This window comes from Oncorhynchus kisutch, linkage group LG20, assembly GCF_002021735.2.
Source record: "Oncorhynchus kisutch isolate 150728-3 linkage group LG20, Okis_V2, whole genome shotgun sequence".
NCBI classification, from domain to species: Eukaryota; Metazoa; Chordata; class Actinopteri; order Salmoniformes; family Salmonidae; genus Oncorhynchus; species Oncorhynchus kisutch.
Window position 1 is genome coordinate 8340577 of NC_034193.2, and position 60948 is coordinate 8401524.

Genomic DNA, 60948 nt, shown 5'->3' on the forward strand with positions numbered 1-60948 from the left:
TCTCTGTCACACTGGAACACTGGGTAACTCAGTCCTCTCCTCCTCTGTCACACTGGAACACTGGGTTACTCAGTCCTCTCCTCCTCTGTCACACTGGAACACTGGGTTACTCAGTCCTCTCCTCCTCTGTCACACTGGAACACTGGGTAACTCAGTCCTCTCCTCTGTCACACTGGAACACTGGGTAACTCAGTCCTCTCTGTCACACTGGAACACTGGGTAACTCAGTCCTCTCCTCTGTCACACTGGAACACTGGGTAACTCAGTCCTCTTCTCCTCTGTCACACTGGAACACTGGGTAACGCAGTCCTCTCCTCCTCTGTCACACTGGAACACTGGGTAACTCAGTCCTCTCCTCTGTCACACTGGAACACTGGGTAACTCAGTCCTCTCCTCTGTCACACTGGAACACTGGGAAACTCAGTCCTCTCCTCTGTCAAACTGGAACACTGGGTAACTCAGTCCTCTCCTCTGTCACACTGGAACACTGGGTAACTCAGTCCGCTCCTCTGTCACACTGTAACACTGGGTAATTCAGTCCTCTCCTCTGTCACACTGGAACACTGGGTAACTCAGTCCTCTCCTCCTCTGTCAAACTGGAACACTGGGTAACTCAGTCCTCTCCTCTGTCAAACTGGAACACTGGGTAACTCAGTCCTCTCCTCTGTCACACTGGAACACTGGGTAACTCAGTCCGCTCCTCTGTCACACTGGAACACTGGTTAACTCAGTCCTCTCCTCTGTCACACTGGAACACTGGGTAACTCAGTCCTCTCCTCCTCTGTCAAACTGGAACACTGGGTAACTCAGTCCTCTCCTCTGTCACACTGGAACACTGGGTAACTAAGTCCTCTCCTCCTCTGTCACACTGGAACACTGGGTAACTCAGTCCTCTCTCTGTCACACTGGAACACTGAGTAACTCAGTCCTCTCCTCCTCTGTCACACTGGAATGCTGGGTAACTCAGTCCTCTCCTCTGTCACACTGGGACACTGGGTAACTCAGTCCTCTCCTCTGTCACACTGGAACACTGGGTAACGCAGTCCTCTCCTCCTCTGTCACTGAACCCTCTGCACTCACCCAAAGTATGACAAAAACATTCACAAATGTACACACACACACACACACACACACACACACACACACACACACACACACACACACACACACACACACACACACACACACACACACACACACACACACACACACACACTCCCCAGAGACAACTCAATGGATTTACAGGCCCCCACACTCCCAGGTTATAATCCCTGTGATTTTAAACTGTTTTTATGAAAGAGAATCCTATTCCCTTTAAAGTTAACTAAGTCATTGGCCCTCATGAGCACAGACATTGATCTGGCGTCATGGGACAGCCTTTTCTTCAGTTACGAATAAAACCCCCACCTAGAGAAATCATCTGCAGATCATGCGTACCTCGATTACCGAGAGGGCTAAGGTTTGAGAAGAGACCATGCAACCCTCTGTCATCTGAGGGAGCTAAGGTTGTATCGGTTGTTGAATTCCTAACCAAACCACGTGGAGCATTGGCTGGACTGGGGGAAATGGTTCAATTCTGAGACTATCGATATCGACAGAATAAGAGCAAATCTTCTATACTAATTACTAGTCTGCAACTAGAATTGATGTCGACCTGGAATGCGAAGACCGACAATCCCCGAAAACATCTCATCTATAAAAACATTTCTGAATGGCTCTCTGAAGTATCTATTCTAACCTCGAAAGACTCCAGGGACACAAAGAGATGTTCAGATGAACTTTCCAACAGAAAGACGGACGATTCCAACAGAGATCATGACGACACACTGAGCGTAAATATATATATTGATTGCAATATTTCCCGAATGAGTGAGAGTTCATGTGTGTGCAAAGGATTAGTATTTCAGTTATTAGAATTATCAACTGTGTAGTGACTTCTGTCTTTCACGCCCTTCTCACTTCCTTTAGTCCACCAAGCCGTCATACCGGTTTAGCCCACTAGGGCACATCCCCTATCATTTCCTTGTAATCGTTTCTACTGTTTCTTTGTTATGCATTGATGTGATTATCTAGTTAGTAAATAAATGATTAAGACAATTGATGTATGGATGATTCATAGTGAAGACTGGGTTTGTGCAGATAACCAACGACTTACGGCGTTTGGAATGAGTCTAACGTGAGGTAAAGAATGATTTATTAATTAGAAGACTAATTGGTCAGATATTAAAATATCTGAAAAGTTATATTAGGAATCTGAAGATTTTTCTTGGTGCCCCGACTTCCTGGTTACTTGCATTTATATGATTAGTTTAATCACGTAATAATAATTACAGAGAATTGACCCGCCCACCCTTGAGTGTTGGACCAAGTAACCTAACCTTTACACAAATGCAGAGTACTAAACTCAGCAAAAAAATAAACATCCTCTCACTGTCAACTGCGTTTATTTTAAACTTAACATGTGTAAATATTTGTATGAACATAACAAGATTCAACAACTGAGACATAAACTGAATAAGTTCCACAGACATGTGACTAACAGAAATTTAATAATATGTCCCTGAACAAAGGGGGGGTCAAAATAAAAAGTAACAGTCAGTATCTGGTGTGGCATTAAGTACTGCAGTGCATCTTCTCCTCATGGACTGCACCAGATTTAGCCCTCACCCTCCGATCCAACAGTTCCCAGACGTGCTCAATGGGATTGAGATCCGGGCTCTTCGCTGGCCATGGCAGAACACTGACAATCCTGTCTTGCAGGAAATCACGCACAGAACGAGCAGTATGGCTGGTGGCATTGCCATGCTGGAGGGTCATGTCAGGATGAGCCTGCAGGAAGGGTACCACATGAGGGAGGAGGATGTCTTCCCTGTAACGCACAGCGTTGAGATTGCCTGCAATGACAACAAGCTCAGTCCGATGATGCTGTAACACACCGTCCCAGACCATGACGGACCCTCCACCTCCAAATCGATCCAGCTCCAGAGTACAGGACTCAGTGTAACGCTCATTCCTTCGACGATGAATGTGAATCTGACCATCACCATCAGTCTTTAACCCATTTGTCAGCTCAAGCCATCTCCAGTGACCATACGCCCAGATCAGCTGCAGGGAACTAGAGTGGAGAAAACACAGACGCAGGGCAGAAATGTCTTACTATTAGTTAAATATTAACCATTAATATCAAATAAACCAGGTAAATATGTCATTGTTCTATCACAGACCCCGGTTTGTAAGCGTAGCAGACCCGCAGGGGCCAGGAGTGAGGGGGGAATGTTTGGCCACAGGTGTCGAGGGTTCATCCACATCTGCGTCCACATCTACAGTTTGCGTGTCGACCGCCTCAGTCCTGAAAACCCAGAATGTGTTGAACACATTGGTTGGGAAGTTTGTGACTGAACTCGGAATATTACGCAAGGTTTTGGTTCATTTACATAATGCAATTGTTCAAAGTTTTCCACAACATGAATAAAGAATCTATGCTTTGTATATTGTCTGTTTCTTACCACCAATCTCTGTATGAGCTGCGGCCTCCTTCGCAATGCATCAGCCGGGGCAGGTGCTCCATTGGATGGTGGGTTAGGAGGCTCTTGGGGGTCCATTCTAATCTCTACATCCATTTCAATACCAGGCCTCAGGGCTACGTTGTGGAGCACACCGCACGCCAGTACTATGCCTGTCAACTTTGATTGGTTGGAGGGAAACTATTCATTCTTAAAACAGACCAACATTTTATATTTAGGTTTGAAATTGCACACCCCCAATGTTCTTGTCAAACAAACTTGCACTACTAATGGGCACTATAGTTACTGAGATGTCCCCTTGAAATCTGTTCGCATTTTGTTGCAATGCTAGTGGAAAAGATAGGATTCAGCTGATTCCATTCATTTACACTAGCATTGCTACAAAATGAACAAGCTTGTTCATCTCAGTTGACATCTCAGTAACTGTAGGTCCAAGTTAAAAAACTGTTTTCAGCTCTTTGGTCAGATCCTTTGGGTGTGCAATTTCAATATAATTGCTAAATATAAAATATTGGTATATGTTGCTTTAAGTTGTTCCATTTTAAAATAAAATTCAAGTTTTGTATTTTTATTAAATGAAGTTACCTTCTCTGGTTTGTAGAGGAGTTTTCCACCTGATGCATCAAGGCCCTTCAGCAGTCCGATGGTACACTACACAAACTCGTGCCTGCACCTATGACCCCTGGGAAATTAAATGAGTGGACAAACTCGGCATTGACGTGTGCCTGTTCGTCGGCTGTAAATGGGAAACTAATGTATCTCGTGGACAATAAGTGTAGAATTGCCTTGATCACTTGTGGCAGGGTGCGGCTGAATGACGGCTGTGATATACCCGACCTGTCACTCATTACCCGACCTGTCACTCATTACCCGACCTGTCACTCATTACCCGACCTGTCACTCATTACCCGACCTGTCACTCATTTCCCGATATGTCACTCATTACCCGACCTGTCACTCATTACCCGACATGTCACTCATTACCCGACCTGTCACTCATTACCCAACCTGTCACTCATTACCCGACCTGTCACTCATTACCCGACCTGTCACTCATTACCCGACCTGTCACTCATTTCGCCGGGGAATGTCCCAGTAGCGAGGAATCCCAGAGTGGACAGTACTTGGACAGATACGGGTATGGCATGATAACAGCGTGTCTTCCTTTCCAGATTAGGGGCTAAATCCAAGCACAAATCTAACAGAACATTTCTTTGGAAACAATAGCGATTTATAAGCCATGGATCGTCGTCACGAGCAAAAAAGTCATTCCAGTCGCCGAAAACTCTCTCTTTTCTAAAAGCACGGTTTTCAGTGTCTTCCAATAACACAAGACCAGCCATGGTTACTTTTACTAATTTGACACTATTTATAATAGAACATCGCTTCCTGTTTTTAATTCAAAACACCTTGCGTCTGACAATTAATTTCTCACACCTGTAATTGATAACATATTTTTCATAAAGCTAATGTAAAGTTCACCACAGGCTTGGATGCAAATGCATCCCAAACCGCAATACCCTTACTTAACCAGCAGGAAAATCGCTTACGTCAAGTCTAGACTTTGCGTAGAGATAAGATAATTTCCAAGTCAAAGTGAGGTTTTATAAATAACTACTTATACGTGGGTTTCTGCGTAAGTCATACTTAAGATCAAAATTGACCATAAATTTTTTTATAAACCGTTTTTATAAATGAGGCCCCTAGATTCTAACCAGAATCTCTAGTGGCAAAAAAAATTGTATGGTTGAAGAGGGATGAGGCAAAAGGTATGGAAAATAAGTCTGGCAGCCCAACTGATTGGTGAATGTACTGAAAAGAAAAAAGGGAAAAAAATGATGTGATTAAACTACATACAAATAAAGAAAGCTATCGTTTAAGTTCCTTGCTCAGAACATGAGAACATATGAAAGCTGGTGGTTCCTTTTAGGTTGTAGTTATTATAGGAATTATAGGACTATTTCTCTCCATATCATTTGTATTTCATTAACCTTTGACTATTGGATGTTCTTATAGGCACTTTAGTATTGCCAGTGTAACAGTATAGCTTCTGTCGACAACAGCCACACATCGACAACAGCCACCCTCGAAGCAGCGTTACCCATGCAGAGCAAGGGGAACAACCACTCCAAGTCTCAGAGCGAGTGACGTTTGAAACGCTATTATCGCGCACCCCACTAACTAGCTAGCCATTTCACATCGGTTACACCAGCCTAATCTCAGGAGTTGATAGGCTTGAAGTCATAAACAGCACAATGCTTGACGCACAACGAAGAGCTGCTGGCAAAATGTACACAAGTGCTGTTTGAATGAATGTATACAAGCCTGCTGCTGCCTACCATCGCTCAGTCAGACTGCTCTATCAAATCATAGACTTAGTTATAACATAATAACACACAGAAATACGAGCCTTAGGTCATTAATATGGTCGAATCCGGAAACTATCATCTTGAAAACAAGACGTTTATTCTTTCAGTGAAATACGGAACCGTTCCGTATTTTATCTAAGGGGTGGCATCCATTAGTCTAAATATTCCTGTGTTGCACAACCTTCAATGTTATGACATAATTACGTAAAATTCGGGCAAATTAGGCGGCCCAAACTGTTGCATATACACTGACTCTGCGGGCAATGAATGCAATGTGACACAATTTCACCTGGTTAATATTGCCTGCTAACCTGGATTTCTTTTAGCTAAATATGCAGGTTTAAAAATATATACTTCTGTGTATTGATTTTAAGAAAAGCATTGATGTTCATGGTTAGGTACACATTGGAGCAACGATACGCACATCAACCATGTGTAGTTAACTAGTGACTATGATTGATTGATTGTTTTTTATAAGATAAGTTTAATGCTAGCTAGCAACTTACCTTGGCTTACTGCATTCGCGTAACAGGCAGTCTCCTCGTGGAGTGCAATGAGAGGCAGGTGGTTAGAGCGTTGGACTAGTTAACTGTAAGGTTGCAAGATTGAATCCCCCGAGCTGACAAGGTGAAAATCTGTCGTTCTGAACGAGGCAGTTAACCCACCGTTCCTAGGCCGTCATTGAAAATAAGAATGTGTTCTTTAACTGACTTGCCTAGTTAAATAACGATTAAATAAATGTGTAAAAAAATAAACAAATCGGCCAAATCGGTGTCAAAAAAATACAGATTTCCGATTGTTAGGAAAACTTGAAATCGGCCCTAATTAATCTGCCATTCCGATTAATCGGTCGACATCTAGACACTACACATCCAAGTATGTCGGACCAAATTATGAAAGACAAGAATTGTACTTTTGAATTCCATAAAGTCATTGTGGAAGAGGTGAAACAATTATTGTTGTCTATCAACAATGACAAGCCACCGGAGTCTGACAATCTGGATGGAAAATTACTGAGGATAATAGCAGATGATATTGCCATTCCTATTTGCCACATCTTCAATTTAAGCCCACTAGAAAGTGTGTGCCCTCAGGCCTGGAGGGAAGCTAAAGTCATTCCGCTACCCAAGAATAGTAAAGCCCCCTTTACTGGCTCAAATAGCCGACCAATCAGCCTGCTACCAATACTTAGTAAACTTCTGGATTTTTTGTTGTTGACCAGATACAATGCTCTTTCACAGTAAACAAATTGTTACAGACTTTCAGCAGGCTTATAGGGAAGGACACTCAACAAGCACAGCACTTACACAAATGACTGATAATTGGCTGAGACAAATTGATGATAAAATGATTGTGGGGGCTGTCTTGTTAGACCTCCGTGTGGCTTTTGACATTATCGATCATAGACTGCTGCTGGAAAAACGTTTGTGTTATGGCTTTACACCGCCTGCTATAATGTGGATAAAGAGTTACTTGTCTAACAGAACACAGAGGAAGCCTCTCAAACATAATCTAGGTAGAATCAGGAATTCCCCAGGGTAGCTGTTTAGGCCCCTTGCTTTTTCAATCTTTACTAGCGACATGCCATTGACTTTGAGTTAAGCCAGAGTGCCTATGTATGTGAATGACTCAACAGTATATACGTCAGCTATCACAGCGACTGAAGTGACTGTAACCTTTAACAAAGAGTTGCAGTTAGTTTCAGAGTGGGTGGCAAGGAATAAATGATCCCTAAACATTTCTAAAACTAAAAGCATTGTATTTGTGGCAAATAATTCACTAAACCCCTAAACCTCAACTAAATCTTCTAATAAATAATGGGGAAATTGAGCAAGTTGAGATGACTAAACTGCTTGGAGTAACCCTGGATTGTAATGGTCAAAACATACTGATACAACTGTAGCTAAGATGAGGAGAAATCTGTCCATAATAAAGCACTGCTCTGCCTTCTTAGCAACACTATCAACAAGGACGGTCCTACAGGCCCTAGTTTTGTAGCACCTTGACTGCTGTTCAGTCGGGTGAGCAGGTGCCAATAAAAGGATGTAGGAAAATTGCAATTGGCTCAGAACAGGGCTGGACCTTTAAGGCAGTTTGTACCATTTAAAAAAAAACATTACACCACATTCACAGATTTTACAATACAGTGTGTGTGTGTGTGTGTGTGTGCCTATGTTTGTGTTGCTTCACAGTCACCACTGTTCCATAAGGTGTTTTTTTAATCTGTTTTTTTTAATCACATTTTAATGCTTTCATCAGTTACTTGAAGTGGAATAGAGTTCCATGTAGTCATGGCTCTATGTAGTACTGTGCACTTCCCATAGTCTCTTATGGACTGTGAAGAGACCTATTGTGGCATGTATTGTGGGCTATGCATGGGTGTCTGAGCTGTGTGCCAGTAGTTCAAACAGACAGCTCTGTGCATTCAATATGTCAATACCTCTCATAAATACAAGCAGTGATGAAGTCAATCTCTCCTCCACTTTGAGCCAGGAGAGATTGACATGCGTATTATTAATATTAGCCCTCTGTGTACATCCAATGTCTCAAACTGCCTTAATTTTGCTGCTGATTTTTGTAACAGCTGATTTTGCTGGACTCCAGGAAGAGTAGCTGCTACCTGGGTTGCCTTGGTGTGTTTGACCAAATACAATGCTATTTCTCTGTAAACAAATTAACAACAGAATTCCAGCATGCTTATAGAGAAGGGCGCTCAACATGTACTGCACTGACACAAATGACTGATGATTGGTTGAAAGAAATTGATAACAAGAAGATTTTGGGAGCTGTACTGTTAGATTTCAGTGCAGCCTTTGATATTATTGACCATAAACTGTTGTTTAAAACACATATATGTTATGGCTTTTCAACCTTTGCCATGTCGTAGATTCAGAGCTATCTTATCTAATAGAACTTAAAGGATTTTCTCTAATGTCAAACATGTAAAGTGTGGTGTACTGCAGGGCAGCTCTAGAGGCTCTCTACTCTTTTCTATTGTTACCAATGACCTGCCACTGGCATTAAACAAAGCATGTACGTCCATGTATGCTGATGATTCAACCATATACGCATCAGCAACCACAGCTAATGAAGTCACTGAAACCCTTAACAAAGAGTTGCAGTCTGTTTTGGAATGGGTGGCCAGTAATAAACTGGTCCTGAACATCTCTAAAACTAAGAGCATTGTATTTTGTACAAATCATTCCCTCAGTTCTAGACCTCAGCTGAATCTGGTAATGAATGGTGTGGCTGTTGAACAAGTTGAGGAGACTAAATTACTTGGCGTTACTTTAGATTGTAAACTGTCATGGTCAAAACCTATAGATACAATGGTTGTAAAGATGGGGAGAGGTCTGGTTGTAATAAAGAGATGCTCTCACCACACTCAAAAAAACTCAAAAAAAGCAAGTTCTGCAGGCTCTAGTTTTGTCTAATCTTGATTATTGTCCAGTCGTGTGGTCCAGTGCTGCAAGGAAAGACCTAGATAAGCTGCAGCTGGCCCAGAACAGAGCGGCACATTTTGCTCTTAATTGTAATCAGAGGGCTGATATATGCATGCCAGCTTCTCTTGGCTAAGAGGAGAGACTGAGTGCATCACTTCTTCTTTTTATAAGAAACATTAATGTGTTGAAAATCCCAAATTGTTTGCATAGTCAGCTCTGACACACTTATCCCACCAGACATGCCACCAGGGGTCTTTTCACAGTCTACAAATCCAGAACAAATTCAAGAAAGCGTACAGTATTATTTAGAGCCCTTAATTGCATGGAACTTCCTTCCATCTCATATTGCTCAAATAAACAGCAAACCTGGTTTCAAAAAACAGATAAAGCAACACCTCACGGCACAACGCCCCTCCCCTATTTGACCTAGTTAGTATGTTTGTATGTATTGACATGTAGGCTACGTGTGTAAAAAATAAAATAATGTATGTAGTTCTGTTCTTGTCTATTGATGTTCTGTATTATGTCATTCTGTATTATGGTTCATGTTTTGTGTTGAACCCCAGGAAGAGTAGCTGCTGCTTTTGCAACAGCTAATGGGGATCCTAATACAATTCCTAATGTATTGTGGATGTACCAATACTGTATAGATTATGTATCGTTCCTATAATATATAGATGCTGTAATGTACTAAATCACATGCGCCGAATACAACAGGTGTAGTTGACCTTACAGTGAAATGCTGAATACAACAGGTGTAGTAGACCTTACAGTGAAATGCTGAATACAACAGGTGTAGTAGACCTTACAGTGAAATGCTGAATACAACAGGTGTAGTAGACCTTACAGTGAAATGCTGAATACAACAGGTGTAGGTAGACCTTACAGTGAAATGCTGAATACAACAGGTGTAGGTAGACCTTACAGTGAAATGCTGAATACAACAGGTGTAGTAGACCTTACAGTGAAATGCTGAATACAACAGGTGTAGTAGACCTTACAGTGAAATGCTGAATACAACAGGTGTAGTTGACCTTACAGTGAAATGCTGAATACAACAGGTGTAGGTAAACCTTACAGTGAAATGCTGAATACAACAGGTGTAGGTAGACCTTACAGTGAAATGCTTGCTTACAAGCCCTTAACCAACAATGCAGTTTTAAGAAAATACCAACAAAAAAAGTAAGAGATAAGAATAACAAATTATTAGAAAAGACAGTGAATAACAAAAAATAGCAGAGCTATATACGGGGGGTACCGGCAAATAGTCTGGGTTGTTATTTGCAAATAGTCTGGGTGTCACGAACCCCGCTTCCTGAGTCTGTGTTTGCCTGTGTTTCTGTCCTGGAGTGTGTTTCCGGTGTTCTGGAACGCACCCTGTCTGGTTGCCGGGCAAATTAGCTTGTTGGGAGATCGATGTTCACCCGCACCTGTATCCCATCAGTAATCTGCACACCTGTCCTGATCATCACCTCTCCCCTTCAAAAGCTCTGACCTGACATCCATTCCCTGCCGGATCGTTAGCCATGAACAGTATGTTGTGCCATAGTATCAGCCTCAAGAATTTGTTTTGTTGTTTTGTACGTCTTGCTTGCCTTCAACTTACCTCCGTTTGTTCTGTCTTCAGTTACTCACCCGGATCATTTACCCCATTCCCGCCTGGTCATCGGAGGATTCCGCTTCCCCATTGGATCCACCTATTTACTCCCATCAACTCACCACCGCTGCCCGCTACGCCACCTGGATGTATCTACCCACTCACATTCACTTGTAAATAAATACTCACCTTCTTCCTACTCTCCTTGTCCTGGTCTGCTTCTGGGTTCGATTTTGAAGAAACGTGACACTGGGTAGTTATTTGCAAATAGTCTGGGTAGTTATTTGATTAGCAGGTCAGGAGTAATATGGCTTGGTGGTAGAAGCTGGTTTAGAAGCCTCTTGGACCGAGACTTGGTGCTCCGGTACTGCTTGACGTGCTGTAGCAGAGAGAACAGTCTATGACTAGGGTGGCTGGAGTCTCTGACAATTTTCAGGGCCTTCCTCTGACACCGCCTGGTATAGATGTCCTGGATGGCAGGAATCTTGGCCCCGGTGATGTACTGGGCCGTATGCACTACCCTCTGTAGTGCCTTGCGGGTCGGTGGCCGAGCAGTTGCCATACCAGGCAGTAATGCAACCCGTCAGGATGCTCTCTATGGTGCAGCTGTAAAACCTTTTGAGGATCTGAGGACCCATGCCAAATCTTTTCAGTCTCCTGAGGGGGAATAGGTTTTGTCGTGCCCTCTTCAGGACTGTCTTGGTGTGCTTGGACCATGTTAGTTTGTTGGTAATGTGGACGCCAAGGAACGTGAAGCTCTCAACCTGCTGCACTGCAGCCCCGTCGATAAGAACAGTGTGCGATTTAGGTGCTATTTATAATTTTTTAAATACAAATTACACATCAAATAGTCTAACAATGAAAAAAGCTAGAGGATAAATTCAGCCACTATTTATTGTTGAACTCAGGTTTTGTCTGGCTAATAGCCTACACAAATGGGCTGATCTATTAAGGGTACATTAAATTAGGTCTAAATCAAATTAAATCAAACTTGAGACTCTCCTGAAGTCCTCCTGTTTCGCGTGCAAATGTTTTTACCATGGCTTGTAGGCTGGGGGCCCAACTGTTTTCTATACTGAGTATTGCAAACACATACAGTATAATGCACAATGTTTCAGGTAAGACTGTATGTCCATTGCACTGCAGACAATTTAAACGTAGTATTGAATGATGCATGCCAAGATATACCAGAGATAAAGGACTGTTGATATTGCAACTACACAACTCAAACGCTTGTTCACCAGTTTGAACGAAAATCACAAACCGAACAACATTAGTCTCTTGGTCTGATATGAGCTTTTAGACACCGGAGTAAGCTCCACTCATTGCACTGGCACTTTGAAGCCTTGACCACAGCATTTGCTCGCTGATATCCCCCTTATACTTTCATTACTCCTTTTCAAGGCCACGAAAGAAACACAGCTTCCTAGTACATATGTAAATTGAAAAAGGTGAATGAATTAACAACTTTTTGGAAGGTTACTGTCAAAATGATTTTATTACATTTAAAAAGAAATAGACATCAATGACAGGTGCTTGGGCCCCTAGAGCTATTGGGCCTGCAAGGGTGTCTGGTATGCCAGTTATGATCTCATACACAATTTTAGGCCCAGCCTTCGGGAACTTTTGGGACTTGACTGTTAGCGATTGATGGCCTATAGCAGCACCCCAAAATAATAGACTTTGGACGAGGCAGGTGAACCTGCAACCACAACACTTCAACAGCATTAGATCCTCTCTAAGCATTACAGGGATATGGCTCTGAACATATATGTCAACACCTCTCCCATAGGCAATCCGTCTCTTCCCCAGATGTTATATCCTTGAATTGCTACTGCTGTATCATCAAAGGAATTCTCCAAGTGAGTCTCAGAGATGGCCAATGTACTGTATGATTGTTATGTGATTTTAGCAAGTTATTGTTTTAATTAACCTTATTTACATATATTAATATGAGCATTTTATATTTATTTAGCTTTTTTCATACCTCACAGCGACAGTTTAGTGTACCCGGTACGATAGTCTAAAATTGAATAGTCGCTCTCGTTTCCTTCGTCTGCAGTGTTCTGTAAGTACCGGCAAGGTGATAGCAAAGTTCTACTCTAGTGGATGACGTCCTGTTCCTGTATCAGCCTGAACTGAAATGATGGCAAAGGAGGAGAGGAAAACACCGTTTGTTACAAGACTATTGTTGTCATACATCCACTGTGCCCCCTTCCTGTAACAACGGGTGTAGTGGCAAAGCTGGCATTGCTCGAAACAGTGCCAACGGTGATGCTGATCATAGCGTTAATAATAGTCTGTCCTAGTCCTAGGCTACTATAAAAATCATATTACTAATGTTGAGATATAGCCCATCACTTTCCACGACTTGAATCCCTGTCATGCCAAAAGCCCTCACAGTCCCTCCCAATACCTTCAACAGTCAACCAATAAATTCCCTTATCATTCCTCCCTTTCCCTTTCCCGGTTGTCGCTAATCTGTACGGAGACAGCAAGGACAGTCGCTCCGGTCCTGGCGTGCAGGCAGGGTGCGCTTCCAGGCTTCTACCGATTCTCCACTGCTATTGGTTGAGGCGGAAAAGGGGCTGGAGCTTTGCGTTCCCCGTCTCTCCTCTCAGATCCTCTCATCCAGGAGCGATGCGGAGACAATAGGACTGGAACTGAAGAAGCCTGCGAAAGGGCTAGCGGTCGGCCGAACAGGGAGCATTTACCGCTAGACCAGGTGTCAATAGCACAAGAAGGAGAATTTGAATGCCGACGGTAAAGATACATTTTTACATCAAACCGTAAAGCTATGCGCTACTGTCATCCTCACGATTTGTTATTTTTTTATCTGTCTTGACTTGGCTGACTTCAGAGCCCTTGCATGTTGGACGGATTGAATGGTGAGTAGCCTATTGCAGAATGAGCAGTGACTGATATTGAATTGTCTAAATCTAAACAATGGAGAATTCTCCGCTGCTGTTGCCGACTGGGTTATGCGCATTTGCCTGGCAGGAGATGCGGCTGCTGCTTTCAAGGCTACCGCTGCTAGGCTACTGCTGCAAGGTGTCTGTCATTTGAAACAATCCAGTAGCATTTGCATTTATGTTCTGATTATTGTGTGCATTGACGCCCTGTGACCCGGATGCAATGTCTACTGATTTATATTATGGGCCTGGGTAAATGTGTTCCGGGATCATGCCAGGGCTGTGTAGTGAATAGCTTAATTCAGTATACCCGATTATTTCTATATATGTTGCCAATATTCACAATGGTTATCTTGATCTGTTGTAGGTTATAGACCTACACTAATGTATGGAAATTAATTCCTTCTCCCAAGTGTTTTCTATCTCTCCTCGTTCTCTCGCTCTCTCTCTCTCTCACACACGCACGCACGCACGCACACACGCGCACTGCAAGCAATTATGTGATGCTATGTATTGGCCATTGAGGGGATTTGAAGCCACCGGACGTTCATATTGCCACTGCCCAGTAGGAGAAATCCTCCATAGGAATGAATGGAATTCTCTAGTATTTCAATTAAATGTTTCAAGGACAAAATGACATGTATTTAATTATGTTTTTGTTGTGGTGGGGACAGTAACATTAGTAAAATTATACTTTAAGGAAAATGCTTTTATATATGTGTTCATTTTCAATGTTTATGTAATATAATATAATTTAAAATCATTAAGGTGTTTGTAATAGAATAAATAATGAAAAAACAAACGTAGACATTAATACATTTATTTCTATAGCTTCTAAAATATATTTTTTTTACACTGGTGAGGGAGTGCCAAGATGGAGGCACGGTGGCTTCAATACAGAGCCCCTATTAGTCATCTAGTGTCAAATAAATCATTGACTAAAAGTCACTATCAAATCAAATTGTATTGGTCACATACACATGGTTAGCAGATGTTAATGTGAGTGTAGCGAAATGCTTGTGCTGCTAGTTATGACAGTGCAGTAATATCTAACAAGTCATCTAACAAATTCACAACAACTACCTTATAGACACAAATGTAAAGGGATGAATAAGAATATGTACATATAAATATATGGATGAGTGATGGCCGTGCGGCATAGGCAAGATGCAGTAGATGGAATAGAATACAATATATACATATGAGATGAGTAATGTAGGATATGTAAACATGATAAAAGTAGCGTCATTTAAAGCGACTAGTGATACCTTTATTAAATCCATCTATGAAATGTATTAAAGTGGCTAGAGATTTGAGTCTGTATGTTGGCAGCAGCCACTATATGTTAGTGGTGGCTGTTTAACAGTCTGATGGCCTTGAGATAGAAGCTGTTTTTCATTCTCTCGGTCCCAGCTTTGATGCACCTGTACTGACTTCGCCTTCTGGATGATAGCGGGGTGAACAGGCAGTGGCTCGGGTGGTTGTTGTCCTTGATGATCTTTTTGACCTTCCTGTGACATCGGGTGGTGTACGTGTCCTGGAGGGCAGGTAGTTTGCCCCCGGTGATGCGTTGTGCAGACCTCACTACCCACTGGAGAGCCTTACGGTTGTGGGCGGAGCAGTTGCCGTACCTGGCAGTGATAAAGCCCAACAGGATGCTCTCAATTGTGCATCTGTAGAAGTTTGTGAGTGTTTTAGATGACAAGCCAAATTTCTTCAGCCTCCTGAGGTTGAAGAGGCCTCATATGGACTGTTTTCCAGTCTCTATTTCTATTTCCCCCTCTGACTCGTAAGCTCTCTCTCTCTCTCTTTCTCTCACTCTCTCTCTATTTTCCCCTCTGCCTCATCAGCTCTCTCTCTCTATTTCCACCTCTGACTCATAAGCTCTCTCTCTCTCTCTCTCTATTTTCCCCTCTGCCTCGTCAGCTCTCTCTCTCTCTATTTCCCCCTCTGCCTCATCAGCTCTCTCTCTCTCTCTATTTGCCCCTCTGCCTCATCTCTCTCTCTCTCTCTCTCTCTCTCTCACTCTCTCTATTTCCCCTCTGCCTCATCAGCTCTCTCTCTATTTCCACCTCTGACTCGTAAGCTCTCTCTCTCTCTCTCTCGCTCTCTTTCTATTTACCCCTATAGGCTCTATAACTAATAGGGACACCAGCATTGCCGCGTCTGGCCAGGTTGAGGCAGTTGCCGTGGGCTGCCAAGGCGCTCAGGGTCGGTCCATCAAGCTGTCATAAACAAACCAATCAGATCCAACCTCTGTGTGAGGGCCAGAGGGTAAGGGCAGCATGAGGACCAAGTCGTAGGCCTGGGCTACAGCTGCACTGTGCAGAGCTCAATGTGATGCAAATTCTGCATCCATAGAAATGATAATGCCTGATATAATATGGATGTCCTTTACACGGACCAATATGTTCTGTAGCTGGCCTCTAGCGGACACAGAGCTACACTGATTGATCCAACCGCCGGGGTGAAAGGGATAGGCTGCAGCTGTACTGTGTCAGGAGAAAGTGAAACAGTGGAAATTGAACATGTCACTCACCCACTGACTGGCTGACCGCTGGGAGGGAGTTGATCGAAGTCATCATGACATTGAAATTGAACTGTCTCTCTTGATATTTTGAAGGACATAGCTCCAGAGACAGTCCAATGAATATGATATCCTCCAGAGATTTTATTTTATTTATTTATTTTACCTTTATTTAACCAGGCAAGTCAGTTAAGAACACATTCTTATTTTCGATGACGGCCTGGGAACAGTGGGTTAACTGCCTGTTCAGGGGCAGAACGACAGATTTGTACCTTGTCAGCTCGGGGGTTTGAACTCGGAACCTTCCGGTTACTAGTCCAATGCTCTAACCACTAGGCTACGCTGCCGCCCCAGATGGTGTACAGAAAATTATCCAATGTTCAATTTAACACCGAGTGCTACAGCTGCAATATGTCACTTTTTTTTGTTCAACCCGACCAAATTCACATAGAAAATATGTGTTTTAGATCTGTCATTCTCAATGAAAGCAAGTCTAAGAAGCGGTAGATCTGTTCTATGTGCTCTATTTCTATGCTTCCCGGTCATAAGTTTTACTTTTACTTTTCGTACACCAGCTTCAAACAGCTGAAAACACAATATGTTTGTTTATGGAACAGATATTTCACAGCGGTTTAGATAGGTATAATGACTCTGTACACTATACTTGCTTGTTTTGTGTCACTCGCATATTTCCCAGCATGCTCTATTACAGATAGAGTTTAAGAATTGTTTGTTTCATTATCTATGTTTTTGTATGTATATTGATGAATATAAATATAAATGACATACATTTTCTAAACTAACCATTGCTGAAATGGTTGTTCCAGTTTAAATGGTCTAGATAGTCTCCTTTTTCAGTCTTTTTAACTCTGGCAGTCATTCTGATTGCAGGTTGCAATCCTGAAGTTGGGTTTCCCCAGTTTGGCTGGATTTCAATCGGAATTATACATCACTTTGTAAATCAGCATAATGTGATAGGTTGCATAAATTACCCAATATGTTGGATTGTTTGGATTACCCTGACATGGGTTAATTTGAAAATCAATTGGGATTGTATTCACTTTCATGCTGGGTTGACCAAGCAGCTGGTTGTTTTTTAACGCTATCCATAGGTTATTTTCAGGAGGTGTGGTTTGTTAGTGGCTTGGTTTTTATATTGTTATTTTTGGCCACCCGTGAGAATGTAAATCCTGTACACTGCAATGTTATATTGTCCTTGAATATTAATGCAAATTACATATTTTAATATGATAATTTTAACATATTGCAACAAAGTGGTTACTATCCCATTTGTGGTATCACATTGGAATCTTCACACATTTTTATGGAACTAAAACATTTCTATAAGCTTCATTAAAGCTAAAAAAAGTGTCAGTGTTTGACCATAATATGTGACAATAATTCAAAAGAACAGATTAACCGGATGACATTTGACATTTACTCTCATGGGTTGCCATAAAGGACTGAAAGCCACACCCCTACTAAGCCAAGCCTCTACTGGTTCATATCTCAATAACCCAGCATCAACGAACCAACCTTGCTCTTTTAAAAAAACAACCCAACTAAGTGACCCAATGCCTGCAACCCAGCAGTTGGGTCAGCTAAGCAACCCAGTATATTTTAGTATAAGCCCTCAAAATAAGGACTATAAAATACATATTGTATTGTACTAAAGGTCCTAAACAGTCATTCTGAAAAGTACTTTTTCTCTCATGGCTAACTACCAGGAAGTTTGTAAAGACAAGCTGAGTGGGCGGGGAGCTAATATTCATGAGCTCACCTTGACTGACAGCTCTTTGAAACGCCTCTATCAAGCAACATGGATGCAGTGAGCAGGGTTGCAGTAAAATCATCTCAAGCACATTTGGTGATAAACAAAGCAACTCAAACAGCATTGAAATTGCATCAATGATATAACGTGTTCTTCTACCGTATATCTTTCCTTTGGCATGTCTCTTGTGATGCGGTTCACAGCAGCACTGATGGATGTAATGATTTGACAACTGCGTCAGAGTTTTGAACCACCCTTTCCACCCTTTTGCTCCACGCTGGCTGAAGAACTAGCTAGCCAGGAACTAGCTAACACCAGACACAGATGAAGACCTAGCTAGCCAGGAACTAGCTAACACCAGACACAGATGAAGACCTAGCTAGCCAGGAACTAGCTAACACCAGACACAGATGAAGACCTAGCTAGCCAGAAACTAGCTAACACCAGACACAGATGAAGACCTAGCTAGCCAGTAACTAGCTAACACCAGACACAGATGACGACCTAGCTAGCCAGTAACTAGCTAACACCAGACACATGAAGACCTAGCTAGCCAGTAACTAGCTAACACCAGACACATGAAGACCTAGCTAGCCAGTAACTAGCTAACACCAGACACAGATGACGACCTAGCTAGCCAGTAACTATCTAACATCAGACACAGATGAAGACCTAGCTAGACAGTAACTAGCTAACACCAGACACAGATGCAGACCTAGCTAGACAGTAACTAGCTAACACCAGACACAGACGAAGACCTAGCTAGCCAGACTCTATATGGTCTGACAATAATAGTTTACTATCTAAGGTAACACCAAGTAATTTAGTCTCCTCAACTTGTTCAACAGACACACCATTCATCACCAGATTCAGCTGAGGTCTAGAATTTAGGGAATGATTTGGACCAAATACAATGCTCTTAGTTTTAGAGATGTTCAAGACCAGTTTATTACTGGCCACTGGCCAACCTGATGTGTGTATGGTTGAATCATCAGCATACATGGACACACATGCTTTGTTTAATGCAAGTGGCAGGTCATTGGTATAAATTGAAAAGAGTAGAGGGCATGGGGAGCTGCCCTGTGGTACACCACACTCTACATGTTTGACATTAGAGAAGCTTCCATTTAAAAAAAACTTTGGGGGAACAAAATGGCGCCGTAGAGAGGACACTGTGTTTCAGCGAGCTCCCGTGGCATTCGTAAATTTCTATTTTTACATTAATCTCCTAGCTTGAAAAAGTGGCAGAATTGGCTAAATAAGTTATCCTACAATGAGTCTTGACGGCTATTTCTCAAAAAATCTCAGACAACATGCCCAACAGAACTACTAACAACTCGACCAAAACCACCATCCCTGTAGATGTGCTGGAGGAGCTAGCTAACGTTAGCGAAGCTAAAACCATTGCGGATCCAGGCACAATGGACCTGGTGATTCAAAAGATGACTGATAACATTACTAAAGTGATCAATGTTAAGATAAGAACTGTCTTGGAAGCAATAGCAGGCCATTCAGCTGAAATACAGAGTGTTGTCAAATGTGTTGATGAGGCGGAAAGAAGAATTGCTACAGTGGAAACTTCAACTACATCTATGGACACTAAGATAAAAGCACTTGAGAAACAGGTGCGCGAAATGGCGGAGCACATTGCGACTTGGATAATCGAGGACGCAGATGCAATATTCATGTTGTGGGACTCCTGGAAAATTCTAAAGGGATACGTTCAGTAAAGTTTTTTGAGGAATGGATCCCTGGCTACTTACAAATGGACACTAAGGCTGGTCGTGTGAAGCTGGACAGAGCCCATCGCTCTCAAGCACCGGTACCCGGTCCCAACCAGCACCACGGCCAGTGGCTATAAAGTTCTACAACTTCACCGACAAGCAGCGCGTCATGGATGCGGCTAGAAACATCGGCTCTGACGGTAGTCAACGTAAAGGTCCAAAGGTCTCATTCTTCAATGATTATTCCACAGCGGTTGTACGAAGACGCAAAGCGTTTGATGAGGCGAAGGCTCGACCCAATAGAATGAAGATGGACTACGCACTGCTGTACCCGGCCACATTGAAGATTATGGTCAACGGATCACCTAAAAAAAAAACTCTACACACCCGAAGAGGCTGCTGCGTTTATTGACTCTCTCGGGTAAATAACTTTAAGCTGCACCTCCGCAGCATTGGATAACTTTTTAATTATTATTTGAATCTGATCATGAAACAGTGGTGTGAGTCCTCACGTGCTCCGGTTATGTAATATTCGTATCTTTATTATTTTTCTTGCTAAAGTAATAGCCGCTATAGCTCAGGCTGAGATATGTGTGAATCCATATTGGTGCCCAGGCTTGGTTTTAGGTGGAAGAGCCTCAATCTTCTTCTATTGATTTTCTTTTCCATACATATAAATGATGAGGCTATTGAGCGGCAATGCCGACTTAAGAGTCTACATTGGAAAGTTGAAATCCCCTGCATGTTAGCTAGTGGGAAAACTGTCACGTTTCTTCAAAATCGAACCCAGAAGCAGACCAGGACAAGGAGAGTAGGAAGAAGGTGAGTATTTATTTACAAGTGAATGTGAGTGGGTAGATACATCCAGGTGGCGTAGCGGGCAGCGGTGGTGAGTTGATGGGAGTAAATAGGTGGATCCAATGGGGAAGCGGAATCCTTCGATGACCAGGCGGGAATGGGGTAAATGATCCGGGTGAGTAACTGAAGACAGAACAAACGGAGGTAAGTTGAAGGCAAGCAAGACGTACAAAACAACAAAACAAATTCTATCCAACTTGAGGCTGATACTATGGCACAACATACTGTTCATGGCTAACGATCCGGCAGGGAATGGATGTCAGGTCAGAGCTTTTGAAGGGGAGAGGTGATGATCAGGACAGGTGTGCAGATTACTGATGGGATACAGGTGCGGGTGAACATCGATCTCCCAACAAGCTAATCTGCCCGGCAACCAGTCAGGGTGCGTTCCAGAACACCGGAAACACACTCCAGGACAGAAACACAGGCAAACACAGACTCAGGAAGCGGGGTTCGTGACAAAAAAAACCTTTTGGATCTTTACATGTTTCATTTTTGGGTTTAGTATAGTTCGAGTTCAGGGTTCATATCGTTTGTTTATGCTCGGTGAGATAGGAAAGAGTTCCACACATGGAAAAAGGTACCACCCCACTTTTACAGTAAGATTCAGTCTGGATATTGAATGGTCAAAGTGCAATGGTAGGTAACGGACGGCATGTATGTACATGGAACATTAGAGGGAGCCATAACCCCATTTAAAGGAAGATGGTAGTGTATTTTTGTGAAAAAAGAAAATAATGATATCGCCCTGTTGCAAGAAACTCATTTGGACGATAATGAGCATCTAAAATTACAACAAGGGGGGTTTGGTCAAGTGTTTTTCTCATCATTTACATCCAGAAGTAGAGGTGTAGCAATTCTGGTGAAAAATGTCTTACCACTTAAGGTCTTGAATTGTGTGAAAGATAAATTTGGTCGCTTTGTTATAATTAATGGTACTTTACAAGGGCAGAACATTTCCATAATGAATATTTACTTCCCCCCCTGCCCACCCCCCTGATTTCCTCACTAAGTTATTTCTAGACGTTTCAGAATTAAACTCGGACACTGCAGTGGTTGGAGGAGATTTTAACTGCTTGTTGAACCCCCTTATTGATAAGTTTCCCAGCGGTATAGCTTCACTCTCTCCTCAAGCTAAGTCACTTAAAGCTATTTGTGATGATCTGGGGTATGCGGATGTCTGGAGAGCTTTTCATCCCTCCAACAGAGAGTTCACTTTTTTCTCTGCACCTCTTGGATGTCAGACTAGAATAGATTATTTTTTTATGCCCAGGACGTCTTTGCAGTCTGTTTTATCCACTAGGATAGGAAGCATAGTCATATCTGATCATGCTGAGGTGATCCTGGACATAAAACTCAATGGGGCATTCGATTGGTCAAGACATTGGAGGTTGAACACAACCATTCTTAAAAACCATACATTCACATCATATTTTATTACAGAGTTTAAAGCATTTTTCTCTATTAACTCTCAATCAACAGATAACCCCTCACTCCTTTGGGAAACCTGTAAAGCGTACGCCAGGGGTCTGATTATGTCATTCACAGCTACTAAGAGATGGAAAAAGCGTGAAAAGCAAAAAACATTAGAGTGTGAATTAGGAACTAAAGAGAAGGACTACATTAAAACGCCCACTCCTGCCCTATTAAAGGAAATATCCGTCCATAGATCAACGTTGGACGCTCTCCTAACACAGGACGCTGAAAAGAAAATGAGATTTGTCAGGCAAAAGCTATATGAACATGGCGATAAGCCAGGAAAGTATTTGGCATACCTAGCTAAAAAGAGAGCTGACTCTCAGTCAATTGCTACTATTACTGATTCTGATGGCAATCATTTATATGATAAGACATTTTATGCAAACCTTTATGCCTCATAATTGCCAAATGATGCACCCAAATTAATGGAGAACTTATTTTCTAAGATTGAGCTCCCTACTATCTCCAAAGAACAGAGGTCTCTCCTTAATGCCCCTATTACAGAGGAAGAGATAATGTTCGCAATTAAGAATCTGCAAAATGGTAAGGTCCCTGGACCAGACGGGTTTTGCAGTGAGTTCTATAAAGAGTTCCATGGCCTGATCCTTGAGCCATTGCGTGATATGTTTAACCACTCATTTTCAAATGACCAGCTCCCTCAAATGCTGAGAGAAGCCAACATATCACTTATTCTCAAAGAGGGAAAATGTCCAGAGTCTTGTTCCTCGTACAGACCAATTTCCCTTCTGAATGTGGATAGAAAATTGCTTTCTAAAATTCTAGCCACAAGATTAGAGGACTCACTGCCACTAATTGTGAAAGGAGACCAAACTGGCTTCATTAAGGGCCGTAAGTCATGCAACAATGTCAGGCGGCTTCTTAATGTAATTCAAGCCTACCAACAAAGTGCTATGGATGGTCTTGTGCTCTCCCTAGATGCTGAGAAAGCATTTGATCGTGTGGTGTGGTCTTACCTATTCTTTGCTCTAAATAAATTAGGTCTAAGGGACAACTTTATAAAATGGGTGAAAGTTTTATATGATGATCCTCAGGCTGCTGTCCTGACTAATGGGCTAAGGTCAAATAGCTTCTCTATATACAGAGGTACCAGACAGGGCTGTCCTTTGTCCCCTCTCCTATTTGCACTCGTTATGGAACCACTGACCGAGGCCATCAGGGTAACGCCTGCTATACAGGGGCTGCTCATTGGTGAGGTTCACCATAAAATAAGCTTGTATGCTGATTATGTCCTGATATTCATCTCTAGTCCCGAGACTTCAATTACATCTCTTATTAATATTATTGAATTATTCAGCGAATTCTCAGGCTACAAGATTAACTTAACTAAATCAGAGGCTATGCCACTTGGTAACCTTCACTCTGTACCTAATACTTCTCCCCCTTCCCTTTTAAATGGTCTTCCTCAGGTTTTATGTATCTGGGTATATTTGTAACTCCTAAATTCCAGTAAATGTACAAAGCCAATTTTGTTCCCTTGTTTGATGCAATAAGACAGGATCTGGAGCGCTGGAACTCTCTCCCGATTTCTTGGTTGGGTAGAATATCCCTCTTGAAAATGAACATTTTACCTAGACTACTTTACCCAATCCAAATGATCCCAGTATTACTCTCCAATAAGGTAATAAAGGATGTAAATGGATGGCTAAGTTCCTTTATATGGAGTAAACGCAAGCCAAGGCTTAAGATGGCAGCTGCCAAGTTCTATGGGCAGTTTGGACCTGCCCAATATCAGGTTCTATCAGTGGTGTGCCCACCTATGTTATATTTCTGACTGGATCACAAACGATGACTCCTCTATTTGGTTAGATATTGAGACTTCTCTTTCAAAATACCCCTTACAGGATCTTTTATTTTTCAGAAGTTTCAAGTCTGTAGAAGATCACTGCAATAATCATATTACACTTAACACACTCAAAGTATGGAGGTCAGTTCAACGCTTCCTGGGAAGGTCCAAACTAACCTCTGCTCTTACCCCAATTCTTAACAACCCAGATTTTGGTCCAGGATTGCTGGATGCTGGCTTTAACGTTTGGCTTAATAAGGGCAAACGCAGACTAAATGACTTATTTGCTAAGATTTTATTGTCATTTGAGCAGATGGTCGAAAAATATCCCAAAGCAGGACTTTTTCCGCTTCCTACAAGTAAGACATTATGTTCTGAAGAGCACCACCTTAATTGGTAACCCTGATATGTCTGTCATTTAAATAATGCTTTTTTCCCCCACAAAGGAAAATGTCTGTAAGTCTGTTTTATGATGCTTTAAGGTCCTTTTCTGCTGTCAACACACAGATGGTGAAACAAGTGTGGGAGAAATAATTGTCTGTTACTATTGACGAAGAGATGTGGGAGGACATTTGGAGATATGCAATATCTCTATCTACAGTGCCTTGCGAAAGTATTCGGCCCCCTTGAACTTTGCGACCTTTTGCCACATTTCAGGATTCAAACATAAAGATATAAAACTGTATTTTTTTGTGAAGAATCAACAACAAGCGGGACACAATCATGAAGTGGAACGACATTTATTGGATATTTCAAATGTTTTTAACAAATCAAAAACTGAAAAAATGGGCGTGCAAAATTATTCAGCCCCTTTACTTTCAGTGCAGCAAACTCTCTCCAGAAGTTCAGTGAGGATCTCTGAATGATACAATGTTGACCTAAATGACTAATGATGATAAATACAATCCACCTGTGTGTAATCAAGCCTCCGTATAAATGCACCTGCACTGTGATAGTCTCAGAGGTCCGTTAAAAGCGCAGAGAGCATCATGAAGAACAAGGAACACGCCAGGCAGGTCCGAGATACTGTTGTGAAGAAGTTTAAAGCCGGATTTGGATACAAAAAGATTTCCCAAGCTTTAAACATCCCAAGGAGCACTGTGCAAGCGATAATATTGAAATGGAAGGAGTATCAGACCACTGCAAATCTACCAAGACCTGGCCGTCCCTCTAAACTTTCAGCTCATACAAGGAGAAGACCGATCAGAGATGCAGCCAAGAGACCCATGATCATTCTGGATGAACTCCAGAGATCTACAGCTGAGGTGGGAGACTCTGTCCATAGGACAACAATCAGTCGTATATTTCACAAATCTGGCCTTTATGGAAGAGTGGCAAGAAGAAAGCCATTTCTTAAAGATATCCATAAAAAGTGTCGTTTAAAGTTTGCCACAAGTCACCTGGGAGACACACCAAACATGTGGAAGAAGGTGCTCTGGTCAGATGAAACCAAAATTGAACTTTTTGGCAACAATGCAAAACGTTATGTTTGGTGTAAAAGCAACACAGCTCATCACCCTGAACACCATCCCCACTGTCAAACATGGTGATGGCAGCATCATGGTTTGGGCCTGCTTTTCTTCAGCAGGGACAGGGAAGATGGTTAAAATTGATGGGAAGATGGATGGAGCCAAATACAGGACCATTCTGGAAGAAAACCTGATCGAGTCTGCAAAAGACCTGAGACTGGGACGGAGATTTGTCTTCCAACAAGACAATGATCCAAAACATAAAGCAAAATCTACAATGGAATGGTTCAAAAATAAACATATCCAGGTGTTAGAATGGCCAAGTCAAAGTCCAGACCTGAATCCAATCGAGAATCTGTGGAAAGAACTGAAAACTGCTGTTCACAAATGCTCTCCATCCAACCTCACTGAGCTCGAGCTGTTTTGCAAGGAGGAATGGGTGTGCAAAACTGATAGAGACATACCCCAAGCGACTTACAGCTGTAATCGCAGCAAAAGGTGGCGCTACAAAGTATTAACTTAAGGGGGCTGAATAATTTTGCACGCCCAATTTTTCAGTTTTTGATTTGTTAAAAAAGTTTGAAATATCCAATAAATGTCGTTCCACTTCATGATTGTGTCCCACTTGTTGTTGATTCTTCACAAAAAAATACAGTTTTATATCTTTATGTTTGAAGCCTGAAATGTGGCAAAAGGTCGCAAAGTTCAATACTTTCGCAAGGCACTGTATATGTAATTGTACTAGAGCAATCCAATTAAGAATAATACACAGATTGCATATATCCCCAAATCGCAGACATGCTTTTAGCCCCACTTCCTCTTCCCCTCAGTGTCTTAAATGTAAAACTGATACAGGCACCCTAACACATTGTTTATGGTCATGTACCAAAATACAAAGATACTGGTCTGGTGTTCTGCAAGAAATTGAAAAGATCCTCGGGGTTGATCTAGAATTGGACTCAGTTTCTTTACTGTTGGGTCTCCCTAGTAGGCATGTTACTTCTGTGGGTAAGAGGAGACTTTACCTCATCCTTACCTTCACAGCGAGATTTCTTTTTTTTACAGTGATAAGGTTCCTTCTATTAAAGATTGACATAAGATACTATTTGAATGGGTGCCTCTGGAATATCTGACATGTACATTGCATTTTAAAACAGATCAGTTCTACAAAGTATGGGAACCTTATCTAAATTACCTAGAACCTGAGGTATCAGCTATTATTCTCTTAGAATGGTGGGGATCTATGTATTTCAGAACTACACTGTACGTTCTATGTGTGGAACCTAACTTCTTGGTTTAAACTGAGCTTTTTTGTTTAATTTCTGTTTGTAAGTTTGTTTAAAATGTATGTATTGAGAGACGCAATGATGGGGTTGGGGGTGAGAGAAGCACCGAGCGGGAAGAGGAAAATGGTGTACGTATGTATGTATGTATGTATGTATGTATGTACAGTGGGGCAAAAAAGTATTTAGTCAGCCACCAATTGTGCAAGTTCTCCCACTTAAAAAGATGAGAGAGGCCTGTAATCTTCATCATAGGTACACTTCAACTATGACAGACAAAATGAGAAGAAGGAAATCCAGAAAATCACATTGTAGGATTTTTAATGAATTTATTTGCAAATTATGGTGGAAAATAAGTATTTGGTCAATAACAAAAGTTTATCTCAATACTTTGTTATATACCCTTTGTTGGCAATGACAGAGGTCAAACGTTTTCTGTAAGTCTTCACAAGGTTTTCACACACTGTTGCTGGTATTTTGGCCCATTCCTCCATGCAGATCTCCTCTAGAGCAGTGATGTTTTGTGGCTGTTGCTGGGCAACACAGACTTTCAACTCCCTCCAAAGATTTTCTATGGGGTTGAGATCTGGAGACTGGCTAGGCCACTCCAGGACCTTGAAATACTTCTTACGAAGCCACTCCTTCGTTGCCCAGGCGGTGTGTTTGGGATCATTGTCATGCTGAAAGACCCAGCCACGTTTAATCTTTAATGCCCTTGCTGATGGAAGGAGGTTTTCACTCAAAATCTCACGATACATGGCCCCGTTCATTCTTTCCTTTACACGGATCAGTCATCCTGTTCCCTTTGCAGAAAAATAGCCCCAAAGCATGATGTTTCCACCCCCATGCTTCACAGTAGGTATGGTGTTCTTTGGATGCATCTCAGCATTCTTTGTCCTCCAAACACGACGAGCTGAGTTTTTACCAAAAAGTTATATTTTGTTTCGTCCCACCATATGACATTCTCCCAATCTTCTTCTGGATCATCCAAATGCTCTCTAGCAAACTTCAGAGAAAGCTACGATATGGCTCTGAATCTACGATATGGCTCTGAATCTACGATATGGCTCTGAATCTACGATATGGCTGTGCATCTACGATATGGCTCGGATCTACGATATGGCTCTGAATCTACGATATGGCTCTGAATCTACGATATGGCTCTGAATCTACGATATGGCTCTGAATCTACGATATGGCTCTGAATCTACGACATGGCTGTGCATCTACGATATGGCTCTGAATCTACGATATGGCTCTGAATCTACGACATGGCTCTGAATCCACGATATGGCTGTGAATCTACGATATGGCTGTGAATCTACGATATGGCTCTGAATCCACGATATGGCTGTGAATCTACGATATGGCTGTGAATCTACGATATGGCTGTGAATCTACGATATGGCTGTGGACCTACGATATGGCTCTGAATCCTGAATCTACGATATGGCTGTGAATCTACGATATGGCTCTGAATCCACGATATGGCTGTGAATCTACGATATGGCTCTGAATCCACGATATGGCTGTGAATCTACGATATGGCTCTGAATCTACGACATGGCTCTGAATCCACGATATGGCTGTGAATCTACGATATGGCTGTGAATCTACGATATGGCTCTGAATCCACGATATGGCTGTGAATCTACGATATGGCTGTGAATCTACGATATGGCTGTGAATCTACGATATGGCTGTGGACCTACGATATGGCTCTGAATCCTGAATCTACGATATGGCTGTGAATCTACGATATGGCTCTGAATCCACGATATGGCTGTGAATCTACGATATGGCTCTGAATCCACGATATGGCTGTGAATCTACGATATGGCTCTGAATCTACGACATGGCTCTGAATCCACGATATGGCTGTGAATCTACGACATGGCTCTGAATCTACGATATGGCTGTGAATCTACAATATGGCTCTGAATCCACGATATGGCTGTGAATCTACGATATGGCTCTGAATCCTGAATCTACGATATGGCTGTGAATCTACGATATGGCTCTGAATCCACGATATGGCTGTGAATCTACGATATGGCTCTGAATCCACGATATGGCTGTGAATCTACGATATGGCTGTGAATCTACGACATGGCTCTGAATCTACGATATGGCTCTGAATCCAAAAATATGGCTGTGAATCTATGATATGGCTCTGAATCTACGACATGGCTCTGAATCCACGATATGGCTGTGAATCTACGATATGGCTCTGAATCCACGATATGGCTGTGAATCTACGATATGGCTCTGAATCCATGATATGGCTGTGAATCTACGATATGGCTCTGAATCCACGATATGGCTGTGAATCTACGATATGGCTCTGAATCTACGACATGGCTCTGAATCTACGATATGGCTGTGAATCTACAATATGGCTCTGAATCCACGATATGGCTGTGAATCTAGGAAATATGGCTCTGAATCCTGAATCTACGATATGGCTGTGAATCTACGATATGGCTCTGAATCCACGATATGGCTGTGAATCTACGATATGGCTCTGAATCCACGATATGGCTGTGAATCTACGACATGGCTCTGAATCTACGATATGGCTGTGAATCTACGATATGGCTCTGAATCCACGATATGGCTGTGAATCTACGATATGGCTGTGAATCTACGACATGGCTCTGAATCTACGATATGGCTCTGAATCCACGATATGGCTGTGAATCTACGATATGGCTCTGAATCTACGACATGGCTCTGAATCCACGATATGGCTGTGAATCTACGACATGGCTCTGAATCTACGATATGGCTGTGAATCTACGATATGGCTCTGAATCCACGACATGGCTCTGAATCTACGATATGGCTGTGAATCTACGACATGGCTCTGAATCTACGATATGGCTGTGAATCTACGACATGGCAGAGGTTGAAAAGCCATAACACATACGTTCTTTTCAACAACAGGTTATGGTCAATAATACCAAAGGCTGCACTGGAGTCTAATAGTACCACTCCCACAATCTTCTTATTATCAATTTCTTTCAACCAATCATCAGTCATTTGTGTCAGTGCAGTACATGTTGAGTGCCCTTCTCTATAAGCATGCTGGAAGTCTGTTATTCATTTGTTTACAGAGTAATAGCATTGTATTTGGTCAACTCCAATTTTTTCCAACAGTTTGCTAAGAGATGGCAGTAAGCTTATAGGCCTGCTGTTAGAACCAGTAAAGTTTGCGTTACCACTCTTGGGTAGCAGAATGACTTTGGCTTCCCTCCAGACCTGAGGACAAAGACTTTCCTCCAGGCTCAGATTAAATATATGACAGATAGGAGTGGTTATAGAGTCCGCCACCATCCTCAGTAGCTTTCCATCTAAGTTGTCAATACAGTTTTTCAATTCCTCATCAATCTATGGAGCCTTAACAGTTGTAACAGTATGTTTTTTAGGTGCATTTCAGGTGCATGTTTATCAATAATCGGAAGAAGCAATTTAATCAATTTCTGTGTCTGGATGCTTGACAGCTCTGGGTGGCACTTGACGGCTTTGGCTGGTTATTGGCTGCGCACCCAGGAAGTGTTGTATGAGGCAGGAAGTCTGGCATTAGCCCATCTGTCTGTCTGCGGCATCATTAAAATGATTACTGGCAGTTTTGGTTTCTACGGCAATGCCATGATAACAACAACAGTCTATTTTGTATGTCCACTGCACCAAAGGGGCTTTACCCCCCACCTCCCTCTTCAATCTCTCTCTTTCCTACTCTCGGGAACTGGACGGCACACTGCCAATTTCCAGATTGCTGTTATGCAACAGCCAAGCCAAACCTGACATGTCTCAGTTAGCTGAGGCAAGCACACAGAAACACAATGTTATTCGTCCAACGTTATAACAACCTCAACAAGAGTACTGCTCTGCTCTGTTGCTGCTGATCTAGTTAAGCCAATAGCTCTCTAGTGTTGCGTAAGCAGCTGTTAGAAACTAAATTAAATATGTATTTTATTGGATTGATAAGAGGTAATCATTTTTCCAGTCCACCGTAATAAATGAAATCCATCAGAATTGAAGATGAAATATGTATTCAAAAGACGAGAGACAGACAGTTTGTCGTGGACAACCCTTCTGGAGAGACAGACAGTCTGTATTGGACAACCCTTCTGGAGAGACAGGCAGTCTGTATTGGACAACCCTTCTGGAGAGAGACAGACAGTCTGTATTGGACAACCCTTCTAGAGAGAGACAGGCAGTCTGTAGTGGACAACCCTTCTGGAGAGACAGACAGTCTGTATTGGACAACCCTTCTGGAGAGACAGACAGTCTGTATTGGACAACCCTTCTGGAGAGACAGACAGTTTGTATTGGACAACCCTTCTGGAGAGAGACAGGCAGTCTGTAGTGGACAACCCTTCTGGAGAGACAGACAGTCTGTAGTGGACAACACTTCTGGAGAGACAGACAGTTTGTATTGGACAACCCTTCTGGAGAGACAGACAGTCTGTATTGGACAACCCTTCTGGAGAGACAGACAGTCTGTAGTGGACAACCCTTCTGGAGAGACAGACAGTCTGTAGTAGACGACACTTCTGGAGAGACATTCTGTAGTGGACAACCCTTCTGGAAAGACAGACAGTCTGTATTGGACAACCCTTCCGGAGAGACAGACAATCTGTATTGGACAACCCCTCTGGAGAGACAGACAGTCTGTATTGGACAACCCTTCTGGAGAGACAGACAGTCTGTAGTGGACAACACTTCTGGAGAGACAGACCGTCTTTAGTGGACAACCCTTCTGGAGAGACAGACAGTCTGTAGTGGACAACCCTTCTGGAGAGACAGACAGTCTGTATTGGACAACCCTTCTAGAGAGAGACAGGCAGTCTGTAGTGGACAACCCTTCTGGAGAGACAGACAGTCTGTATTGGACAACCCTTCTGGAGTGACAGACAGTCTGTAGTGGACAACCCTTCTGGAGAGATAGACAGTCTGTATTGGACAATCCTTCTGGAGAGACAGACAGTCTGTATTGGACAACCCTTCTGGAGAGACAGACAGTTTGTATTGGACAACCCTTCTGGAGAGAGACAGACAGTTTGTATTGGACAACCCTTCTGGAGAGACAGACAGTCTGTATTGGACAACCCTTCTGGAGAGACAGACAGTCTGTAGTGGACAACCCTTCTGGAGAGACAGAAAGTCTGTACTGGACAACCCTTCTGGAGAGACAGACAGTTTGTAGTGGACAACCCTTCTGGAGAGACATACAGTTTGTATTGGACAACCCTTCTGGAGAGACAGACAGTCTGTAGTGGACAACCCTTCTGGAGAGACAGACAGTCTGTATTGGACAACCCTTCTGGAGAGACAGACAGTCTGTATTGGACAACCCTTCTGGAGAGACAGACAGTCTGTAGTGGACAACCCTTCTGCAGAGACAGACAGTCTGTATTGGACAACCCTTCTGGAGAGACAGACAGTCTGTCGTGGACAACCCTTCTGGAGAGACAGACAGTCTGTATTGGACAACCCTTCTGGAGAGACAGGCAGTCTGTATTGGACAACCCTTCTGGAGAGAGACAGACAGTCTGTATTGGACAACCCTTCTAGAGAGAGACAGGCAGTCTGTAGTGGACAACCCTTCTGGAGAGACAGACAGTCTGTATTGGACAACCCTTCTGGAAAGACAGACAGTCTGTATTGGACAACCCTTCTGGAGAGACAGACAGTTTGTATTGGACAACCCTTCTGGAGAGAGACAGACAGTTTGTATTGGACAACCCTTCTGGAGAGACAGACAGTCTGTATTGGACAACCCTTCTGGAGAGCCAGACAGTCTGTAGTGGACAACCCTTCTGGAGAGCCAGACAGTCTGTTTTGGACAACCCTTCTGGAGAGACAGACAGTCTGTATTGGACAACCCTTCTGGAGAGACAGACAGTCTGTAGTGGACAACACTTCTGGAGAGACAGACAGTCTGTATTGGACAACCCTTCTGGAGAGACAGACAGTCTGTATTGGACAACCCTTCTGGAGAGACAGACAGTCTGTATTGGACAACCCTTCTGGAGAGACAGACAGTCTGTAGTGGACAACACTTCTGGAGAGACAGACAGTCTGTAGTGGACAACCCTTCTGGAGAGACAGACAGTTTGTATTGGACAACCCTTCTGGAGAGACGGACAGTCTGTATTGGACAACCCTTCTGGAGAGACAGACAGTCTGTATTGAACAACCCTTCTGGAGAGACAGACAGTCTGTATTGGACAACCCTTCTGGAGAGACAGACAGTCTGTATTGGACAACCCTTCTGGAGAGACAGACAGTTTGTATTGGACAACCCTTCTGGAGAGAGACAGACAGTTTGTATTGGACAACCCTTCTGGAGAGACAGACAGTCTGTATTGGACAACCCTTCTGGAGAGACAGACAGTCTGTAGTGGACAACCCTTCTGGAGAGACAGACAGTCTGTAGTGGACAACACTTCTGGAGAGACAGACAGTCTGTAGTGGACAACCCTTCTGGAAAGACAGACAGTCTGTATTGGACAACCCTTCTGGAGAGACAGACAGTCTGTATTGGACAACCCTTCTGGAGAGACAGACAGTCTGTATTGGACAACCCTTCTGGAGAGACAGACAGTTTGTATTGGACAACCCTTCTGGAGAGACAGACAGTCTGTATTGGACAACCCTTCTGGAGAGACAGACAGTCTGTAGTGGACAACCCTTCTGGAGAGACAGACAGTCTGTAGTGGACAACCCTTCTGGAGAGACAGACAGTTTGTATTGGACAACCCTTCTGGAGAGACAGACAGTCTGTATTGGACAACCCTTCTGGAGAGACAGACAGTCTGTATTGGACAACCCTTCTGCTTCTGTTGAATACTGAAGCACAGCTCCCTCTAGTTAGATACAGGAGGACACTTTACTTTAGCAGGAGATCCTGCTGGTGTTGAATACTGAAGCACAGCTCCCTCTAGTTAGATACAGGAGGACACTTTACTTTAGCAGGAGATCCTGCTGGTGTTGAATACTGAAGCACAGCTCCCTCTAGTTAGATACAGGAGGACACTTTACTTTAGCAGGAGATCCTGCTGGTGTTGAATACTGAAGCACAGCTCCCTCTAGTTAGATACAGGAGGACACTTTACTTTAGCAGGAGATCCTGCTGGTGTTGAATACTGAAGCACAGCTCCCTCTAGTTAGATACAGGAGGACACTTTACTTTAGCAGGAGATCCTGCTGGTGTTGAATACTGAAGCACAGCTCCCTCTAGTTAGATACAGGAGGACACTTTACTTTAGCAGGAGATCCTGCTGGTGTTGAATACTGAAGCACAGCTCCCTCTAGTTAGATACAGGAGGACACTTTACTTTAGCAGGAGATCCTGCTTGTGTTGAATACTGAAGCACAGCTCCCTCTAGTTAGATACAGGAGGACACTTTACTTTAGCAGGAGATCCTGCTGGTGTTGAATACTGAAGCACAGCTCCCTCTAGTTAGATACAGGAGGACACTTTACTTTAGCAGGAGATCCTGCTGGTGTTGAATACTGAAGTAAAGGCAAGCTGTGTTCTCGTCAACATGGTGTCTGTCTGACCTATATTGTGACTCATCACGGATCTCTCTATGTGTGTGTGTGTCTCTCTATGTGTGTGTGTGTGTGTGTGTGTGTATGTGTGTGTGTGTGTCTGTGTGTGTGTGTGTGTCATCATAAGCCCCCTTTGATCAGCTGGGCTAGGCCTGATGACTCATTCAGCTATGAGGCTTCCATACAAGTACAACAGGGCAGAGATACACACACACACACACACACACACACACACACACACACACACACACACACACACACACACACACACACACACACACACACACAAACACACACACACACACACACACACACACACACACACACACACACACACACACACACACACACACGGATACCCACACATGTACCTGTAAATAATTGTCCTAGCTGCCAACACAGTGTTAAGGTGAGAGTACTGTTGGATAAGTCCTCCTCCAGAGTTAAAGAGATGGTGTGTGTCTGTGTGTGTAAGACAGAGGGAGAGAGAGAAAGAGAGAGAGCGCGAGAGAGGAGAGTGAGAGTACGAGACATAGTGATTCTGATTGGAGACTGACGTACTGATTGACCTTGTGCCAGAGAGATGACACTATTGTGATATTTTAGATGATGAGAATCCCATCTACCTATCCCCCCCACCCCCACATACACACGCACGCCCACACACACACACACACACACACACACACATAGACACAGAGAGACATGCACATACATGGTTGTGCAGCGCTGGCTCCCGTGGTGCTTAGTAAGCTCTTCTGATCTCTGACAGTTACTAATGGCCTTCTCACTTTACAGTTCCTGCTAAGCTCAGCTCAGATCTGTGTGTGAGAGAGAGAGAGAGAGAGATGAAAGAGAGCGAGAGAGAGAAAGAGAGCACGAGAGAGAGAGGTAGAGAGAGAGGGAGAGAGAGAGATGAAAGAGAGCGAGAGAGAGAGAGAGAGGAGAGAGAGATGAAAGAGAGCGAGAGAGAGATGAAAGAGAAGAGGGAGAGAGGGAGAGTGAGATGAAAGAGAGCGAGAGAGAGGAGAGAGAGATGAGAGAGGGAGAGAGAGAGAGAGAGAGAGAGAGAGAGAGCACGAGAGAGAGAGGGAGAGGGAGAGAGAGAGGAGAGAGATGAAAGAGAGCGAGAGAGAGGGAGAGAGAGAGATGAAAGAGAGCGAGAGAGAGAGAGAGATGAAAGAGAGCGCGAGAGAGGGAGAGGGAGAGAGAGAAAGAGAGAGATGAAAGAGAGCGCGAGAGAGAGAGAGAGAAAGAGAGAGATGAAAGAGAGCGCGAGAGAGAGAGAGAGAGAGAGAGAAATAGAGAGGGGACAGAGAGTCATTCATCACTTAAACAGTCTCATGTTTCATCACCTGCTGGTGACACACACACACACACACACACACTTTCGCTTACCTTGCGTACAGGGTCTTTATTGAATAGCAAGGTGGTAGATGGATATTGCTCTGTCTTTACTTGAATAATATTCAGATTTAGTTTTTATGTTGGTGATGTAATGTATTGATGGGGAAGAGATAGTATTATAGGAACAGGGAGGGACACTGAGATAGTATTATAGGAACAGGGAGGGACACTGAGATAGTATTATAGGAACAGGGAGGGACACTGAGATAGTATTATAGGAACAGGGAGGGACACTGAGATAGTGTTATGGGAACAGGGAGGGACACTGAGATAGTATTATAGGAACAGGGAGGGACACTGAGATAGTAGTATAGGAACAGGGAGGGACACTGAGATAGTATTATAGGAACAGGGAGGGACACTGAGATAGTATTATAGGAACAGGGAGGGACACTGAGATAGTATTATAGGAACAGGGAGGGACACTGAGATAGTATTATAGGAACAGGGAGGGACACTGAGATAGTATTATAGGAACAGGGAGGGACACTGAGATAGTATTATAGGAACAGGGAGGGACACTGAGATAGTATTATAGTATTATGGGAACAGGGAGGGACACTGAGATAGTATTATAGTATTATAGGAACAGGGAGGGACACTGAGATAGTATTATAGTATTATAGGAACAGGGAGGGACACTGAGATAGTATTATGGGAACAGGGAGGGACACCGAGATAGTATTATAGGAACAGGGAGGGACACTGAGATAGTATTATAGTATTATGGGAACAGGGAGGGACACCGAGATAGTATTATAGGAACAGGGAGGGACACCGAGATAGTATTATAGGAACAGGGAGGGACACTGAGATAGTATTATAGGAACAGGGAGGGACACTGAGATAGTATTATAGTATTATGGGAACAGGGAGGGACACCGAGATAGTATTATAGGAACAGGGAGGGACACCGAGATAGTATTATAGGAACAGGGAGGGACACTGAGATAGTATTATAGGAACAGGGAGGGACACTGAGACAGTATTATAGGAACAGGGAGGGACACTGAGATAGTATTATAGGAACAGGGAGGGACACCGAGATAGTATTATAGGAACAGGGAGGGACACTGAGATAGTATTATAGGAACAGGGAGGGACACTGAGATAGTATTATAGGAACAGGGAGGGACACTGAGATAGTATTATAGGAACAGGGAGGGACACTGAGAATGGATTTATATTATTATAGGAACAGGGAGGGACACTGAGATAATAATATGATACTATAAGAACAGGGAGGGACACTGTGATAGTATTATATTATTATAGGAACAGGGAGGGACACTGAGATAATAATATAATACTATAAGAACAGGGAGGGACACTGTGATAGTATTATATTATTATAGGAACAGGGAGGGACACTGAGATAATAATATGATACTATAAGAACAGGGAGGGACACTGTGATAGTATTATATTATTATAGGAACAGGGAGGGACACTGAGATAATAATATAATACTATAAGAACAGGGAGGGACACTGTGATAGTATTATATTATTATAGGAACAGGGAGGGACACTGAGATAATAATATGATACTATAAGAACAGGGAGGGACACTGTGATAGTATTATATTATTATAGGAACAGGGAGGGACACTGAGATAATAATATGATACTATAAGAACAGGGAGGGACACTGTGATAGTATTATATTATTATAGGAACAGGGAGGGACACTGTGATAAAAATATGATACTATAAGAACAGGGAGGGACACTGTGATAGTATTAGATTATTATAGGAACAGGGAGGGACACTGAGATAATAATATGATACTATAAGAACAGGGAGGGACACTGTGATAGTATTATATTATTATAGGAACAGGGAGGGACACTGAGATAATAATATGATACTATAAGAACAGGGAGGGACACTGTGATAGTATTATATTATTATAGGAACAGGGAGGGACACTGTGATAAAAATATGATACTATAAGAACAGGGAGGGACACTGTGATAGTATTAGATTATTATAGGAACAGGGAGGGACACTGAGATAATAATATGATACTATAAGAACAGGGAGGGACACTGTGATAGTATTAGATTATTATAGGAACAGGGAGGGACACTGTGATAAAAATATGATACTATAAGAACAGGGAGGGACACTGTGATAGTATTATATTATTATAGGAACAGGGAGGGACACTGTGATAAAAATATGATACTATAAGAACAGGGAGGGACACTGTGATAGTATTAGATTATTATAACACTGAGTTCTTATTGCAGCAGAATAAATCAATACAAATCAGAACAATAAATATATATACACTATATATACACTATTTGACCAAAAGTATGTGGACACCTGCTCTTCCAACATCTCATTCCTAAATCATGGGCATTAATATGGAGTTGGTCCCCCCTTTGCTGCTATAACAGCCTCCACTCTTCCGGGAAGGCTTTCCACTAGACGTTGGAACATTGCTGCGGGGACTTGCTTCCATTCAACCACAAGAGCATTAGTGAGGTTTGGTCCTGACGTTGGGAGATGAGGCCTGGCTTGCAGTCGGCCTTCCAATTCATCCCAAAGGTGTTCGATGGGGTTGAGGTCAGGGCTCTTTGCAGGCCAGTCAAGTTCTTCCATAGTGCCAATGTAAAGTTTGGTGGAGGAGGAATAATGGTTATAGAAACATCTCAGGGATGATCAATGGAAACAGGATGCACCTGAGCTCAATTTCAAGTCTCATAGCAAAGAGTCTGAATACTTATGCAAACAATGTTTTTTTCTATTTATTTTTATAGAATTTCTAAAAGCCTGTTTTCTCTTTGTCATTATGGGGTATTGTGTGTAGATCGATGAAGAAAAACTGTAACGCAACTCAATGTGGAAGAAAGGGAAGGGGTCAGAATATTTTCTGAATGTACTGTAGTGTCAGTGTGTGTGTGTGTGTGTGTGTGTGTCTGTATCTATAGTCAAAGGAATAGGTCAGAGTGTTCTGGATCGTAAAACGCTGCAGTTTTGAAAATAACAATTTCCTCTGTGAGAATAATCACACTGCAGTAGGTTGGAGATAGGCTGCTGTGTGTTTGTTTGCGTCTGCAGCTTTTCTGTTTATTTCATATTTATTTATTACAAAAAGAGACACAAAGAAGAGTTCAGATGTTGTAGTATTGACTGATAAATGTCTGTATGTTTTCATTTCAACTAACAAAATGTTTTCCTGTTTCTATTTCTCTCTCCTTCTCTCCAGTGACATAAGCCGTTAGCCACCACTCTTGTCCTGCCCGTGAGTCCGTCCCCTAAACCTGTCCCCCTGTTCTTGTCCGTCCCCTAACCCGGTCCCCAGTATGAGTTCGTCTCCGCTGGGTTCCCGTGGCAACATGGACATTCTGGAGGAGCTGCAGCTGATCGCAGCACAGAACCTGGAGAGGTTAGAGGTCAACAAGTATTATGAGGTCATCAGGGAGCTTGGCAAGGGCACTTACGGCAAGGTGGACCTGGTCATACACAAGATCAGAGGTGTGGAGGACACACACACACACACACTAGACTTGATCTTGAGGATACACACATTTAACAGGATCATTCACTGGTCCAGCTCTGCAGGATTACTTGTACGTAGCATGATCAACCATTATAATCATTCATCACTCCCATGTTGTTTTCCCCCTCAGACACCAAGATGGCCCTGAAGTTCCTGAGGAAGAAAACGACCAAGCTGAAGTCGTTCCTGAGGGAGTACAGCATCTCTCTCTACCTTTCTCCCTGTCCCTTTATCATTAACATGTTTGGGATCGCCTTCGAGACTGACGACTACTACGTGTTCGCCCAGGAGTATGCCCTGTCCGGGGACCTCTTCGACATCATCCCTCCACAGGTACACACACAGACAGAGACAGACAGAGAGAGAGCTGGAGAGAGAGAGAGAGCTGGAGAGAGAGAGAGAGCTGGAGAGAGAGAGAGAGAGATGGAGAGAGAGAGAGAGGGAGCTGGAGAGAGAGAGAGAGCTGGAGAGAGAGAGAGCTGGAGAGAGAGAGAGATGGAGAGAGAGAGAGAGAGAGAGAGCTGGAGAGAGAGAGAGAGAGCTGGAGAGAGAGAGAGAGAGAGCTGGAGAGAGAGAGAGCTGGAGAGAGAGAGAGAGGGAGAGAGAGAGAGCTGGAGAGAGAGAGAGCTGGAGAGAGAGAGAGATGGAGAGAGAGAGAGAGAGAGCTGGAGAGAGAGAGAGATGGAGAGAGAGAGAGCTGGAGAGAGAGAGAGGGAGAGAGAGAGAGAGAGAGAGAGAGAGAGAGAGCTGGAGAGAGAGAGAGAGAGCTGGAGAGAGAGAGAGAGAGCTGGAGAGAGAGAGAGAGAGCTGGAGAGAGAGAGAGCTGGAGAGAGAGAGAGAGGGAGAGAGAGAGAGGTTCTGTTCTAATGGCTACGTAGGGTTATTTGAACTATTACGGACTCTAAATTATGTGCAATGACAGTTTATAATAGCTTGTCACATTGCTTATGTCACATTGCTTATGTCACATTGCTTATGTCACATTGCTTGTAAGGTTCCAGTGAAGAATGCTTCGTAAGCACATTTATAGTGGTTGTCATTACAGACGTCTTTTAGGTTTATATTGTTTCATAATCTCCGCCCCTCCTCATCCAGGTGGGTCTCCCGGAGACGGTTGCTAAGCGCTGTGTGCACCAGGTTGCCATCGCCCTGGACTACCTTCACTGTAAGAAGTTGGTGCACCGTGACGTCAAGCCCGAGAACATCCTCATCTTTGACCGCGAGTGCCGCAAGGTCAAACTGTCCGACTTCGGCATGACGCGCCGCGCTGGCTCACCAGTCAAACGGGTGAGTGGCTAGAGGTCAAATCACAAGGAGCTTTATTTAAAAAGACGAAAAGGTAGTGAACTGTATGATAAATAGGCTGTCGTTTGAGATGCAGAACCTACCAAGTATGTCATAAAAGAGACCAGACGTCATGGGAGAAAACTTTAATGAAGAATGAAATCTTCCTCATCAATAAACACATATTATTTCTTCCAGGTGAGCGGTACCATCCCCTACACGGCTCCGGAGCTGTGCGACACGTCTCGCCACGAGGGCTTCTGCGTGGACTACAGCACGGATGTGTGGGCCTTTGGCGTCCTCCTCTTCTGCATGCTGACCGGTAACTTCCCCTGGGAGAAGGCCCTGCCCTCCGACTCCTTCTACCAGGAGTTCACACGCTGGCAGAGACGGCGCACGGGCACCGTGCCCTCGCAGTGGCGCCGCTTCACTGAGCAGGCCCTCCGCATGTTCCGCAGGCTCCTCTCTGTGGAGCAGGACAGACGCTGCTCCGTCAAAGAGGTGTTTGGCTACTTCAGCCACAGCTGGATGCTGGATGGAGACAGCAATGGGAATGGAGGAGGGGGCGGAGAGAGAGAGAGGGAGAGAGGAGGGGTGAGGGTGGAGGGAGACGGGAGCAGTACATCGTCCTCGTCTGGAGAAGAGGATGAGGAGATGCTGGTGGAAAGGATGAAGCAGCAGACTCTGTCTCCTCTCTCTCCTCCGGTGTCTGTGGAGAGGGGCACTGGGGGGACAAAGGCAGGGATGACGGAGTCAGGTGGAGGACACCATTTTGTGTCTGTTTCTACCACCAGCTCTGTGCCCTCGACTAACAGCTATGACCGCATGCCCAGAGACAGCAACAGCAACCAGCCCCCCGGACGCATACTGGTGGCTACGCCTATAGAGATCTGTGTCTGAGATGTGTGATGGGCCTGGGAAGGACTGAGATACTGTGTACAGTACACAGACGTGCACACAGACACCTACACTCATATACACACACATATCCATACATTCAAATCAGTGGAGGCTGCTGAGGGGAGAACGGCTCATAATAATGTCTGGAATGGAGTAAATGGACTGGTATCAACAACATGGTTTTCATGGGTTTGATACTGTTCCATTCACTCCATTCCAGACATTATTATGAGCATTTTGCAAAGTGAAAAGGGAGCAACTCAAGACATTACTGATGATTCCCGTTGGGGTCTAAAAATGATCCAGTCAGAGATCTGTCATTCTACAGACACAACTAATCTTTATAGAGACTGCAAAGACTCAATGAACTACATACTGAACGATCAGCCAACCAACCGACAGATGGACAGACCAACCAACCATGGAGAGGTTGAAAAACACATTGTGATATGAAATGCTGGTATTCAGATGAAGATATAATATATTTCCCCCTAAAAAAGACTACAGAAGTGATGTGCGGGAACCATTTATGGCAAAAAGAGAAAAGAGGGACATGTTCTTTTGGTTGAAGCTGATAGAATTGCCACCCCTATGAAAGAATATCATCAAAATTAAACAGCAGTTTTATGTTTACTGTAATGCAATGTGAACTCTGGTACAAAGTGTGTATGTGTGTACAGTATGTGTGTGTGTGTGTGTGTGTGTGTATAGTACGTGTGTAGGTGTGTGTGTGTGTGTGTACAGTACGTGTGTAGGTGTGTGTGTGTATAGTACGTGTGTAGGTGTGTGTGTGTGTGTATAGTATGTGTGTAGGTGTGTGTGTGTGTATAGTACGTGTGTTGGTGTGTGTGTGCATAGTACGTGTGTGTGTGTGTACAGTACGTTTGTAGGTGTGTGTGTACAGTACGTGTGTAGGTGTGTATGTGTGTACAGTACGTGTGTGTGGGTGTACAGTAGGTGTGTGTTTGTGTACAGTACGTGTGTGTGTGTGTATAGTACGTGTGTGTGTGTGTGTGTGTACAGTACGTGTGTAGGTGTGTGTGTGTATAGTACGTGTGTAGGTGTGTGTGTGTGTGTATAGTATGTGTGTAGGTGTGTGTGTGTGTATAGTACGTGTGTTGGTGTGTGTGTGAATAGTACGTGTGTGTGTGTGTGTGTGTACAGTACGTTTGTAGGTGTGTGTGTACAGTACGTGTGTAGGTGTGTATGTGTGTACAGTACGTGTGTGTGGGTGTACAGTAGGTGTGTGTTTGTGTACAGTACGTGTGTAGGTGTGTGTGTACAGTACGTGTGTAGGTGTGTGTGTGTGTGTATAGTACGTGTATAGGTGTGTGTGTGTATAGTACGTGTATAGGTGTGTGTGTGTGTGTGTACAGTACGTGTGTAGGTGTGTGTGTGTATAGTACGTGTGTAGGTGTGTGTGTGTGTGTATAGTATGTGTGTAGGTGTGTGTGTGTGTATAGTACGTGTGTTGGTGTGTGTGTGCATAGTACGTGTGTGTGTGTGTGTGTGTGTGTGTACAGTACGTTTGTAGGTGTGTGTGTACAGTACGTGTGTAGGTGTGTATGTGTGTACAGTACGTGTGTGTGGGTGTACAGGTGTGTGTGTGTGTACAGTACGTGTGTAGGTGTGTGTGTACAGTACGTGTGTAGGTGTGTGTGTGTGTGTACAGTACATGTGTGTGTGTGTACAGTACGTGTGTAGGTGTGTGTGTGTGTGTGTACAGTAGGTGTGTGTGTGTAAGCGTGTGTAGGTGTGTGTGTGTGTGTAAGCGTGTGTAGGTGTGTGTGTGTGTAAGCGTGTGTAGGTGTGTAAGCGTGTGTAGGTGTGTGTGTGTGTGTAAGCGTGTGTAGGTGTGTGTGTGTACAGTAGGTGTGTGTGTGTGTGTGTAGGTGTGTGTGTGTAAGCGTGTGTAGGTGTGTGTGTGTGTGTGTGTGTAAGCGTGTGTGTGTGTACAGTAGGTGTGTAGGTGTGTGTGTACAGTAGGTGTGTGTGTGTGTGTGTGTGTGTGTAGGTATATCACCGTTTCATGTGTATGGATCAGAAATATGATTAGCTGGATTTTTATTTGCCTTTAGAGTTACTTTATTTCTTTAAATGCTAAAAATCCAGATCACATTTTTTCTATCGATTTTGAAAATGAGCTTTTAGGTGTTTTCTGTTTGACTAAATTCAGTAAATGTTTCTGAACGCTCTAGTGCAGCTGTGTCAAACTCATTCCACGCAAGGCCGAGTGTCTGCAGGTTTTAGTTTTTTCCTTTAAATTAAGACCTAGACAACCAGGTGAGGAGAGTTCCTTACTAATTAGTGACTTTAATTCATCAATCAAGTACGAGGGAGGAGGGCAAAACACCGCAGACACTCGGCCATCCGTAGAATGAGTTTGACACGTGCTCTAGTGCCAAATTTCTACTTGGTCTCCTGCAACACTTTTTGAACAGGAAAATGAATACTGCGGCAACAGCTGGATCTGGTAAAATGGTTTGATGGAGGTATGCTCTCTGTTTATAATTTAGATTTAGTCCGATGATGTGCAATACATTAATATCGGATCATTCAAAGCCACTAGATTGAGAAGAGTAAGGCATTCATTTTGATCCATTTTTACAGAGAACTATATTCTGCCATTGACAGCAAGCCAAGATGTTCCAGAGCCTCCTGTCTGGAAACAGACAGATAGCTGTTAATGATGTCCAACACTTTATCACTGACCCCTTAACACAGGTTTTCAGATAGCTGTTAATGATGTCCAACACTTTATCACTGACCCCTTAACACGGGGTTTCAGATAGCTGTTAATGATGTCCAACACTTTATCACTGACCCCTTAACACAGGTTTTCAGATAGCTGTTAATGATGTCCAACACTTTATCACTGACCCCTTAACACAGGGTTTCAGATAGCTGTTAATGATGTCCAACACTTTATCACTGACCCCTTAACACGGGGTTTCAGATAGCTGTTAATGATGTCCAACACTTTATCACTGACCCCTTAACACGGGGTTTCAGATAGCTGTTAATGATGTCCAACACTTTATCACTGACCCCTTAACACAGGGTTTCAGATAGCTGTTAATGATGTCCAACACTTTATCACTGACCCACGGGGTTTCCAAAACGCGGTCCTGGATTTTGCCCTAGCACTCCAGGATCGGGATTGGAAAACCCTGCCTTAACAGACACGTATCTACTTCATGGCAGAAAAATATATTTTTGACCTTATTTTAGTCCATTTGACAAATGTTTGGAGTTTTGATTATTATTTCACATTTTAAATTCAAGCAGAAAAATACATTGAAGATTTACATTTTAAAATTTTTAATTTAAATTGCATGACAAGTAACTAAAACATATCTTCATGGAAAATTTGACCTGGCTTTACAAAAAGTTACGTCAAGATTGTTGTGATGTGGAATTTTGCTGTACCGCAATTTCTTGCGCTATATCCCGAAGTCAATATCGTTGTGACCTCTCGAGATGTCTTAGGGCTAGAAACCAGACTGAACTATAATAACGGCTAGTTTTGGTTCAATGTGTTGTGTTTGTAGGCTGTCGATGCTCTGTTTCCATCTCACCGATCAGATTTAGGATCCAGAGCTACTGATCTACAGTATGTAATGCATTACATACTGTAGATTACAGATGCATTACATACTGTAGATTACATACTGTAGAATAGATGCATTACATACTGTAGATTACATACTGTAGATTACAGATGCATTACATACTGTAGATTACAGATGCATCTGGAATCCTATGGAGACTTTCTGGAATAGATAGTTCACAAACTAATGCATGTTTGATCAAGTGTGTCAGTGGCTCCTAAATTCCCAAGTCTTAAGAAGTTACAAGGGAAACCTGGGGATTGGTTTTAGTATCACTTCGTTGCCAAGCAAAACGTCACAAGAAAGAGTGATGAATTAGTCAAAGACAGAAAAAAAAGATGAGAAAAAAAAACCTGTTGTGTGTTGGGATTTCCAGACATATTTGCATGAATCTGTATGTGCTGGAAAACAATTGTGGAAAACCTATTTTCTGTTTTGCTGTCACAGCTGTAGTATTCTGTTGTTCACACTTGGGTGTATGAATGTTGAATGACAGTCAGTAAAGTTACTTTCCTCTTTTCATCTGGCAACTTCCAATAATGAACTGTTCAGTACGGGTTGTAGCCAGTTGTGGTATTGTTGAATTCAACCATGCTCCAGGCAGAAGTTACCATTTAAATCCTCACCTTATCCATCCAAAGGGTGAACATCTTGGGGGTTACATCTTGTGACAACCTATGACCTTGTGTTCACCAACCCGACCCACTGGGTGTGCAGGCTTTTGTTCTATCCCAGCACTAACTTGATTAAAGTAATCATCAAGACCGAAGGCTGTAGGTAATATATGAGTTGGACACGGAGGTTTGAGCGAAGCGAAACTATCATGACGTAATGTGTTGGAAGTTGTTTTTGTTTTTCTGTCCAGTGACCTATTTTGACACGGCATCATGATTTTTGTGGCGTTTTAGTGAGTAGGGGAACACAGCTCTAGAACTTGTGTCCGATTCTAGAACTTGTGTCCGATTCTGTCTTTGCAATGCAACGGTCTTCCCTGTAAGCTCCGATTAGTCGACAATAAAATTACCAATCTTGTTGGAATGAATGCTGGTGTGAGTTTGTTCCCTGTGTAACAGTATAACTTTAGACCGTCCCCTCGCCCATACCCGGGCGCGAGCCAGGGACCCTCTGCACACATCAACAGTCACCCCTCGAAGCATCGTTACCCATCGCTCCACAAAAGCCGCGGCCCTTGCAGAGCAAGGGGAACAACTACTTCAAGGTCTCAGAGCGAGTGACGTCACCGATTGAAACGCTATTTGATTTGATTTATTTAGCGCGCACAACCGCTAACTAGCTAGCCGTTTCACATCCGTTACACCTGGACTCAGAGATGTGCCCGTACTCTGTAGGAGATACGGACTTGGGTAGAGTCTAAAGACGATGAGAAGCTTGATCTATATAACGTTACTATTAAAAATCAGGACTTACACACAAAAAAAAAAAGAGGGTTTTTTACAAAATATTTATTTAAGTTACATTTACCTCTGTTACGCTGAGGTAAGCCACAAAGTACAAAATAGCATCTGTATTGTTGCCGTAAAATAAAAGGAGAGATGAGAAGTGACATTCGCGTTGGCAGTCCTTGTCAAAACGTCAGTCAGTGGTGTTTTGGTTGACAACACAGATAAAGGCATTGGAACTGCGAGGGAAAAGGTTTTTAACCAGTACTGTACACCGAGCACACAAAACATTAAGAACACCTGCTCTTTCCTTGACAGAATGACCAGGTAAATCCAGGTGAAAGCTATGATCCCTTACATGTCAGTGTGTTAAATCCACTTCAAATCAGTGTAGATGAAGGGGAGGAGACCGGTTAAAGTATTTTTAAGCCTCGAGACAATATAGAGACATGAATTGTGTTTGTGAGCAATTCAGAGGGTGACTGGGCAAGAGGCAAGATTGAAGTGCCTTTGAACGGGGGTGTGGTAGTAGGTGCACCGGGTTTGTGTCAAGAACTGCAACGCCACTGGTTTTTCCACACAACAGTTTCCCGTTTATCATTAATGGTCCACCAGCCAAAGGACATCCAGTCAACTTGACTTGACACAACAGTGGGGCACAATGGAGTCAACATAGGGGTGGGGGGTGCAACTCAATATTAACATTGCTCCAGTTAGTCAATATGTGATAAATAATATCATTAGAATAATTAGAGAGACTCAGCCCTGAGATTTAGACACGGACACATTATAACATTACAAACCAAAAACACATTTCACAACCATGGAAATGATAGTCCAAAAGTCATATTTGGTACAACGCATCGGTTTGATTAAAAGCAGCAACATCAGCAATTAAGGAAAGTGGCTGGCGATCATTTAGCTCAGTATTGGATACAAATCTGTTTCCCTGCAGCACAGAGAACAAAAACAGAGAGAGAGAAAAAAAAAGACAGCCGTGTTGCTAGGTAGAATAGTTTCTGATGTGTAGCTATACTAGAATACCACTTAGAACACATACCCAATACATTGCTTTATTCTAGGTGCTATATAAGTGTGGATATTGGAACACACCCACACATCTCCTGCTGTGTAGGGAATCCTCTCCCAGGGAGTAGGCCTGCTTTAAAATTCATCATCACTGCTGTTCTGGGCTCCCTGTACAGACAGACTGACTTCACAGGACTCGGACAGAAACACAATGCCCCTATTGCCACAACGGAAAAGCACAAACAGAGACGACGACCACAGTGACATCTCTTAAATGTACAGGTCTATCAGACCTGCTGTTGACATCTACAGCAGAAGGCGCAGGGTAGCTGCCCTGGTTAGTTGTGTTGATGCAACAGAAGACAACATCATGAACACTGACTGATTTGTCCCTGCACCAAAGCTGGTGAGGAGAAAGACAGTAGTTTAGAAGAGAAAGAGAGAGGAGTTCAGCCAGACAGATGAAAAGGAGAAGGAAGAACACGACCATGCTAACCAAAATCAACTGCTACCCGGTAAAGGATCATGTAAACCCAAACATGTGGTAGACAGTTAGAAACTAGAGACCGACTGTAGCGCTACGGGTCTATACTTAGTGGAATTCTACAGACGTAGAGCTGATCTAAAATCAAGTCAGTTTACATCAATTGATGTACATAAAAACAAAATAAAAAAAGTGCCATTGTTTAAACATATGATGCATGTGTAAGGTATTGTGGGTAATGGAAGTGTTGGCTTGAACTACCATCTTTGTAAATGTAATTCAAGAAAATAAACTAAAATGTAAAATGAGTCCCAGTAAAAACAGCCGAGGAAAGTTCAGAGCACATGACTGGTAATGAAGATGTGTGGACCAATCACTTTAGTCTCTGACAGCTGCACCAGCGAGATCGATAAAGCCATGGTGTCAATGAAACAAACAAGTTCTCTGTACTGATGATACTAACGATAACAGTGCATTCAGAAAGTATTCAGACCCCTTGAATTTATCCACATGACAGCCTTATTCTAAAACGTCATAAATAATTCCCAATCGACACACAATAACCCATTATGACAAAGAAACAGGTTTTTAGAAATGTTTACAAACGTATTAAAAATTAAAAACAGAAATACCTTTTTTACATACGTATTCAAACCCTTTGCTATGAGACCCAATTTTGCCCGTGTGCATCCTGTTTCCATTGATCATCCTTGAGATGTTTCTACAACTTGATTGGAATCCACCTGTGGTAAATTCAATTGATTGGATATGATTTGGAAAGGCGCGCCGAGACAGGATTGTGTCGAGGTACAGATCTGGGTAAAGGTACCAAAAAAATGTCTGCAGCACTGAATGTCCCCAAGAACACAGTGGCCTCCATCATTCTTAAATGGAAGAAGTTTGGAACCACCAAGACTCTTCCTAGAGCTGGCCACCTGGCCAAACTGAGCAATCAGGGGAGAAGGGCCTTGGGTCAGGGAGGTGACCAAAAACCTGATGGTCACTGACAGAGCTCCAGAGTTCCTCTGTAGAGATGGGAGGGCCATCCAGAAGGACAACCATCTCTGCAGCACTCCACCAATTAGGCCTTTATGGTAGAGTGGCCAGATGGAAGCCACTCCTCAGTAAAAAAAGCACATGACAGCCCGCTTGGGAGTTTACCAAAAGGCACCTAAAAACTCAGACCATGAGAAACAAGATTCTCTGGTCTGATGAAACCAAGATTTAACTATTTGGCCTGAATGCCAAGTGTCACGTCTGGAGGAAACCTGGCACAATCCCTATGGTGAAGAATGGGGGTAGCATCACGATGTGGGGAAATGTAACATTTCAGTTCATTTTTAATACATTCGTAAAAATGTCTAAACACCTGTTTTTGCTTTGTCATTACGGGGTATTGTGTGTAGATTGGTGAGGGGGATGTTTTGGGGGAATCAATTTTTGAATAATGTAACAAAATGTGGAAAAAAAAGTCAAGGGGTCTGAATACTTCCTGAATGCACTGTATGTGGGGGCGAGTCGTGGATTAGATGCTACAGGCCAGGGTGAGTCCACTTTGGTGAGGGTTATGCATACATGCCTTAACTTTATATGATTTAACAGTTCCGTACATTAAAGTGCCACTCCAAAGTGCTTTCAGCAACATCCCTCAGTAGAGGAAGTACATTCACAAAATGAATATACGATACAGGTAAGAAACAGTTAACCCTCAATGATTAATATCACCATCAAATGAGAAAGAAAAAGGGCAAGTAGAATCAGTTGAAATGGCTCGTCACACCCTCAGAACTAAAATCAGATGAATCTGGCATTATTTTTCATCCCATGTAGTAAAGTATGGTCTTTATGAATAGATCTCAGGTACCTGTATTGTAATCAGATATGGTTCTGTCGATAAACCATTCTGCACCAGTCTCCACACCACTGCTATACGACCACCAGCTCCTCTACCAAGTGCAGTCTTCAGTGTTGAGGTTCTCACTCATAACTTCGATGCATAGAAACACACCTCCGCTATACGACCACCAGCTCCTCTACCAAATGCAGTCTACAAACACACCTCCACTATACGACCACCAGCTCCTCTACCAAGTGCAGTCTACAAACACACCTCCACTATACGACCACCAGCTCCTCTACCAAGTGCAGTCTACAAACACACCTCCACTATACAACCACCAGCTCCTCTACCAAGTGCAGTCTACAAACACACCTCTGAGTCAATGGCAAAGTAAAAAACTAAAGCCACAAGATCCCCAAAATAAATAAGCCAAAATATAAATTACATACTTTAAAAAGCTTTATAAAATTAAATATCTCCAACATTTCAATTTTTAAAAAAAGGGAGAATCCTTTTTCCTAATAAATAATTAAAGCGATAGCACGTGTTTAGCCATAAGCTATAAGCTAAACACGTGCTATCTTCAATCAAATGGTGGCATTGGGCCCTGCTCCCAACTCTTCTGTTCAGTCATTGGCCCATCTACAACCCACCGCTGGCAGTCAGTCCAGAACCAGGAGAGGCGGCAGAACATTAGGACAGCCTTGGTCTCCTGCTTAGTCTTCGCAGTGCTTTATGTGGCGAAGATAACAGGAAAGGTAGCAGAGGTGCAGAAAGCCAGTTTAAGGTTTGTGGGTGTTTTGCATTCCGGCCCCAGCCCAGCTGTCAATCCAGAGGACAGTTACAGCGTTGCCACAGTTACCGGGTTCACAGGAGAAACCCCCTCGTAACGCCACAGGATGGAAGAAAAAATATATACCTATTGTTTTCAAACAAAGACATAACATTTAGCAATTTGGATATAAAACAGAAATATCCTATTACCATCATTGTGATCAAAGAAGACTGTTAGAATATGTAAAAACACTAACAGATGTGTGACTCACACGCAGGCCAGTAACGCTGAAATAAAGGGGACAACAACCAGAAAAGAGATGGTGTTGTCATGTATAAATGTGAAAGAGAACAACTAGCCATGTGTAATCAAGTCTGTCTTCTGGTTGTGTCACCGGTTGTCTCTTCTGCTCCCAGGAAGGCCTTGGAACGACTTGTTCTAGGTGGGAAGAGACAAAAAAAATCCCAGTAACACACAGAAAAACCAAAAAGGGAACAGTGTACTATGCACTACAATACATCACAGTGGTTGAGTGCTGGAGAAATTCAATCCCGACTTCCATTCTGATGTTCTAGGACAGTTAACATCATGCAGTAGGGCTGTGTAGTCAGCCTCAGCATGAAGCAACTTCATCTTAGCGATGCACAATAAAAATCGTTAAAAAAAACGGTAGGATTGCTAAATTGTCAGTTCCATACCAAGCAAAAGCTTTCACAAAAAGACGTTGTAGAGTGAGACAGAAAACACTGACAGCAACTGAGTGAGTGAATGAGATCGGCTTAGTGAGGGTCGAACCAAGCAGCCACTTCATTTAAAATCCACCGTCCATACCTTGTGTTTGGTGCATTTCATGGAGAAGTTCTCTTCATTGAGGACACAGTCTGTGTGGGGAGAAAAATGCTAGGATCAATGAAGGAGACTGATCAAGAGCAAAACAGCAGCTGAACGAGCCTCCACACACACACACACACCAACCGGCTACAGATAGAGCCTCCACACACACACACACATCAACCGGCTACAGATAGAGCCTCCACACACACACACACACACACACACACATCAACCGGCTACAGATAGAGCCTCCACACACACACACACACACACACACACACACACACACACACACCTGGGGTGGCATTACCGTTTTACAAACACAGTACTAGTGTTATAATATAGGGGGGGAGGTTAGTGTTAGGACACAGACAAACACACGATCCAGGATACACTTCACACTCCATCCCCCAGGGGGCATTAACTGGGTCTAGCACATCCGCTGCTGCCAATTACAGCCAGTCAGTGTCCCGGCTGGCAAGCCGTGAGGCTGCTGTTTGTGTTTGATGGCCCGAAGGCCATTCCTTTTGTTTTGACTCTTTCGTTTGGGATTAAATTACCCTTTATGTACATATCTATGTTTGAACAAATAATCCTGGACTGGCCGACCTAGAGGTCAAGAGAAACAGAGCTGGCCCTGGACCAAGGTAAAGTTGCTCTCTCCCTGGGTACATGTATATTCAACACCTGGTCGCATGATTTCTCACATAAATGCACATTCATTCAGGTTACAGATCCCTAGACATAACGAGTCAGGTTACAGACCAGTTAGCTGGGTCACAGATCCCTAGACATAACGAGTCAGGTTACAGACCAGTTAGCTAGGCCGCAGATTCCTAGACATAACGAGTCAGGTTACAGACCAGTTAGCTGGGTCGCAGATCCCTAGACATAACGAGTCAGGTTACAGACCAGTTAGCTGGGTCACAGATCCCTAGACATAACGAGTCATGTTACAGACCGGTTAGCTGGGTCGCAGATCCCTAGACATAACGAGTCAGGTTACAGACCAGTTAGCTAGGCCGCAGATCCCTAGACCTAACGAGTCAGGTTACAGACCAGTTAGCTGGGTCGCAGATCCCTAGACATAACGAGTCAGGTTACAGACCAGTTAGCTGGGTCGCAGATCCCTAGACATAACGAGTCAGGTTACAGACCAGTTAGCTGGGTCGCAGATCCCTAGACATAACGAGTCAGGTTACAGACCAGTTAGCTGGGTCGCAGATCCCTAGACATAACGAGTCAGGTTACAGACCAGTTAGCTGGGTCGCAGATCCCTAGACATAACGAGTCAGGTTACAGACCAGTTAGCTAGGCCGCAGATCCCTAGACATAACGAGTCAGGTTACAGACCAGTTAGCTGGGCCGCAGATCCCTAGACATAACGAGTCAGGTTACAGACCAGTTAGCTGGGCCGCAGATCCCTAGACATAACGAGTCAGGTTACAGACCAGTTAGCTGGGTCGCAGATCCCTAGACATAACGAGTCAGGTTACAGACCAGTTAGCAGGGTCACAGATCCCTAGACATAACGAGTCAGGTTACAGACCAGTTAGCTAGTTCCCAGATCCCACGTGTAACCACATGTAACCACGCCAGCCCAGGACCTCCAGATCAGACTTCTTCTGAACACAGACACAATATTTTGTGTGGAAAAACGTATTCTGATTGGCTGGGCCTGTATCCCCAGTGGGTGGGCCTATGACCTCCCAGGCCCACCCATGGCTGCCCTGTGAAATCCATAGATTAGGGCCTAATTAATTCATTTCAATTGACCGATTTGCTTACATGAAACTGTAACTCACTGAACTCGTTGATATTGTTGCACGTCGCGTTTATATATGTCTGTTCAGTATAGATTGCTTATGAATAATCACCATTAATAAATGGAACAATGATTATGTTACTCAATGTACTGACTCCAAAGTGCGGCACGCAGGCCACGGAGCCTATTTCAATGCATACATGCTCCTATTATGCACAACAAAAATATATACTTTTTTTTTTACATAGGCCGTAACAAAAGATCAGTAGACAATGTGCTAGTAAGTGTGTCTTGACGCCCCATTGCTGGTGAGCTTGCAAAGTAAACCGTTTTTGGAGCCGGACATTTATTATGGCAATCCTCTCTCCCTACAATTTCACATTTGCACTGCACCCAATCCTATAGACCAGCTGGCCGGTGTGTTTACGGACATATTCAATCAATCCCTATACCAGTCTGCCGTTCCCACATGCTTCAAGAGGGCCACCATTGTTCCTGTACCCTGGGTCTCGACCCCGCCCTGTGCAACTGGGTACTGGACTTCCTGACGGGCCGCCCCCAGGTGGTGAGGGTAGGCAACAACATCTCCTCCCCGCTGATCCTCAACACTGGGGCCCCACAAGGGTGCGTTCTGAGCCCTCTCCTGTACTCCCTGTTCACCCACGACTGCGTGGCCACGCACGCCTCCAACTCAATCATCAAGTTTGGCTTGTCACCAAAAGCACTCACAAACTTCTACAGATGCATCGAGAGCATCCTGGCGGGCTGTATCACCGCCTGGTATGGCAACTGCACCGCCCTCAACCGTAAGGCTCTCCAGAGGGTAGTGAGGTCTGCACAACGCATCACCGGGGGCAAACTACCTGCCCTCCAGGACACCTACACCACCCGATGCTACAGGAAGGCCATAAAGATCATCAAGGACATCAACCACCCGAGCCACTGCCTGTTCACCCCGCTGTCATCCAGAAGGCGAGGTCAGTACAGGTGCATCAAAGCTGGGACCGAGAGACTGAAAAACAGCTTCTATCTCAAGGCCATCAGACTGTTAAACAGCCACCACTAACATTGAGTGGCTACTGCCAACACACTGTCAATGACACTGACTCTACTCCAGCCACTTTAATCATGGGAATTGATGGGAAATGATGTAAATATATCACTAGCCACTTTAAACAATGCTACCTTATATAATGTTACTTACCCTACATTATTCATCTCATATGCATACGTAGATACTGTACTCTATATCATCGACTGCATCCTTATGTAATACATGTATCACTAGCCACTTTAACTATGCCACTTGGTTTACATACTCATCTCATATGTATATACTGTACTCGATATCACCTACTGTATCTTGCCTATGCTGCTCTGTACCATCACTCATTCATATATCCTTATGTACATATTCTTTATCCCCTTACACTGTGTATAAGACAGTAGTTTTTTGGAATTGTTAGTTAGATTACTTGTTCGTTATTACTGCATTGTCGGAACTAGAAGCACAAGCATTTCGCTACACTCGCATTAACATCTGCTAACCATGTGTATGTGACAAATAAAATTTGATTTGATTTGATTTTATAGCTGTACAACAAATCAGCAATCTGTTCTCTAGCGCACTGGACCTTTGTTGATTGACAGCTTGCTGGACCAATCAGAGGTCAGAGTGTGCATTTCATAAGCCAATCGGTTGCCGTTTTTATTCTAAGGGCAATGCTGTGGCTACTGCCTCTGGCTGCATGGAGAGTTATCCACAGAGACTGTGCCACAAAATACGTCCAGAGTCTTGACGCTCCGAAGTCAAGTCTCAAATAATAACATTTTCTATCAAATCTAGTCTCAAGACACATCTGTGAGACAAGGAGACTCACCCAATGGTCCCGGTAGGGGACAGGGATAAGGACAGAGGAGACTCACCTGACTGTAGGGAACACCTGTAGTGATACTTGTTGGGGCATCCTTTGATGAAGCAGCCCAACGTGGCACCTGGGTTATGGCATCGAGAACACGTCTGAAAACATGAAATTACAATGAATTGGTTCTCGTGTTGCGGGCCAAGACCAAAGACAAGCTGCTACAGTAGTTTACATTTCGGGTACATTTCGCTACACCTGCAATAACATCTGCTAAACACGCGTTTGTGACCAATAAAACTTGATTTGACATTGTTTGACAGAGTTGTAGCACTGTTACATACGAACTAAGTGTAAAAATAGTGAACAGACTGTTACAACAGCAGACATAGTCCTCATGGAAGATCACTATATATTCACCCCAAATCATACATCAATAAAGACATGTTTTTATCCTGCAGGATTTACACTTACCGTCTTCTGAGCCACCTTGACTGCCTCTTCCAGGCCGTAGACCCTTCCCTTCACCAGGAACACACCTGCAGACCAGATGCTGCAGTCCTCGTGGAGCCAGTACTCACATTGGTCCAGAGGCACCACCGGGGGAACATACCAGTCATCCACTGCAGCCCTGGACCCAGATGTTACCGAAGGCCCAACCTCAATCCTGACCCTCTTAGCTCCAGGGCTGCCTGAGGGGTCGCTGTCACTGGTCCACCGCCCCAGCAGGCCCTCCCGTTTCAGCCGGGGGTCAGGTTTGTGGGGCCAGGGGACCATTGCACACTTTCTACCCCGGCCTCTCACGCTGCAGGATGAGTCAGAGTCACTGAGATCCTCCTCTTCTTTGAGGCCTGGTTTGCTAGCTGGGGCTTCAGTGCTGGGTCTGTATCCCTCAGGGTAGTATGGCCCGTGGAGGTCCCCAAGGTCCATGGCGTTAGCCGAGCCTCCACACAGGCAGCAGACCAGGGAGCTGTGGTATTGGCTGTGGGTGGAGATACGGCCCAGCTGGAGGCAGGAAGTGGAGGGTACAGCCCCTGGGATGAAACCCCTGGATAATGAACTTCCAGCCTGCTGTTGCCCCTGGCCATTCTGCCTGGGCTTCTCCTCCTCTGGGTAGTTGATGACAGTACAGTTGGCGGGGGAGGTGGAGGAGGGCTTATGCTCTATGTGGATGAAAGGAGAGAACGTGTCCACCCTCATGTCCCTCTTCTCCTCCTTGTAGTTGATGTATTTCAGTTTGATCTCAGGCTCCCGAGGGGAGAATATTGAGGACTGATCCAGTCTGGGTTTCTTCCTTTTCTTCTTGGGAGCAGGGGTCACCTTCCTTGTTTTGGCTGTGGGAGCAGCTGCTTCGCTGCTTGTAGTTTCAGCTTTATGCTTCCCGGGTTTCTTTGGAGATGTTTTAAGTGACGGCGATACAGTCAGTAAATTCACCTCAGAGGAGGGCTCGGGACCTGACTCTCTGTGTTCCGACTCCTTCTCTAAATCTTTGTCTGGAGCAAAGGGCAGACTGGAGGTTATCGGAGATGTGCGGTGGTTGTGTGGGTATTTCGAAAAACGGGCATGTTCCGGATCTGAGGTAGACTCTATGCAACGGCCTGTGTTTGTGTAAATGTTATCCATATGACCGGTCAGTGAGGCTGCCGCCTGTACTTTAGTCTCTTCCTCACAGCTAGACTCTGCTTTATTCTGGACCTTCTTCTTCACTACAAATGAGGTCTGTTCGTTAGGACTAACACCGGCTTTAGATGGACTGCTCTGGGTCAGGGGATTCGTCTGAGACTTGGGCTTCTTAGTAGATACTTTATACCAGTTAGGGTTTATATTCATCACTATGGCCTCTAGCCTGGTTCCCCTGCCAGAGCGAGGGGGAAGTTGTTTCCTCTCAGAAGTCCTCTGCTCTACCTTGACATTACCATTCAGGTGAGTAGCAGCTGTCTGCTTGGGTTTCTTTTCTGAAACCTCTGGCACAGTGCTCTCGTCTTCTGTCAAATCAACAATAGGCTCCGAAGCTGTCTTGGGTTTATGTCCTGGCTGCTGGAAGTCCTTGCTGTAATCTAACCTTGGTGTATTCTCACCATTAGCCCTTGTCCCCTGTACTGCAGACAGCCCAGGTCCTCCTTTCCCCAGCTCATCCCAGCAGGTATCAGCCGTGTCGTCTGGTGAATAATTGTATGCACAGGGTGAGCAGGAGGGCTGAGGCAGAATGAGCCCATCCTCTACGTCGTCCAGTGAGACAGAGGGAGAGACCGGGTCCTCCAGAGGACTGATATAGTCCCTATTCGGAGAACACAGGTCCCTGGGACTCCTGCTGTCCTGCATCAGGACTGGCTCCTCTGTTCTAGAGATGAGAAAGAGAACCTCTGAAGCCCTCTGACCATCCTCCATGTCTGTAGTGAGAGACTCTGGGGAGGAATCGATACAGATGGCAGAGTTGGACCAGCTGCTACTACCCTGGCCATTCTGCAATCCTTTGTTGACTGGGTCCTGAGAAAGAGTGTGTTTAATTGAACTCCCTCTCTGTTGAGGCTTGTATTTCTCCACTCCTCCGTTACTGGCAACTCGATGGCCATTGATTTCATGAGACTGCTGCATCAGACACACCCCTGCGACATTCTCACCCACCACCTGGGCTGGAGGGATAGAGTCAAACATTTCCGACCGAGGTGCGAAGCCCAGAGGCCTATCCACCTGCTGCAGGTAGCCATCCATTGTTGAGAACCTGCTGATCGACGGGACACCGTAGAGAGAGGGATGGTGGGAGAGAGAGGAATGCTGCTGGGAGAGAGAGGGATGCTGCTGGGAGAGAGAGGGATGCTGCTGGGAGAGAGAGGGATGCTGCTGGGAGAGAGAGGGATGCTGCTGGGAGAGAGAGGGATGCTGCTGGGAGAGAGAGGGATGCTGCTGGGAGAGAGAGGGATGCTGCTGGGAGAGAGAGGGATGCTGCTGGGAGAGAGAGGGATGCTGCTGGGAGAGAGAGGGATGCTGCTGGGAGAACACATGAGACCGGCTCACATATGAGAGAGTGACTGTAGTGTTGGAGAAGGCATTGTCTGGCTGGATCTGGTCTACTGGTTGAAGCCTGTGGTCGTGGTCAGTCTCAGGGAAGTTTGGGTACCAGCTGGGAGGCTTGACCACCTGTAGGACGTCCATGGAGTTGGCTTTCAAGAGGCATTCCTCACCTTTTCTGGTCAGGTCCATCACAGCGGGAAGGCTGTGGGTGGAGGAGAGGTCCTGTGGCTCTAAATCATCAGAGTCCCCCAGCGGTTGCTCCATAGCAACTGAAATTGAGCAGAAATACAGAAAGGTTAGATAAATACATGGAATTGAAATGATCTTGATGACCTCAAGTGAGAACATGACTGGATATAGGACAAGATTGGGTTCCATCATCAACAAGCACATTGGTCAACAGTGGATTGCAACTTTATCTAGCTAGAGTACAGACAACAAGCTGCTAGCGATAATGCACATCACAGACTTAGCTAGCTAAATATCGAAATAGCTAACTAGAAAGCAAACAAGTCAGAACTAAATGCTAAACGTGCCTCTAACGTTTTTTCGTTGGCTGTCCGCGTTCACTTAGTTTTCCGTTACTACTGTTCAAAGTAATGTAACGTTAGTTGCAGATTAATTAAGTGGCAGGTCAACAAACGAGTAAACAAACAAAGTATCGCGTTTGTACTTGCGTCTACAGTATCAAGCAGACTCGGGAAAAGTGGCCAAATCAGAAGTATATAAATTACTGGAAATCCACCAAAATAGATGCGATAAGAAAAGAAACTAACAAAAGTTACCAACTGGCTTCGAACCTCTAACTTCTCACAAACAAATACATTTATGTTTAGCTAACTACATTTGTTTATTTATGTTTAGCCAACTACATTTATGTATTTATGTTTAGCCAACTACATTTATGTTTAGCCAACTACAGCTAACTTTCGGTAACCTGGAATGACAGCTGACTGTCCCAATCCAGCTCCCTTTAAAAAAAGAAAAATCGTCAGTCAAATGGGTTTTGACTAAGGAGTACAGCTACGACCGGAGGGGACTTTTTCCTAGCAGGTTAGAAGAAGTTACACGGCAGGTTAGGAGACTTTAGTTAAGGTTGGGGAAAGGGTTAAGATTATCTCAAATGATCTCCTAACCAGTTACGAAACGTCACTTCCGGTCTTAGTTGTACTCCATCAAGTCCAGCCACAACTAGTCAAATGTGAAGGATGATTCGTGCGACGACAAGAGTTACAGTAACATTACCTCGTTAGTTATCAGATTAACCTATGTAAATAGGATACGTGTTTTGATTAGGTTAGTTAATGTAACCAGTTCACGATGTACTAAACTAGCTGTAGTTAGACGCTTACCACAAAACAATGTCCCTTGTAAAAGTTGCACCTCTCTAATACTCTTCTAAACTAACCAATTAATCTGTAGTTTATAGGATAAGGTCATTTTATTGTGAAATAAAGGGTGACTGGCTGTTGGCTATAATAATACAATCCTTGAATATTTGCTGGTTATTGCCATTCCACGGTGGGGATTGATTTCCCGCAGACCACGGAGGGGTGGAGTGATGCATTTATTAGATACAGCTAACTAGCAATCAACTTTGATTTATTTATGGTTTCCTAGCTAGCTTGCTAAGCTAATTTGCTAGGCCCTTCGTATGAAACAAAAGAGCGAGCATATTGTGCTGCCGGAGACTGAAACTTACCCAAACAGGAAGGAGTGTGGAGCTTTTACAAACGTCCAATTCAACAGTGAGTCCCACCCAGCATCTTGGTCAAGAGCCAATCTAACTCTTGTACCCTAAAACCCCGGACTAGATTTGTGTCAGTAAACAGGATCAAATATCCCTGCACTTTCCCAAACACGCGTAAACTGCGCAACATTTCAAGAACAGCATTAGTCAGCTCTCACGCCTGGCAATCACAGTGAAGCATTATGGGAAGTTGGGAAACAACGAAACTTCATATACTGTCTGTCATTGGGACGAAAGCTGGCGGAGTTGCTTTTCATCCGCAGGTATTCTTGTCCTGGTCCTTAATTTATAAGCATCATTTTTCTCCACACAGATATTATTTGGAATAATCGGAACATATTGTATAAAAATACTTCTTTGGTTTTAGGATATTGGTTACCGAAATAATATCCTATTGGTGAGCCAACTTGTAAATGCAGAGGGTCTTTTACTTAATCATAAGGAATTGTTATCACTTTACAAGATCCCTGTAACACCTAAAGATTTTGCAAGACTAAATGCAAGACTAAATGCAAGACTAAATGCCATTCCCTCCGGTGTTACTTTATTATTTAGGAACGTGTCAAGACTTGACCCTCAGAACATACGATTATCCCGGTTGACTCATCAGTAGGAAAGATTCGATTCATTCAACAGTAGAGCTATACAAGTCTTGTTTCAACAGGATGTTGTATCTATACAGCGGGGCAAAAAATTATTTAATCAGCCACCAATTGTGCAAGTTCTCCCACTTAAAAAGATGAGAGGCCTGTAATTTTCATCATAGATACACTTCAACTATGACAGACAAAATGAGGGGGAAAAAATCCTGAAAATCGCATTGTAGGATTTTTAATGAATTTATTTGCAAATTATGGTGGAAAATAAGTATTTGGTCACCTACAAACAAGCAAGATTTCTGGCTCTCACAGACCTGTAACTTCTTCTTTAAGAGGCTCCTCTGTCCTCCACTCGTTACCTGTATTAATGGCACCTGTTTGAATTTATCAGTATAAAAGACACCTGTCCACAACCTCAAACAGTCACACTCCAAACTCCACTATGGCCAAGACCAAAGAGGTGTCAAAGGACACCAGAAACAAAATTGTAGACCTGCACCAGGCTGGGAAGACTGAATCTGCAATAGGTAAGCAGCTTGGTTTGAAGAAATCAACTGTGG

At 43.6% G+C, this 60948-nt stretch overlaps 2 protein-coding genes across 5 annotated transcripts; one reads left to right on the forward strand and one right to left on the reverse strand.

The window, feature by feature from the left end:
• Positions 1-13413: 13413 nt before the first annotated feature.
• On the forward strand, positions 13414-46129 carry LOC109865972 (serine/threonine-protein kinase SBK1). Of its 2 annotated transcripts, none has more exons than XM_031799761.1 (5): positions 13414-13696; positions 38950-39218; positions 39374-39576; positions 40339-40530; positions 40726-46129. In XM_031799761.1, exons 2-5 carry the CDS (start codon positions 39047-39049, stop codon positions 41425-41427), a joined length of 1269 nt encoding a protein of 422 aa, XP_031655621.1. In that variant the 5' UTR covers positions 13414-13696; positions 38950-39046; the 3' UTR covers positions 41428-46129. The 2 variants fall into 2 exon arrangements, with proteins under 2 accessions (XP_031655621.1, XP_020310079.1); XM_020454490.2 differs by having other exon boundaries at positions 13414-13821; positions 40726-42186.
• Positions 46130-46481: 352 nt separating this feature from the next.
• On the reverse strand, positions 46482-59972 carry LOC109865869 (transcription factor 20). 3 transcript variants are annotated; one of them, XR_002251629.2, is made up of 6 exons: positions 59742-59972; positions 55502-58308; positions 55092-55185; positions 51398-51447; positions 50164-51004; positions 46482-50112 (listed from the first exon to the last, which is right to left on the reverse strand). XR_002251629.2 is itself a non-coding variant. In XM_020454354.2 (5 exons), exons 2-5 carry the CDS (start codon positions 58301-58303, stop codon positions 50957-50959), a joined length of 2994 nt encoding a protein of 997 aa, XP_020309943.2. In that variant the 5' UTR covers positions 58304-58308; positions 59742-59972; the 3' UTR covers positions 46482-50956. The 3 variants fall into 3 exon arrangements, 1 of the variants encoding a protein (XP_020309943.2); XR_004204473.1 differs by having other exon boundaries at positions 46482-49959; positions 50011-51004; XM_020454354.2 differs by having other exon boundaries at positions 46482-51004.
• Positions 59973-60948: the final 976 nt, after the last annotated feature.

What these genes read in the sequence shown, in the direction of transcription:
- LOC109865972 (XM_031799761.1), top strand. Translation starts at nt 39,047, where the DNA reads ATGAGTTCGTCTCCGCTGGGTTCCCGTGGCAACATGGACATTCTGGAG. An exon ending in TCGACATCATCCCTCCACAG is followed by an intron (nt 39,577 to 40,338) that starts GTACACACACAG and finishes CTCCTCATCCAG; the next exon opens with GTGGGTCTCCCGGAGACGGT. An exon ending in CTGGCTCACCAGTCAAACGG is followed by an intron (nt 40,531 to 40,725) that starts GTGAGTGGCTAG and finishes TATTTCTTCCAG; the next exon opens with GTGAGCGGTACCATCCCCTA.
- LOC109865869 (XM_020454354.2), bottom strand. Translation starts at nt 58,303, where the DNA reads ATGGAGCAACCGCTGGGGGACTCTGATGATTTAGAGCCACAGGACCTC. An exon ending in TCAAGGTGGCTCAGAAGACG is followed by an intron (nt 55,186 to 55,501) that starts GTAAGTGTAAAT and finishes TCATGTTTTCAG; the next exon opens with ACGTGTTCTCGATGCCATAA. An exon ending in CAGGTGTTCCCTACAGTCAG is followed by an intron (nt 51,448 to 55,091) that starts GTGAGTCTCCTC and finishes CTCCCCACACAG; the next exon opens with ACTGTGTCCTCAATGAAGAG.